This window comes from Coloeus monedula (assembly GCF_965178545.1).
Source record: "Coloeus monedula genome assembly, chromosome: 17".
NCBI lineage: Eukaryota > Metazoa > Chordata > Aves > Passeriformes > Corvidae > Coloeus > Coloeus monedula.
Window position 1 is genome coordinate 1,304,650 of NC_138797.1, and position 70,765 is coordinate 1,375,414.

The window sequence follows — 70,765 nt, forward strand, 5'->3', positions numbered from 1 at the left end:
ATTGCCAGGCCTGCCCGTACTTATATTTGGACCACTGGTGTGGTGGTGTGGTGTTTTACTATATGTCTACATGTTTCATATGGTTTGACCCTGTTACTCCTTTGCCCCCATTCCCAGTTGGTACACCCCAAGCCCTAGCTGCTCCCCCAATACTCCCTACATGGTTACTCTCCTCCCCTTGTTCTAGTTGGTTCTCCATCAATCACCTAAACCCCTCCTGTTATTCCAGACAGTTCGGGGTCCATCACCTAGGCCCTCCCTCCCTGGTTCTTGTCAATCCCTGGAGACCCTGCCCCTTCTGACACCTCCCCTCTGGAAATCCCCTAAACCTCGACGCGCCATTGGGGCATGTGATCCCTTTCCCTCTGGCCGTTAAGACCATTGGTCTGTGTGTATGTGTGTCCCTGTCCATATCCCTCCCCCAGAGATCCCTATTGGTCCCTGGTCGGGCCACTCCCTTTGTAACACCCTCCTTTATAAGTTGTTGTACATGTTTGTGGGGCGCTTGTTCTCCCTGGAGTCCCTCCTGCGAGTAAACTTGGGACTGTATCCAGAGACAAGCCTCCTTGCTACCTTTTATCTTCTCCCTCGTAGGGGCTGCTGACAGCCGTAGCATCTGGATCTTCAGCTCCCCTGGGCAGAGCTGAACTCCAGAGGAGCAGCTTTAATGCTTTGTGCCTTCGGCTGCTCCCCACTGCTGCCGCACACCGCAGGGGCTGGCCGGGCTGCAAAGAGTGGTCACTGCGACACTTTGGTGTGATTGGACTGTGAAGGGATAAAAGCCCAGGGGTTCAAGGTCCCTCCCCAGAGGCACCGGCTCGAGCTGTGTTCCTGCATCGTGAATAAATTGTTTTGTGGAATGAGACGTGTGAGACTCTGCTATGGGAAGCCTGTTCTGACTGTGTGAGAGTGGGGAGAGTGCAGGGAGTCAATGGGAGCACTCTTTTGCTCACTTGAGCTGCCCACTGTGAAGGGGATTTGGTGCCAGCAGGAACAGTCTGGTGGTGGGAGTGTGACTGCCAGAGTTCTTCCGGGATGCTCAGGGAAGTTTCCTTAATGAGAGAGCTGCCTGAGAGCTGGAGCAGAGCCCAGGCCATGCACCTGCTGGGCTCTGCCTGTAAGAAACCAGGCAAGGTGCAGCAGAGTGCCCTGGGCAGGGGAAGGCAGGTAGGCAGAAAAGGAACAAGTGAAACTCACACCCCAAAGAAGGTTTAACCATACCTCTGTAGTTCCATCATTTCAAAAACAAAAACTAGTTCATCCTTGTAGTGCTTTGGGGTCACAGTAGAGATTCTGGAAAGGGTTTAATAGCTCCATGTCAGCTGGCATAGACTGTGATTTTGAGAGCAGGGGGACATCCCTACAGGGAAGTGCACTGAAGATTACAGAGCAGAACTGCAGGTGCTCAGTGAGGGTGGGAAGAAGGAGGTCTCTGCCCAAAGTCCTGGCAGGGGCTGATGGTCAGAGGGGACAGAGGAACGCAGCACTGTCTGCCTCCGTCCTCACAGCCCCAGTAGTTACACAGCATGTCCCAAATGGAACGTGGGTTTGTCATTCCCATCCAGGACAGGACATGAAAAAAAGAAGAAAACTCAGAACAGAATCCAGAGTGATCTTGCAAGGCTGAAGCAGCAGAGGGAAGATCTTCTGGCTGCTGGTACTTTCCAGTGCTGACCTGACTGAGAAGAGGCTCCAAAGTGCCAAGCTGCTCAGAGGCAGAACTGGCTGCCCGCAGCGAGCAATGCCCTCCCTGCATGCAGACCGAATTGCCGGCGAACGGGAGGGAGCTATGGTTTGGCCTGGCAGGAGGGAAGGGCTCCTGCCTGCGAGAGACGGGGCTGGCTGTGCAGGTGTCGGGGCGAGTCCTGCTGATCCTGATGTGCTGGAAGTGTCCTGGGAAATGGGGTGCATTTGGAAGGAGAGAGACTGGCGAAGTTCGTGGCTGAGCTTGATCTGCCGCCTGCTACCTCTGGTACATAGCAGTTCATCTGGGAAGGCCTTCTACAAGTTCGAGCTAGTAAATTTCTGCACAACATAGCCCTCATTCCCTGAGCAATGTCCCTGCTGACTGCCCCTCCAGCTGTCCTGCTGTCGGCTACCCGCAGCTGGCATCACATTCTCTCCGGAGATGGTCTCAAAGATCAGACACCAACGAACAGCCTTTCTTCAGAAAACCTGGCTTATTCCACGCTTTGCAACACGCCGGCCGGTCCCGGCGACCCGCGGCGGTGCTCCCCGCGGGGCAGCCCCGGGCCGACCGGCAGAGGAAACAGCGGATTCCGCTGCCCGCCTTCCCTTTCCCTTTCCCTTTCCTCTTTCCCCGTCCCCCTTCCCCCTTCCCCTTCCGGGCAGCCGCGCAGCCGCAGCTGCGGCGCCGGGGCCGGAGCGCTCCGAGCCCCGCCGGTGCCGACCCGGGCCCGGGCCCCGCCGGGGCCATGGCGCGCTGCCCGCGCCGGGCGCTGGGCGCGGCGGGGCCGCTGCTGCCGCTGCTCTGCGCGCTGCTCCGCGCCGCCGCCGACACCAGCACCGGCCGGGTAGGTACGCGAGCGGGGCCGGGCGGGGCCGCGGCTGCCACCGGCGTCCCGGGGCCGCGATGTGCGCTGGGTGTCGCGGGGTGGGCCGGAAAGCCGGGCGGGCAGCGGTTCCTCCGCCTCCTCCGCCAGAAACCTTCCATCATCTCCCGCAGGGCCGGGCTGAGCTCGGTTGTGCGGGCACAGCTCTTCCGGCCGCGCCTCGGCAAGTTGGGGATCAGCTGGAGAAGCAGCCGTGCCCCTCCTGTGTGGTCATGAGCATCAGTCCCCGGGAGGAGTTTCTCGGAGTGTCCAGGTGGCCATCGTGTGTTGCCCCTTTCCCGCTGCCGCCTCCGAGTGCGGCCGGGAAGGAAGGGGGATACGCGAGGCCAGCCCCTCTCCGAGCTGTTTTGGTTACTGTGCTCTGCCCTCGCTGCTGGAGGGCAGCTAATGTTGGTCATAATGAAGTGTTTCGGCATTGCTGTGCTTGTCAGAGGCCAAGGCAGGGGTAGCAAATGGTCTTGGAGCAGTTTTGCAGCTTAGCTTTGTCTGGAGCCATTGGTAATGTCCGTGTTTAGTGACACTGTATGTGCCCGCCCTTGAGGAACTTTGGCGTGCCCAGCCCGTGCTCTCGTGTCGCTTCTCTACCCCACCTGGAGCACTGCCTGTGGCTCTGGGGCTCCTAACACGAGGCCAACGAGGAGCTGCTGGCACAAGGCTAGAGGAGGCCACAGAGATACTCTGAGGGCTGGCACTCCACTGCTCTGAGCCAGGTTGGGAGAGCTGGGGGTGTTCATCTGGAGGAGAGAAGGCTCTGGGGAGACCTCAGAGCCCCTTCCAGTGCCTAAAGAGGCTCCAAGAGAGCTGGAGAAGGACTTGGGACAAGGCATGGAGGGACAGGACAAGGGGGAATGGCTTCCCACTGCCAGAGGGCAGGGATGGATGGGAGATTGGGAAGGAATGTGAGGGCCGTGAGACCCTGGCACAGGGTGCCCAGAGAAGCTGTGGCTGCCCCTGGATCCGTGGAAGTGTCCAAGGCCAGGTTGGATGGGACTTGGAGCAACCAAGTAGACCATAGTGGAAGGTGTGCCTGGCCATGGCAGGGGAGTGGAATGAGATGGGCTTCCAATCCTTCTATGATTCTTTCTCCTGCTTTGGAAGCAAGGCCTCCTTTCTCTCTGCCTAATGGCTTCTGGCATCTTATTGTTGCCACAAAGAAACAGGGATTGTTCTCCCACTTGTGCTTCTCCTGACTTGAGCCCCTTTCCTGCTGCTGTGTTATGTTAAGGGAGAACAAGCCTCTTCTCTCCCCTTTCCCAGAGTGATCATGCTGTCAGTGGAAGAACAGTGCATGCAGATGATTTATCAGTGCTTATGTGGTGAGGACTGTCCTGCGGGTCAGACAAATTGGGAAAAAGCTTATGGGATATATGTTGGTCTCATATTAATCCTGGTCTAAGTGTTGAATCAACCAGAAGAATGAAGCACTAGGGGGTGTGCATGAAAAGTTATGGGGAAAGGTTTATGAAAACAAGTTTTTATTCTATTGTTATTATTATTACTTAATATTCTGGTTTCTCCCCGTATCAAAGTGAGGGAGGGGAAGGCAGGAGAGGAAAAAAACCCCTGAATTAATGTGTGTTTTTGAAAATGCTGTCCTTAGCATTTTGACAAGTTTGACACATGGTTTTATCTCAGGCTGCGTTTTAGGGTGGAGGCAGGGAAAAGGGACAGAACTCCTTGAGGAGAGTTGGCTGTTTTCCTGTTCTGACAGTTTGCTGGTATTAGCTGTTGGTAGAGGAAACACCCACCTAATCAGAGTCTTCAAAGTTTCTGAGTGTGGTTTTTTTTTGTTGTTTATTTGTTTGTTTTGGTTCATTTGAGTTTTTTTAGAATTATTCCTGTGCCTATTGCAAGTGCAAAGCTGAACTCAGGGCTATTAAGCTGTTTTCTTGGAATGATGGTCCAGAGTGGGTGGTAGGCAGTGGGCTCTTGGGAGCTTGCTGCTGTGGGGACTGAGGAGTCTCATGATGGCAAGGGGACAGGGTGCACAGGAAGTCCCTGGAACAAGAACAAAGCTTCTTGGGCATTTCTGGTGCTCTCAAGACCTAAGTCTGCCCCAGTTGCCCAGTAGGGATGATGTTCATTTTTGATTGGTAGGTCTGCCTTGTCCCATCAGGAAAGGTGATATTAAGCTGGGTCTTCAGCCCTTCCTAGGGATCAGCTGGTATTACCAAACCTAACCAAAAAAAAGAGAGATGGCTGAATTTTTTGGGCTAGTTTGTCACTTTTTCTTTTGAGGAAATGTTCTGAACTGTTATGTTGAAAACTTACTGTGGCATCTTACCATCTGTTTCTTTCTTTTTCAGGGTTGGTTAAAAACTTATGGCTACTTACTTCCATCTGACAGCCAAATGTCTGCCTTGCAGTCGGGAAAAGCTGTGCAGTCTGCAGTTGCCACTATGCAACAGTTTTATGGAATCCCAGTAACAGGAGTTTTGGACCAGACAACTATTGAGTAAGATTAATATAGGCTACTTTTGTCTTTGTCTTTCTTAATGCATTGTCATATTTCCTGGGTAATTATTCCAGGTGCAAGAAGTCTTCAAAAGGGATAGATTTGCCTGACTGACTGTATCAAAGAAGTCTTGATTATTGAAAGGTGTGTCTAACAAAAACATGTGGACAATTCCACTTTTCTTTTTGTCAACAGTATTTTTTGTGAGTGTGAGGAGAAGCTCTTGTTACTGTCGTTCTTTGAACACAGATCCCCATTGCTGGTGCACAATCAAAGCATGAATCCTGTGAGCTTCTAAAAGTGGAGGACATCAAGGGTTTCATTTATTTCCATCTCCATCTGAATTTAGGTTAAAATTCTGGCTCTAGAAATGGCTTCTAATCTATTTCTTAATTAATTGGATTTGTGTATCTCTGTAGATGCTATTTGTGGAGATCCGTCGTTTGAACTGAAGTGAGTTATTGTAGTCTGATGATGATAGTCAGGGCTACTTAACTGCCCATAGTTGCCATTTTTTGGACATTAGATGTTCTCTGCTGTATGTTGACCATGTGTTGTTGTTTGTGATCAGAGTTTTGGCAGCCCAGAAGAATTGGTGTAGATCACCAGGGCTGGAGGGACTTTGTTCTTTAGTCTTAGCATCAATGTGGGCTGCAAAGGGTGGTGTGGAAGTGGCTCCTTGTCTGGTCACTTGGGTGTTGTGTATATGGCTGGATCCATTTGCTCTTGGTCTGGGGAGCATCTGCCGGCTAAAGCAGAATGCAGAGAAGGTTTTCCTAAGGCTTTATGGGGGAAAAAGCATCTCATGGTGAGCAAAAAGAGGAAGCCCAATGGAACTTGCTTAGGCCCTGCCTAGTTGTCCCTGCCCCTTGCTACATTAGCAGACCTTTTCAGAGCATGCTCTGCCTGGTTCTTAGTCTCTCCTCTTAGGGCACGCTGCTGGCAAAAGGGACACCACAGCACAAAAAAAAGGTCCACAAAGTAACCAAATAATGTAAAGAACAAAGGGGTTTGGTTTTATGCCTTCCAGACTGCAAGAAGAGGGAGAAACAGAAGAAATTAGTGAATTGGGCAGGAGGGGATCGTCCTGGGCTGGGACTACCTCTCCAGTGAATATAACCTTCCCTCCTTTAGCTCACTGGAAGAGCTCCTTGTTCTCCATTGAGAAAATCCTGTTTGCTTTTCAAATGCGTTGAAAACAAAATGCTTTTTAAAGGTGGGAATTTTCCATCTGAGATCTCTTTGCCATTAATAACATGGTTTGTAGGTGAATGCTGAAGCAGAGCCATCGAGCAAGGCTCTATGTGTGCATTTGGTGTGCAGAAGCTTGAATCTGGGATGCTGATGATTTGGAAGGGGATGGGGAAAGAAGGGGCTGTGATATTGGGGTGCTAGTTTGGAAAGTTAAGGAGCTGCTTCTGCTGCCTTGTGGGTGACAGGGGAAAGGAGCAAACTGCATGTGGGAGTACCTGCTTTACTAAGAAAAAGTTTTTCTGAAGGAAAGGAAGGTGTTGCCCTCGTTTTAGTGGGTTTGTATTTATGGATAGGGGTTGATCAGTGCATGAACACCCAAAGGCTGATGAGTGAAAAACCCAGATGATTCCCTCTTCTGAAACCTCAAGTCTCCAAAAGCTTGATACCTCAGCTGCAACCAGACTCTGGTGTGCTTTGGAGGCATGTTGGGTTGCTCTGCCTCCATCTGTCCTGAGTCAGTGGGTCCATATGTTGTATGGCAGGGTGGAATTTGCCTAGAAATTGCATGAATGGAAAAAGAGGTCCAGATTGCTGTTAGCTGTGAGCCTGTTGTTTGAGCTGGAGGGGCATCTGCCTGGGCTGTGTTGGGCTGTCACTTCCTCAGACCTGGTTGTGGAAGCTGAGCAGAAGGAAAAGAGCTGGCAAGGCAGGCTGCCTGCAAGGGCTCTGAATTACTCAAGCATTTACTAAGCTGTTGTTTCAGTCTGTGGTATGAGTTTTGAGACTTCAGTTAAGAATTTTTCTGTCACGTCCATCAGTGCCATAAGTTCTGTCTCTTTAAAGTGACTGTAAGAATCAGAGTTGTGCAAAGTTATTATTTTCTGTGGTTTCTTTGTTAGGCAACAAATTCTGCATATTCTATTTACACTTATTATGGAAGCCTAAAGTTTCTCGTCTCCTTTCCCACATGCCCTCAAATCCTGAGCTTGTTTTTTCCCCCAAGATTGGTACCCGAGCATGTAGAAGTCACCATGCAGGTGCTGCTAGTGGGAGATTGAAAGAAACACCACCACTGGTGATGCTTTTTGGTACCCCAAAGGAAAGTTGGGTGGGAGTCCATTCAGCAGAGGGTCTGTCTTGAGGCTATGTAGTTTCCTGTAAAGAGAGCAGGGAGAATATATAAAACGGCCTCCTCAGACCCTGCAACTGATGGTGCCTCAGCAAATTTTGTGTCTGCCTGCAGCTGGTGGGCTGAACTGAGCAGCTGGGCAAGGATATAGTCCTGGAGCATGCTGGAGAGAAGGCACACTGGTGCTGAACAGAAGTGGTGATTTGTCTTTGTTATGGTCAATCACATGGCCTTGGAGGGATCCGAGAAATGATCTTACTTGTATTGGAAGTGTGTTGTGCTTTGTCTTGAGCCTGTTGTGCGGCTCTCTCACCTTGGGGTGCACCAGAACTGTTTAAAGATACCACTCCCACCAGCTCAAGTGTAGGGGATTGAGAGTGACAGCTTCCTCTCTTTAGGAGAGTCTTGTGAAGGGCTTGGAGCCTGAGCTGGGGAAAGCAGCTGTGTCTGGACAAGAACTGGATGTCAGTGCTTTTGGAAATTGCCTGTTTTCTCATGCCAAGCAGCTGGAGGAATGCAATAGTCTGCGCCTCAAGAGTGCCAAGTATAAATTTTGATGATCCAGTGTTCCCATTTAAAAAAATAGGGAGGGGGGGAAGTAACCATAAGTATCTGAATCTTGCTTCAAGTAATTGTCTTTTGTTGTTTCTGATGTGATGATTTCCCCTGGAACACAGAGAGGGTTGTCCAAACTGCTCAGTAGAGAATGACTGTCATAAAGCTCAGCTACAGATGATGAACAGCAGCAAGCTACAGCTTTGTGGATATTTTGCCACAGACTTGCCCTGCTGAGAGGAGAGATGGCTGGATTTGTACCCTGGTCCAGATAAACATTCTCAGTTTGACATTAGCTCAGGTTGTTGACAGCTTGGGTACTGCTGAGCTCCAACCAGGTACCTGGGCTCTGTTACTTGGCTTCAGACAGGCAGTAGCTGAACTCTGGAACAAACAGTGGTAGAATATGGGGGTTCAGACAGGCCTAAGTGAAATGGGGTTGAGAGAGTAGTTAGGGGCCATGGGGCAGCATGAGTCTCTTGGCAGCTCTACCTTGGAAGCTTTGGCTCAAGAAGTCCTTGAAGCCTCAGGTGTTGGTATTGCAGCTTCCTCTGGAACAGCCTGTACCTGGAGCTGGCGAAGGGGCAGGGAATTTGACTGTTGGAGGGAATTCAGTTTCTGTGGGGTCTCTGTGCAGCTCTGGCTTTGATAACAGGGGACTGAGCTGTGGGAGGGTGAATTCCTGTGGCCAGCTGGGCATAGGGCAAGTGTTGGGAACTTGCCAAGGTTTTCTTACAGGAAACAGATGCTGAGGTGTGAGGTCCTGCTGGTGTGTCAGCACTGCCCTGGACAGCCCCAGTGACTTCTCTACACATGTAGGCTGGTTTGGTAGTACTGCTCTGTTAAATTTTTGTCTCCTAGATGATACTGGTAAGGATAAAACAGAAGGCTTTTTTCTGACTATAGTCAGGGCCTGATGATGGTGCTGTTCAGACTACTGGAGTTCCCATGATGCTCAAGAGGTGAAAACCTGATTCACACTATGGCTTGTATAAGGTTATAATAAAAACATTGTATCATAACATATGAGTGGAATTAAAAAAAAAACCTGAAAACTCAGGAAGTATCTGGGAGAATAGAGGTGACAGTAAGTGTGAGGTCTCGCTAGGAAAGTGCTAGAAGCAATGCAAAAGAGCGCAAATAAAGGACACTTGGAAAAACACAGTGTGTTCAGGTTGAATTGATATATCTAAAAGCAAATCTTAGATGTACTGCTTTCCTTTGAAGGTGGCAGCAGTTGTGTGGGCAAGACAGATCCAATTTCCACAGGTTGCCTGGATTTCTGAAAGATGTACAGTGCTGATAAATGTGAGGTGATGTAAGTGGGGAAGATCTGTGCTGCCTTTATATACACAGCTTGGGTTCTTGTCAGGTACAGTGCAATGTGTATAACAGCTCTCATTTTCTCTGTTCTTGGTGGGAAGATGATGACAGATGACTGCACTGAAATTTATAAGCAACCAGAGTTACATATAGGAAGTAGAATCAGGAAAGAGCTGTGTGGCTGCCTGAATTGGGAGCAGGTGTGTGTGTTCTGAAAGAATGTTCTGGTGAGGCACAGTGTTTGTCTGGTTGCTTTAAATTTAAAAGGTGTCCTGGTAAAAAGTCTTGTAAACCATCTACTGGTGATGGGAGACTCTCCTGAAGGTCTGGGGCTAATACAAGAATAAGATATACATTGTTTAGGCACAAGCATGGGCTACTTGCCATTGGCTGGCTACAGTTGATGGAGGAATGTCTGCATTTGGAGGCCAAAAGTTGGCCCCTGGGTGGCCAAGGATGTGGGAGAAACCTTACTGAGGAGGAGGGAGAGAATTTGGTGTCCTGTGTGAGAAGTGGGCCAGGACTGGCTACAATGCTTTTCTTGTGTGTAGTGAGGCAGTGGCATGTCTTGCAAAGTGTTCTTAAGGGCTTTGTGTCACACTGGACAGTTGCCTTTGCCATCAGAGTTAGTGGGCCAAATGCATGAAAAGCCTAAAGAATTCCAGTGGCTGAGGCAGTGCCTTAGGGAGGCTGTGGCCAGAGACTGCTTGTGTTATTCCTGGGCTCTGCTCTCCTGTCCTGGGCTGCACTGCAAAATCTTAAAGGATGTGACTGGGGGCCTGTGGAGACCAGTACCTGTAGCTCCTCAGTCTCTGTCCTTGTTTCTTTCTTCCCCAGCTGCCACATGCAGTGATGGGCAGATTTGTTTCTCCATAAGCCACTTCTGGCTTCTCTGGAGTGTGCCCACACGAGCAAATGTATTTTGAGGAACAGTCTATTTCTCCTTGATTCTCTGTCAGAGAATCATTGAGGTTGGAAGGAACGTCTTGAGATCATCTACTCCAACCCTCTGCTAAAACAGGGACATCTAGAGCAGGTTGCCCAGGATCATTTCCAGTTGGGTTTTGAATATCTCCAAAACCTCTCCAAGGATGAAGATTCTGCCACGTCTCTGGGCAACCTCTGCCAGTGTTTGACCACCCCCAAGCTGCTACAAGAAAGAAACAAAAGATCTGTCAAGGCTGGAGGTAAAGGAGGTAGGGAAGGAGAGTGGACTTCTCTGACAATATTGCCTGAATCCCTGTGCAAGGGACAGGATCCTTTGCTCTTCCAGTTCACTTGGCAATAGAGACTAGACTTTCCTACATCATGAGTGACATCAAGAGTCAGGGATTATGGGGAGAACCTAATGGCATTTGGTGTGTGTGACCCAGAGACTGGAGGGATCTGTTCTGGTCATTCCAGGTGAAAGCCTTAGTTATTACCTGGAAGGGTTGTGCTTGCCCTTGTTCAGTTTTACCTAGTGAGGTATGAACTGGATTTGTTTTTCAGTGGCACAGGAGCACTTTACCAGATGGAGAGTGGATCCAGTAGGTGATAGCTGAGTTTGATCCCAGGGCACACCCACCTGCGATTTTGATTTGGGTCGCTTGTGGCATTATCATCATTAAGCTCTTGTCAAGCATAGGGGCTACCTGATCTGGAATCTGTGTTTCCAAAAGGAAAAATGAAGTGGTTTTGGTGTGCTGAGGTGTGTGGATTGCCAGCAGAGGTGGGGTGTACAGCCCTGCGCTAAGAGGATAAACCTGACAGAGGCAGGACTGAACCCTTCTTGGGGTCAGCACTGGCCATCTCTCAGAGGACTTCCAGTCACCTCCTGAGTTCTTTGGAATCTCTTTTCCAAACTCTTTGCACAGCTTGTTTTTTTTTTCCTTTACTTGCAGGTGGATGAAGAAGCCTCGGTGTGGAGTCCCGGATCATCCCCACCTACGTCACAGCCGGAGGAAAAAACGGTATGCACTCACTGGCCAGAAGTGGAGACAGAAGCACATAACCTACAGGTACAGCCCCCTCCCTCCCCCTTTTTGATGGGGAAAAAATGGTCTGTACTTGTTTGGCATGCAGAATTTGTTAGTACTTTTAAATTTAAACTGGATCCTCCCTGTAATGTCTAGCCCAGGTTTTCATTCTCAGAATGTGGTGGAGGGGAATACTTTCAGAGCACTGGATTAACTGAAGAGTCTGTTATCAATTAGGAAATAACTGATCAGTAAAGGCACCTAAATCCCAGCCATCAGTTGTGTAATTTTGGCAGGAAGATCTTAGTAAAAGGCCCTTTTTCTTCTGTTAGAAATCTAAGGCTCTAGCCTTTAGATCATGTGTCACCTTCAATAAACCATCAGAGCAGAAGGAACATCACTGTTTGGGGACAAGATGCTTTCTCCTTCTACTGATTTGAAGCATTTATTTTTGCAGAGGTTTTACTTTTGCTCCTGTAGTAGAGCTCTTGCTTTTGTCCAGGCTTAGACCAGCTGAGATTAGGCCAGCTGAAGTGAGCTACAGGTGTCAAGAGTGTTGCAGAGGGGCGATAGTTTCCCAGAGAAGTGTTCTGAGTCAGTCTGGCCGTGAGCTTTTGAAAGGCAATTGCTGAAAGATGGCCAGTGGAGGTTTCTGGCAATAAGAATGTCACTTCAAAATAAAATTAACCCACCCTCTAGCTGAAATTACAGCCTTCTAAATTTTTGGAGCAGGAAAGGAAATTGCAAAGGAATGAAATTTAGAGATGTAGGCATTAGGGAGAAGATCTGGATAAGACTAAGACAGAAAGAGAGTCAGCAGTGAAGAGGTAGAAATGTGGGTGACCAGCATGGGGAAAGTGCCAGAATGTGTAGGAAATGATGGTGTGAAGGGAAAGAGGGTCAGGGACTGGGGCATTCAGTCGCTTCTGCCAAGAATTCTGAGAAAGGAGGAGGATGCTTCAAGTAATGGTGAGAGACTGCAGAGACTGGGAGGAGGGACCTGTTCTGGTGACTAGTTCAAAGCTTCCACCAATAATTATTACTTTAACTCGAATTGTAAAGGGACACCTTCTGTATGCGAAGGGCTGAGAGTCAGATCCTTCTTCTAACCTTTTCTGGACCTTGGGGAAAAATGGTATGGAATCATATAAATAAAATATGTCTTAAGCATATGCATAAGCAAGAGAAGCAGATTGGCAGATGGCTGCACTGCTGCCTTTGTCAAACCAGTAGTTGTTTAGCTTTCCAATTTCAGTATTTGTGGTGTGCATTCCAGTGATGGGTGTCTTGATTCATCACTGAATGTGTTACAGTGTGTTTGCATCAAATTGAGCCAGCTTCATTAAAGACTAAAAATTGTTCCCATGACATAGATCTTTCATATTCCCGAGGTCAAGTTTAATAGATCATGAGGCTATTATATGCACACACACAAAACACATCATGAACAGCATTTTTAAGATAAAGTTTAGAATTATGGGAAATTTATGTGCAGTTAAATGCCCCTTACTGTCCCCAAACTCTGTATCTTTAGCTGTCTTGGACTGGGCTGCACAAAACTGGCAGATCCATCACTCTTATGAGCTCTAAAATATTTTAAGTAGTTCAGAGAATGAAGCGGGTCATATAAGTAAGGTTGTGTAGTTTACCGGAAGTTTGTTTCTCAAAATGAATTTTAGTGGTCAGGTTTTTTTTTCATGTAGTAGGTTCCATCTTAGCATAACTTCAGACAAAATCTGAAATAATTTACATTTTTTTTAAAATTACTCAGCTGTCTACACCCGGATTTGAAAGGTTGTCAGGTTTTTAGGAAGTGATCCAAAATCAACTAAAGCATTATGAAGATTCTTGTTAATAAATGTAGACTTCACATCAGCGTGGTAGTTTTGTTGGTAACTTTCTTTGTAACAGCAAAACTTTGCATGCGCAGAGTAGTGTCTGCAAAAAAATTCCCTTTGAAAGTTGAAACCATGTGGCTATATATTGGTAAGCCTCAAATGTGTTCTGCAAATTGAAACATCCCTTCTTTCTCGTTCCCACAGTGTACACAACTACACCCCCAAGGTTGGCGAGATTGATACAAGGAGGGCCATTCGTCAGGCCTTTGATGTTTGGCAGAGAGTGACACCACTTACCTTTGAAGAGGTCCCTTACCATGAAATTAAAAATGACAGAAAGGAGGCAGATATTATGATATTTTTTGCTTCTGGTTTCCATGGAGACAGTTCTCCGTTTGATGGAGAAGGTGGATTCCTGGCTCACGCGTACTTTCCTGGACCGGGAATTGGAGGAGACACTCACTTTGACTCAGATGAGCCATGGACCCTGGGAAATTCTAATCATGATGGTAAGAGTGCAGGTCATCTTTCCCAGCAAGGATAAGTTGGATGCAGACACACTGACAGGCTTTCAACTAGAAAGTATTTGGTAGAACTTTCACCTCCCATACACTCGTTCAGATGCTTTCTAAACATGTATTCTATCTTAAATGGGAAAAGAATATTTTCAGTTTGTGGCTGTGCATGGTGTGAATTTTAGGAGTGAACAGAAGAGTGTGTCTGCTGGCTTCTTACATCTCTCAAGATTTGGGCCTTAATTGCTACAAAAACCACAACGCTGGGAGGGAAAAGATGAACAGAAGAGTGTTGAAATTGTATCAAGTCGGGTACTTATCAAGGGCAATTAGAGTCAGTCGTAATGGTGAATAGAAAGTTGAGAGTGAAGACATTAGAATGTTAAGTTGTTTTGATCCATATTTGTTTTCTCACACTCTGGAATTCCTCCTCCTGTTGGAGGTTGGGGCTGGCTGGTTAGTTAAGGAAGACTGATGATTGTGGCAACTGTTTTTATCTTATTAAGCATGAAGACTTTCTGCATCTTCCTAGCTTTATCTCACTCTCTAAAGGCAATGAGCTCTTTCTGTTCTATTTTCAAACCTTTGATTGAGGATAGTGACACCTTGTAGAAAGTTCAGGCTGATAATCAGAATTTCACAGTGGCCTCACAAAATAGCTCTCCAGTTTCCACAGTCATAATGGTTTGGGAAGAATGGCATGTCTTTAAGTCTTTAGGGATTCAAAATCATGTTTTGATATTTTGATAAAAGTTTACTTGGACTGTAAATATGTCTTGATTTTTAAACTGTATAAAAACAGCAATGTTGTTGTGCCCATGATGCCATAGGACATATGCAGAGGTGATGTCTTTCATTAGACCAAACAGTGTCGTTTGAAAAGAAGAAAAGCTTTCAGGCACACAAGCCACCTTCAGGCCTGACAGCTTGCTTTCAGACTGGATTGCAAATGGGGAAAATCCCTCAGAGTTGTGAGTCGGTGTCAGATCGTCTTTGACAGGAAACGGAGCTGTCAGGTTCAGCGAGGGAGTGCTAATTTGTAGGAAAGCAGAAATGATATGATACTTGTCTTTGTAGAGAAAGAGAAGTAATGTTTCCTGGCATGTGTAAATGACTAGAGGAGGTGTAGGCTGAGAAAGAGAGAGCTGGGGTGTGGAGCGGGGGAGAGTGTGGAGGCTATGGGAGGTTACAGTGTGACACAGAAGCAGTGTTTTGCTGTCTTGAAATGTTAGAAATGTTTGTTCCTAGGTTTGTGGCTGGAGGGCTCCCTCCAGGATCAGGAGTGACAGACAGTCAGAGACTGAGTGGTTACCTTGTGAGAGCTGCAGCAGGGAGGTGTGTTTGTGTGTGTCAGTGCCCTATGTCACTTCAGTCTGGTCTCAGTAGTTATTTGAGCTCGAGTGTGGGAGTGTGGGAGGCCCAGGTATTGGATATGACTTCTCAGGAAAGCCCACGTATGAGACCTGGGAGTGCTGGTGTCTGGGGTAGAAGGTCCTTACAGGAAGGTGGAAGGGAAGGTTTTGACAAGTTGTACTTGTTTTTTTCTATTCTCACATTCTGCACAAAAGGCTTACTTCTGAGATAAACTTAGCAAGGTTGGGAACCAGCTTAAAGGCTGGCAGGGGTGGCTCTGCAGAAGACTTTCCATCCTTTGGTAGGATGTTCTACCATAGGTGATCACTTCTTTGAGGATTTATTTTGATGCAGTTTTTAGGATGGTGTTTGAGAGCAGTGCATACAGTGAGTAGAGGGTCTCTCTTTTTACAACAGCTATTCTTTATGCTATTCTTATCCATGTGGCTCTTTCAAAAATGGTGTATTTTTCTGGTGTGCTGAGTGACTGTCATGAGTGGTGTCCTCAAAGTGCATGGATTGGTATTTGAGGGGCTGGTGTGCACTTTGTGTAAGAATTAATAGATGAATTGAGATTTCCTATTCAGAGGATGTCACCTGTGTATTTATTTGCTTTCAGATAACCATCTGCATAGACTGGGCTGCACAGGCTCTTTTTAAAAGCCACCAGTGAGGATGTTGAGAATGGTGGGGTTGTACTTTTCCCTTCTATCTGGGGGAAGTGTTGATGGTAGAAGGGGAGTTTGATGTTTTGAGGGTGGACGGGGTAAGGCTGTAGTCAGAGCATTATAGGCATGTTGTGTGAGGAAATTGGTTTTGCCTGCATCCTTATCTTTAGTGTGCGGTTGTGAAGATGTCCTGATTCCTCACTGTATGATCCAGACCTCTTTAGGGAGGGATTTCCTTCTGTTTCACTATTCCTTGTCACTGGAGCAGTCACTAGCTTCAGGTTCTCACCTCTTGATGTGTTCTATTTGAAATGCTTTTAGCAGGGCTTGAAGAGTTTCTTCTTGGTCAGAGGTTTCCTGCTCAGTTCACTGCCTGTTTTCATTGAAAATAAGGTATTAATGGGGACAGTGTCATCTGTTTAATAGGAAGTATTTCTTCAAACATGGTCTTGCTTGTCCTTAAGATACGTATTTTGTGGCAACGGGGTTGATCAGTCTGAAACTGAAGAAGCCTCAGTGAAAAAATAAAAAACCTCTACCAGTAAATCATTAGCAAAGCTCTCATTTATTCACATGCAAAAGAGAAACTGGTTTGGCCACTCACTATCTGTTCAATGATTATAAGAATCTTGAAATAAGACTGAGGTAACAGTGGTATCTTTACATCAACCCACAAAATATCACAGTGTAAAATGTTCCATTCCTGACAAGAATGTGTATTAGTTGAAGGGAAAATTTGAGTATTCTGCCTCGGAGCTCTCTTAGCCTTGCAATTGTGAACATAAATCTCCTGTCAGCGGAGCAGAATGCTGAAACGAGTGCTGTAGATCCTTAGAATATTTGGCTGATCTCTTATCCATATAGTTTTATTACAGTTATTACAGTCTGATCTGAAGATTTGCTTTTGTGGGTCTGCATTTGTTACACTGTATTGTGGCACCTGCAGAGGTCCAGCCTGTCTGTGTTTGGAAGCAGCTGTCACCCCACAGAAGAGCTGCTTTGCAGTCTTCACTAGCAGTACAAATTATATGGATAAAAGTGAAATGTTTCACATGAAATTTTATCCAGTCAGGAAAAATAAGAATGATTTCAGCAGATCTTTCTATGCAAACAGCCGTCTCCAATTTGTACATGGAGAATGTGGTGTATCCTGTTGATGAAGGCTTCTGTCTTGTAAAGATGCCTTGTGGTAATCCACTGGGGTTATTGGCAACTTTATCATCCCAGCTAGGGGATAGTTAGTTGGGATTTATATACTCATTATCATTTTGCTTTGTCATCATTATACTGATTTTGCCCTTGTGGACAGCATGGCCTCTACCATGTCCCTTAAAATTATTGGTGTAATTATAATAGCTGTGGTGCTGTTGGTTGTCCTCTTGAGCCCTTGGTAATAGGGGCACATGCACCAACCCTTCTATTTTCTTCTGCTGTGAAGAATGATCCCTGCATAGGCTCTCAAAGTGAATGCAAAGTTTCCTTCCCCCTGGATAATAGTTACAATTCCACTCAGGCATTCAGTTTCTTTAGCCGAGTAAGACTGTACTTCCAAACTGTGATTGCTGATTTCTCTTCATAATTGTACTGCCTTCTCTGGCATTCTCATAAGCAAGCTGTGGAAGATTAATTTAGATAATCTTATGATGAGGATGGGCAAAAGGTAGGAAGTTGAACTCCTGGAGCAGCTCTTATTAACTGGGATCATGGGGTGCAGAATTCATTTGTTTTCCGGTGACAATGTCGATGGGAGCAGCTGGGAGCACGAAGCAGAACATTGGAATTTGGAGGAACCAAGGCAAATCAGGGAAGTGATGTGGCAAACAAGATGCAACTGAAAAAGAGGGGGAGCATGTTTTTTACATTTAGTGATAAATCATGTACACAACCACACATGAGGAGCAGCTGGCATGGTTGCAGTGGTGGGACTTACATCATGCTTTTCCTGGAAGGTGCTCTTCAGTGGCAATGAAAGCAGCTCTTGGCCTTTAGCTGGTCCCAGACTTGTTAGGCTTTGTTGCCTGGCACATGCAGGCAGGTGAAGCTGTGTTTGGCGTCCCTGTCTTTCAGCAGGACCTGCAGTATAGCTGCTCCCTGGCCGCGGGGCCTCTCTTGGCTGCTCAGACGCAGCATTTGGTCACCTGCATGTGTCAGCACAGTCTCAGTGTCCCAGCTGCTGGTTTTATCAGAAGGGACACCCGATTTTCCACTACTTTCTTGAAGTTTGGGACATTTTTTACTTGAAATGTGCTGTAGAAACAGCCGAGCAGGCTTTGAACTGCCTATCTCAAGTCTCATGACGCCGACACGTTGCTCAGGCAGCAAAAGCCTGAAAGGGGGTGAAGAGACTTGACAGTGCTGGGATCTCTCTCTCTTGGCACCTGACTCGGCTCAAGCATAGAGGTGATGCATGAAATCCATTATTAACTGGCCAAACCAAGTATTTCCTATCCTTTATATGGAAATAATAAGTATAGATGTATGTAACTCCAAAAACAAGTTGGAAAGGAATCTTGAGTGACTGAAAGTTAGTTCTGTCATTTTAAATATCCACAGGACACATAGCAGCTCTTACACACCTTTGACAACTCAAACATTTGTTTAACCCAGGTTAATTACAGAGAGTAAATTTTTATCTCCAGTTTAACATTATGAATAGTATTAATAATAAGTCCAGGCAAATCTTCCTCCTGGTGGTTTAAAAGCAAAAATATGTTGCTGTTACGCATGTTGCTTACACCATACCACTAAATCAGTGGTGTCTGCCAACCCCCTGCAGCTAGATGAGAGAATCTTTTTAATACTAAAGTGAGGTAAGAACTGGGGTATCCATACTCTGCCAGGGATCACCAGATTTTCTTTCTTTCACCATGCCCAGAGTTGGCCTCTAAGACCCTCCCTATTATATATTGCCACGTAGCGCTGTAGGTGGGAGTGTGCCCAGGGCAGCCACTTCAGCTCCTTCAAGAAACACCCACAGCTGACGAGTTATTTCTGTACCATCTCCAGTTTTGCTCAGCTTCACATTGTGTGATCATTGTACAGATCACAGGGTTCATCCTCCAGTGCCTCTCTTCCACACCTGTACCAAGTTCTCTCTGTAAATGTAGAATGACTACTGTGGCAGCTTTTTAGATGTCGGCAAGAAATGCTGAGCTTTGCTAACAGCAAGTAAACAAATTTTACAATTGTTACAATTGAGTGTGTCCCCCACAGATCCCAGTGGGTTCCTGCTGAGTCTTTTTTGGAAAGCTTCCTGTTCAGGACTTCTGAAAGAAAGCCAATCAAAAATAGTGCCAGAGTTTGCAAGACACTGCCAGAACCAGTATGGGAGATGAGATCTCACGGGTCACCTTCAGTGCTAACTCAGTGCTAATTCAGTGCAGGAGCTTCTGCAGAAGCTCTGGAGGAAAAGGGCCTGAACTGCCTTTGGGAAGGTTCTGTCAGCTACAGAAGAGAGGAATTGGACAGCTTTCTCCCTGTGATTCTACCACAAGAACTAGCATTGTTTCAGTGGACATTTACCTGCACAGCAGAGCAAGCACTCCTGGAGTCACCATCTGGACATGGCATATGTTCAGGAACCTGAGCAGCTTTTTCAGGACAGCCAAATGCTGTCTAGGCTGACGAATGTGAATATTCAGCAAGGATCTCAAGGAGAAAATTTTGATTGGGGGAGCTAATTTTGGAGCTTACTGACAGCCAGTGATCGTGACAGGCCTGCTTGGGGGAATGCAGAGCTTTGAGCAGACGTTTAATCTGCTGATCAGTGTGTTCAAAGCAGTGTCTTCAATGGAGATCTGCTGTTTTCTGTCCTGGCAGTATTAACATCACAAACCTTCTTGATTCTTTGGACATTTGTATCCCTGTAAGCAAGATGAAACCAGGGGAACTGGGCTTGGTCAGCCTGGTGAGGAGGAGGAGGATGGGGAGGAATCATCTAATAGCAGTCTTCCACCTGAAGAGATACTAGAGAGAGGACAGAGGCACACGAGGTGGAGGACCAGAAAAAGGAACAAAAGGCAAGGGGCACAAGCTGCAGCAAGAAAAACCCCAGCTGGGTGTAAGGTAAAAACTTCTTCACCAACAGAGTGGTAGAACTCAGAGGCTGCACCTGGAGAGGTGGTGGGGACTGCATCCTTTGAGACTTTTGGAATGTGGCTGGATGATGTCCTGAGCAACGTGATGTAATTTTGAGATAAGCCCTGCTTGAAGCAGCAAGTTAAACTTGGTGACTTCCAGCCATGCCTTTCAATCTACAGTTTTCCACAATTCTTTAGCACTGCCATAGACAGAATTGGAGTTCCTAGAACTAAAAAGCAAATTGCAATTATTTCTTGTGTCAACTCTGAGCCATAACAAGGTATTCAGCTCATAAAATTCTCTGTTTTTATCACCAAGTCCCCTTCTAAAAACAGGACTGTTTAATATTGAAATCTTTCATGAGGGAGGACTGGTGATGCTCACAGGTGCATGAAAAGGTAGCTGGCAATATTTTTTGCTAGATGTTTAATCCTTTTGAAGAACCACCTCTGACTGTTCCTTTTATGTTTTTTTTAAATAACTGAATGTACAAGGTTTCTGGAGCATTGACTAGACTAATCCTATAAACATAGAATGTATGTTAGAACATCCAGCAGATTCCCTGGTATTAAGGTGGATGTAGCAGTAGGTTTGGCTTTTTCTTTTTACCTAGCCATATAGTTCCTCATTATCAAAGATTCCCAGGTGTTTCCAGTCACTTTGGAAACAATGCTGGCTAAATGTTCTTTATCCTATTTGTTTTGTTTGATTACAGTTGTGACATTTTATGTGGAGGGAGGGAACTAATAGGAATGCAGAGTATCCAGCTGTTGCTTTCTTTTTTTCTTTGAGATTTGTATTGGCATCCACTTTCCTAGGTTGACTCTCTCTGCTTGCTCCCTGCTTACCTGCCTTGTGCAAGTGCAGTGCCCGCTTGGAAAAGAAAATGCACCTTAACCCCCTGTACCTTCACCCAGAAAATTGCCAGAACTCGGTAGTCTTTTCTCCTTGATTAATTCCTGTTTCCTCTGCATCTTGCCTCGCTTTGTCTCATTTCTTTCTTATGTTACCACATTTTCTCATGTTCATTTTCTATGGAAGTACTGAAGCCAGCAATCTACAGAGTGTGAATACAACGAGTAACTCACAACAGAGAACGCGTGTAATTTTTGTGCTGTTTGGCTGCCAAGTAGATTTTTAATTTTCTTTTTCTGATTTCTCAGGTACAGAACATCTCCACATCTAAAGAGTTTTGTTCTAACAAATGGCATTTTGAATCCATCATTATTTTTCAGGCTTTTGACACTGTTGTTGAAAATGAGCATCAGCGTTTTCCAGAGCAAAAACCAGAGCTGCTTTGAAGTTACTCACGTGTCCTTTAGCACAGAAGACCTGGAAGAATTTGATATACATGTTGGAAGTCAAGTGGGGCATAAATTGTATTAAAATTTCAATTTATTCTCTCAGGGCCTTTTGATGTCACGCTGTTACTCAGTACTTTGTTCACTGAAGACCAGTCCAGTGTTTAGTCTCCAGGACATACCTACTTAACACTGGTTTCATCCTGTAGCTGCTTAGGGAGAGACTCATTCCTGTAAGCCAGAGCTCTCTCATATCCTGTGCTAATGTTGAACAAATTTGAGCAGGGATATAGACACATGATTTCAAGACAGCCAGCCACAGTAAAAAGAAATCAAATCAGGCAGCTTAAATCAGCAACATCTTGAGATTGCACCCCTGTCCTGTCAACCTAAAGGAGAAGAGAGGAAGCCCATCAGCACATGGGGAAGATTTCTGTCTTCAGGTTCTCCTCTCCGCCCCTGGACAGCCTCTCTGTAAGTAGTGCTTTCTTTTGGTGTGTTTGCTGTCATTCTACAAACACAGCAGTGGCTTCACAGTGCAGGCTGGATTTTAAAGCCTGTAGCAGTAACTAGCAATAACTAGTGCTAGTTATTGATTACAGCTGAAATTCATTAATAGGGGTCATCTCGAAATTCCATTTTCAAAACACTGTACTTGTAAATACACCTGATGGTACTTCTCAGTACACCTGATGTTTATAGTGTTCTTTAAAGAAAAATGTTATCCCATTGCTTTTGTCAGTAGTCACTCAATCCACAGAGTATGAATATAGTTTTGTAGGTATTTGGAATCCTGTGGATTTATGTATAGTCAAAGTAAAGTACTTTACTTCTTTCCACAGAGAAGGAAGTACTCTGCAATTCACAGAAAAGAGCCAGTAAGGATCAAAATGATGTGTCATTCTCTTAAAAAGGAAGAAAAAAACCCAACTGTGAAAAAAAACAGGTCATGAGAATCAAGGTGAGCCAGAAAGTCTCTTTTTGTCACTTCCCTTTTGTAAAGCAGAAACTGATGATGTGAAATTAGCCAAAATAGAGCAGTGTGTTTAATAAACTTGCTGCATTCCACTTGCTGAAGGGGGGAGGAGAAAAACAACAGGCCATCAGGAAGAAAGAAAGAAAAAGAAAAATAGAGGAATTCTTGAAAAGAGTTTGCAGGTCATCACAGGCAGAGGTGGACTGTAGCATCAGCAGGGAAATGACACCCAGTGCTCTGGATTTTGACATCACATGCAAGCAGCAAACTTGGGAGTTGTTTAAATTACTTTCTTCTTTTCTCTCCTGTTTCTGAAGAAGAGCTCAAGGTTTGAAAGCAGTAAGACAAGTATTGCCTTCTGTACCCACATCCACCACGAATATGACTCTGAGGGGGGAAATCTCTTCCATCCCAGCTCTCTTGTGTCTCAGTACTGCTCAGTCTTTACAGCCCCATCAGGAACTTCTGTGTCAGGGGGGGCAAAGACAGAAAGTCTCCCGTTCTAGAGAACACCCTCTCTGTGGCACAGAGCTACTCTCACAGCTTCCAGAACAACACTTGCTCTGTTGCCAGCATCAGGAATTAAATTTCATTTCAACCTGATGGGCAGAAAAGGATTCCAAGTAGCACAGATTGGTTTGTCCGTACTGTTTATGCCAGGACCTAGGGCTTTTTAGTTACCCTCTGGTGTTTCCACTGCTGGGTCAGGACTGAATTCTGTCTATAAACCCTGCTGTGTTTAAATACTTTTAAAATATAAATAATAGCTCCTTTTCAAGACTGATGGAATGAAAGTCATATCTACATTTTTTGTGTTTCTGTGTTTTTTTTTTCTTTGCTGCTTTACCATCTGTTTGACTAAATTCTATGCTGGAATAGGCAAATAGGAATTTTCATTTTGGGATCAGTAATTCTTTGATATTGAATTGTTTATGGAATTACCACCTACATTTGTGAAAGATGGGGTTAATCTTTCAGCAGAATGCTCTTACTCTGCTGACTGTCAGGCTGCTGAGCCAGCTGAAGTGGCACAACTCTCTGGCTGCCCACTCTGCCACTTTTGGTCTCACCACTGCAGACCATTAGTTTGTGTTTTTCCTCTGAATTTCTGCAGGAGGTTGTCCTCATAGTGTCCTCCATGCATGTCAGATAAAGTCCAGCTTGCACCATTAGTAAGGTGTGTAGCACAGCTACCAGCCCTGATTTGCACGCTGCCTTTTGGGCAATAAAGGCAAATTACCTTTCACATTTGTAACACAATGTGGCTCTTTGTCCTTCTGCAGTCACTTGGTCTCATGGGGATCAGTTTAATGTAGCTGTGGTACAGTTGCTGTTAGAACTGCAGATCACTCCTTCTTTCTCTAGTGAAGCTGTTCACATGCTCTTCAGTTTTCAGTGATTCCTTGAGAAGCATCATGTTCATTGCTACAAGCAACAATAATTGCTTATGAACAAAGTGACACCTGTATTTCTTTTTAACATGTATTTTCTTCCTTTTTAGATAGAAAAGCTGTTTTCCACAGAATTCCACAGAGCAGTATCACCCCTTCTTCAGGGTCTTCAGAAGACTGAAAAGCTTTCCTTGAGCAGAGCATGTTGTGGAGGTGAATGGAGGAGCACAGACAAATGACATGTTCTTCTGTTGGACAGGTCAGACCTGCCAGGTCTGAAGATGCAAGAACCAAGGCATAGCTTAGAGTAGCTCTAAAGCTTCTTTAAGTTGTGCTTTGGAAACAGTTTCTATGTGGCTGTTGGGGTGGAAGGACTCATTTTACTGTATTTAAAGCATGTTTAGTTCACACCATCTCTTCTGTAATTACTTGAGGCATGCTATTGTCACACACAATCATCTGACTTCTTCAGTATCATTCTTACTTTAATAAAAATTCAAAATACAACCTTCATATGTCTTTTGAATTGTGTCTGAGTACACTGCAATATGTAGATGTGTTGGCAGAGCGATACAGTTCATAAAGTATAAAACTAATACGACAAAGAGCAGAGATTCAGTCTCTTTTCTCCTGTCAATCTGATATGCAATATTATTTGTACTTCAGTTATCTTAGAAGCTGTGTCCTGGATTTACAGTCCCCAGTGCTGTGTGCTCTCCAGAGCCTACCCACACTCACAGCTGTGCTCAGGGGTGAACACTGATGGCAGTAACTGATAGCAGTGCCACAGTGGAGTCCCCATGACCTGCTGCTGTGAACTGACAGGCATTTCAGCAAGTGGCTTCACTGACCTAAAGCAATTTTTCAGTGAGTTACTTAGCAAAATAAAGTGTTTTGATATGGATTTTCATAGTTAAAAGGAATGAAACTGTCCAAGAAGGCATGTGCTGGCAACTTCACAAAGAAAATCTGTCTCAAGATGTCTGTTACCTATGGAATGGTTTTTCCAGAGGAAGATTAAAAGTCGAAGAATCAGGAGGGATGGAGTTTGAGAGTTGAAGGAAGTTCATACATAAGTCAGTTTATCTATGACTCCAGTGTTCTCTGTGTTGCAATAAAACCATGTGTTTCCTAACTCTGCAGGGAAAGGTAGAATATTACAAACAATTTGAGAGTCCTTTCACCAAAGAGCTGGGTTTGATAGGGGATTATATTGCAATTTATCTAAAGTAAGTTAGCTGAGCTGGGAGCACACCAGCTAATGAGGTTTATCCTGAACACAGATTGCTTTTAATTAAGAAAATTCAACTTAAACCTGTGTTTCAAGTTGTATAGAGCCATTGATCTGGATGTTAGGTAAGCAGTGCATTCATGATAAAGGAGGATGCTTTTATAGTGCTATAGGTGTGTCCTCAGTTGTCATTTTCCATGGTGATAACATTGTTCTGGTAAAGAAAACACATCAGCAACTTCAAAGCTAAATTAACTGTGTTTCTTTATGTTTAGCATAGCAGGTCAAACTAATTTACTCAGTGAACCAACTTACTCCCCCGAGTTTTACAGGGTCATCCTCACTCTGGTGCTTATTGGTGGAGTTTTGGCTGCCTCCTGAGAATTGGGAAGGAGGAAGCTCAGGCAGGTCTCTGACCAGACCTGTTCATTTTATACAGATGGTGCAAATGAGCAAAAATTGTTGTATTTCTCTTGGGACTGTTTCCTGCAAGTACAGAGCAAGAGGAGTCAGTTCCTTCTTCGCCCTACTGTCTTACCCAGGTAGCTGGGATACTGTGAGTGCAAGTTTTTCATGTTCCTTGGTCTTGGGGGAGTGGGTTGAACAGGAAATTAAGGAGCTCTATCCCATTGCCTGACCATGTTTCCATAGCAAGGCATCATGCTAGGCTGTTAGGTCTCCATCTGAACCTTGCTCCAAGAAGATGAACACTTTCAGGAATGCTGTTTGGACAAGAAATACACACCACCATGGTGGTTGAGGTACTTCTTCAGGAATGAGCCTCCATCTTCCTGGGCTTGCTGATTATCACAGAACTCTTACTGTTTGTCTTACTGGTGATCCAGGAGCAAACAAGGATGATCTGCTGGACCTGATACCTGAAGAAATGTGGGTATTGTGAAGATGAGTTATATCCTTAGCTGCAGTAACCACAAGATGGAGATGTTCTGGATATGTGTCAGAGGGGTTGCATGAGGTCAGTACTGTAATACCTTGATGAAATGACATTAGTGATGCAGCAGAGTGCACATTCAGTGAGTTTGAAGATGACAGGAAATTTGGAGGAGTGGTTGATAACACTGCCTAGTGATGCTGTGGTTCAGAGACCTCGAGAGGCTGGAGGAACAGGCTGACAGGAACCTAAGGAAGGTGAGCAAGGGGAAATGCACAGCCCTGCCCCTGGGTTTTGTTGGTGGCCCAGAGATTGGGAAGCAGCTTTGCAGAGAAGGACCTGGGGCTCCTGGATGACAGCAAGTTGAATGTGAGTCAGCAGCACAGAAGGCTGACAGCATCCAGGGCTGCCTCTGGAAGAACATTGCCAGCAGGTCAGTGCCAGCAAGGATGGTCCTTCCTTTCTGCTTGGCACATCTGGAGTGCCCTGGGCACGGCTTCCCAGTACGAGAAACTTGACATTCAAAACCTGACAAGACAACCTGCTTTACTTGACCTTGCTTGAGCTGGGCATTGGACTAGACAATCTCCAGAGATGCCTTCCAGCCTCGACCATCCTGTGAGTCTGTGGGATTTGTTTTCCACCTGTAAAGTGGGCTGGCATTTATTTTGGGCAGCAACAAGTGATTGAAAGCTGTTAAAAATTAATTTAGCTTAAGGTAGTGCCTGATCTTATGTTCCTGGTAAAGGTTTAGGACATAGAGGCAAGTCACTTCCATAAATTTATATGCAGATTTACAGAGAGAAAAGTTCTAGACCTGCTGGCAGCACAAATACTGCAGATACTTTAGCAATGCCACCGAGGGAAGGTGAAGGAAGATGTCCCTGAGCACAGGCAGAGCCTGTGAGCCTGTGGTGAGTGATGAGCAGAGTCTCATGAGGTCAGCTCTGTACTGAGTGACCTTTGCCGTGGACTTCCACATGCGAGTAGTTGTGGTAGCAGTGAAAATGATGCTTTCACGAGCATTTAGGGTGATACAGGAGTCCATTCAATTTTGCAAGACTACATTGAATCTCTGATTCCTGTTTGGAATTTGGGTGTTGCTTCTAAGCTTAAGTGTTTTTGAAAATCCCTGATCAGTCCTCCAAACTTTAGCATAAAACTACTTCATGCATTTTATACTATGCTGTTGGACATGGTATTGACTTGTTCTGCACAAACCAGGTTTTTCAGCCACAGATGAGAAAAAAATAACTAAGTAACTCTCCATGTGGATTTCCCAAATACAGAAATTCTAACATTTTAGGCTAAGTATGTTTTTGGACATTTGTATTTGAAAATTTATTTGAAATGCATTTGTATATTTTTATATATCTTGTGTATTCAGATGCTTTCACCCTCCAACTCAAATGTTTAGAGCACTTAACTGTTTTGGTGTGGTACATGTGGCTGGGGAAGCACTGTTTGGTACTGACTTTAGGTATCTTCAGATGCTGGCAAAGCTCCCTGCTGTGGAGACTGGCAGACCCCTGAAACTGCTCTGTCATGTTTTTATGGGCAACAGTGAAGCAGTAACTATTTAAAAAGTGGAGATGGTTCTGTGCGAGTCACTGTTGCAACTCCTGTCTCAGGGAGAGCTCAGCCTTGTGCACAGAGCTGAGCTTTGGTACCTCCAAGGCAGGGGCAGTTGGAGGTGTGGGGAAGCTCTTTGGAGAGGCTGCAGAGCAGCCACTGAACTGCCCCTGACACTGATTGCAAGTGTCTGATTGCAAGTGCTCTTGGTTTCTGCCTTGCCAAAAAAATACAAAACCAGAGGAGCCCAAATTGAGGCAGAATTGAGGGCTCAGGCATTTTGCTGCCGTGAAGAGACCCTTACATCAGTCCTTGTTGGCTCTGTCTTCATCCCTACATAGCATTGCCTGGGTCACTTTCCAGTGCCCTTATGGAGTAGGACATCCAGGGACCACACTAGATCAAAGAGATGAGGGTCCCAGACCCGTGGGACTGAAGAGGAATGTGTGCCTGTAGAGTTGAAGGTACCCCTACTTTGCACTCCTCCCAGCTTCTGCACCAGACAGGGCTCCTGAACCCTTCCTCTTCCTGTCAGGAAGAGTCCTGACCCTTCTTTCCTCCTTCTTCCTTTGTCTTCCACCACTGGGATCCAACCCAACCTTTTCCCCGTGTTGGTCGGAGCTACCTGGGCTCAGCTCCTGCACACATGGCAGTGCCAGGGGTCCAGCAGAGTTAAAAGCACATTGAAGAGCCTGCACTGGAGGAGATGGGGCTGCCCACATGGGACAGTGGGTCTTATCCTGGTCTTCTCTGTCCTTCCTCCTGCCTTGCCAAGTGCCTTCAGACCTCCCCTACAATTTGTTGGTCCAGGGCAGATCAGAGCACAGCACCAGAGGACCCAGAAGGGGCACAAAGCACCCACCCCACCATGGATTAGCAGACTGTCTGTGTTCTCACCTCTCCTGGCAGCACTCAGATAAGGAGCCGGTGGTATCAGAGTGACCATTTTGTTGGCCATTTTCTGTAAATTCTTTACAAGAGAGTCTACAGTCAGTGTCCTTTCACTGCAGGCACTGCCTGTTTTACCTGCTCTGTCTGGGCCTGGCAGCCTCTGGCCCATTCCATGACAATGGCTAAAGGCTGTGCAGACTTTTGGGACTAAAACCATCTCCAGGAGCTGACCCTGGCACTGTGACCTGCTGTGCAGGAGGAGAGCAAAGCATTTGCTTCTGGCTTTATGGGCAAGAGGGGCTTGGGATGGCCTCAGGCCGTGGCTGTGTGCTAACCTGGCTGTGCCTTCCTCCCACAGGGAACGATCTCTTCCTGGTTGCAGTCCATGAGCTGGGGCATGCACTGGGTCTGGAACACTCCAATGATCCCAGTGCTATCATGGCTCCTTTCTACCAGTACATGGAAACACACAACTTCAAACTGCCCCAGGATGACCTGCAAGGAATTCAGAAAATCTACGGTGAGCAACCCTATCTACTTCTTTACTTACACCAAGTTTGAGCCTAGAGACTATTTTACAATTAGCCCCCAAATGCCTGCAGATGGTGGGCTGCATTTCCTGCCAGAGCTGAGTGGGGAACTGTTTAAAGCCCTTGATCCAGGACTAAGTACCAGATGACTGCACAAGTCAGGATAACCAAACCTCTGTGATCCCACTGCTGCTTCATCCCTCACTGTGTCCCCAAATCAAGGAGGACTGCAAAGGGAAAAACAGGCTTTGCTGTACCCAAGGTTTGTCCATTAAGAACAACCAGTGCAAATAAAGGGAAAGAATGCAAAGAGCCTGCAACATCAAGGAAAGGTAAAAAGTATTTATGCACTCGTTTTTTTCCTGTTATATATAAGGTAGGGAAAGAAAGTTTGGATCTGCTTAGGGAACACTTTGCTTCTTTTAATCTCCAGCTGAACGTATTGTACAGCGTGTGTCACAAAGATATTTGGCTCAAGAAAAATAGGGAAAAGGGGCAGAGAGATTATGGGAAAAAACCAAGGAGCTGCAGATGATGTGGTGCCCTGTGATGGGATCATGAATACCAGGGTGAGGACAGGAACTTGCAGACTTACTGGCTGAAGGAGACTCTGGGGCCAAAGAGAAATCCAGGTTCTAGGAGCTCAAGGGGAGACTGAGACTAGTGGCCACAGTCTGTGGCAGTCTGCAGAAAACAGGTTTTGTCAAACATCCCTGATTTCATTCTTTGTGGAAGGTGTAAGTTTGACAGAGAGGTTACTTAATAAATGCAGCACAGAGCAGTTGTGCTGTGTAACTGTGCAGCTGGAGTCAAATATTAGCTCCCAGAAGCCGTAGAGCAGATATGGTATGAACTAAAGGTGAAAAAAATACTTGGAAGGTGGTTGTCAGTGGGATAGCTGGTGTTTCTCAGGGCTTGCTGCAGAGGTTGGTGGCAGGCCTGACACTAGTCAATGTTTGCATCAGTGATCTGCCAGTGAATTTGAAATTGCTGCTAGTAGAATTTGTGTCAAGACCTGTGAGACTCTAAAGCAGTGCATCAAGACTTTAGAGGTCTAAACTGTACCTCAGCTGTTTGAGCCAGATTTGGTGTTTATTTTCTGTGACTGGATTGAGATTCATTTATTTAAGTGCAGATGCCTGGCAAAGTCTCTTTCTGGGCTAATTTCTCTGACTTGTGCGGGCAGTGGGAAAAACCAGGCATTTGTAGAGTGCAGTCCAGCCTCAGTGTGAGGCAGATATCCAAGCAAGGTCCAACATGTAAAATAAGGTGGCTTAAGGTACACCCAGGGGAACTATCTTGTCTCATTGGTACATCTTCTTATTGATCATTAGCAGGCTGAAGTTGAATGTTAATTGTCCTGTGGTATTGTTTAATTATGAATACTTTAACATAGTACGTGTTCTGGTGCTCAGGATAGTGGAGACTCTGGAGAGTTTTGAAATAAAGTGCTGTGGTAGTCAGTGTTAAATGTTCATTAAGTAATAGACCTAAGTGTTAATTTTTGAAAGCTGGCAAAATGTCATTGTGCTGTTTCTGTTTTGAAATGTTGATTTAGTTCCTGTGAACTTTGATTAAGCAGAAAAGAAAAAAACCATAATTTATTGCAGACAGTGGAAGTGCAATCAAGAAAAAATGACTGGTTTCTCTGTTTTCTGATGTGTTTTTGGAAAGGGAGCAGATAAGGAACTGACAACCTTCCTGCTTCACTTTTGGGGTTCAAGCCAAGATCAGCAGGGGCTGAGCTGGGACCAGCACTGCCCAGAATGGGGCTCTGAGGCCTTTGAGCTGGAGTGGGCTGGGGATGGTGTTGGGGGTTGTAGAGATAACTCATCCTGTGGGGAGAAGAAGGAGAAGCTTCTGCAGCAGGAGCTTTGCTTCCCCCAGGTAGAGATTTTGGCCCTTAGTACGGAGTAACAGTCCAAAAAATGAAGTTGAATTTAAAATCAGGTATTATGCTTATGGTTCACAAAGAAATTATGGAAAATGAAGGTGAAGGTTTCTCCCTGGAACTAATGGGAAAGAACAGAGCCCTTTATCTTATCTTATCTTATCTTACAACTGAGAAGGGCCTGCTGAAATATCCTTCTTGTAGCTTTAGCAGGAACATTCAACTAATGCATTTTATTTCCACAGTGCCACTCTGCTTTGTTGTGCCTTGGGAATGCCAAAAGCCCATCTACCAGAGAACCTCTCCAGACCCAAAAATCTCCTGCTTTCTTGCTGCTTTGACATTCTCTACAGTGCAGCAGCATGTGCTCAATATGTATTATTTAGTAACTACTCTGCAAAGTCAGACACAGAGCCACTGTCTTGCCTGTAGCATCCTTTAAAAAAATAATTATAATTAAAACTTCCAATTTTTCATTCCACTGAAGTTGCTAAAACAAAGAACAGAGGCTCTACTAAAGCTGAAGTCTATTTTGTCTCCTTCTTTTGAGAATGATGCGTTTCAAATGTGTTTTAAATATGTCCAGACCTGTCATATAATGATTTGTTGAATTTTTAATTTATTTTCTCCTGAATTTAATTCAAAACTCACCCAAAGAGCCAGTAGTGATGTGAACTCTTGTTTGTGCTTCATGCTGATTAGTATAAGGTCAATGTTTAAAATGTTACTTCCATTTTGAGCTACTGAGGACAAGGCCAGCAGCTCCCTTTGTGACAGAGCTGCAACACAAGTCAGCAATATTCCCATCTCCTGAGCTGCTTCCTGTAGCATATTCCTTGACAAAACAAGGAAATACCGAGACTTTTCTTTATGTGTGTTTTTCAGAAGGATATCTCCCTCTGTACTTAGGTGCCCATGTCACAAGTGACATGCCCAGGAAGGAATTGAACTGGAAATGATACCAGTTTGTAGGTCCCCTGGATATCCTGTTGAGTTGCCTCTTAACTTGCTAGTTTTGAATCCAGGGCTGCAGGGTGGAGAGAGGAGAGATGCTCAGCTGAGCCTGAACTGGTCACTGCAGCAGTGGTCACCCTGTCCTGCCAGGAAGGTGCAGGCAGGTGGGACTCGGCGTTCTCCCAGGTTACAAGTGACAGGACAAAACAAAACAGCCTCAAGTTGTGTCAGGGGAGTTTTAGGCTGGGTATTAGGGGAAATTTCTTCACTAAAAGGGTGGTCAGGCACTGGAACAGGCTGCCCAGGGCAGCGATGGAGCCACCATCCCTGGTGGTATTCAAAAAAAGTGTGAATGTGGCACTTGGTGACAGGGTTTAGTGATGGGCTTGGCAGTGCTGGGTTAAGGGTTGGACTTGATCATCTCAGAGGGCTTTTCCAACCCGACTGATTCTGTGATTCCATTATTCTTCAAGTCCTGCTCTCTGTACTGGTTTGCAGTGGGTGATGAAGCAGCCTCTCACTGGGAGTGACTCTTGTGACACTGTGTCTGGGGAGCAGAGGGCTTGACATGACGTGCAGGGAAACTCATGTCCACAGGCTGGTTAACCAGGCCATTGCCTTCAAGGGCCTTTCAAAGCCTAGGGTCACAAAGGGGAGGTCTCCTAACCACTCAAAGGTAGACCAGGAGACAACCTCAAAGATCTGAGTCATCCCAAATCCCACTGAGGAAGTCTCAGCCTCGCACATCTTTTGTGCAGCTCAAGAGAAGAGCTCCCAGTCAGTGCACATGCTGCACCCCTGAGGCCTGAGGTCCAGAGTGGTCATGAAACCACTCTAGTCCCTGGCCGAGGAACTGGACAACACCAGCTCTGACATCCAGGAGCAGGGGATCAGCAGGGCACAGTGTCCATGAGCAAACAGAACCTTCTGCCAGTCCCGCCTCCCCAGTGCAGTGTGCACGGGTTCCATAACCTCCCTCCCCTTTTCCCAGTGCCAGCCATAGAGATTCTTGTAACCTACAGACTCTTGTGACAATCCCAGATCCTTGTAAACTACACCTGTGTGTGAGATGGCTTGTGAGGGAACAGCAGAAAGACCTGGTGGAGAATTTCCATGTAGTGACACTGCACTGGGACCATCAGCGCAAGCTTTGCTGTCATGCAGGACCTGGAAGTGTTCTCTGAAAATGTCCTCTTGTACATGAGGAGGAAATAAAATAACATCCAAGACCTCATCTGTAGAAGCTGCAAGACTTGGGACTTGTGGATCCGTGTCCCGTGGTGCTGTGCTCATAGGAGAGGGGAAGGCAAATGCTTGGCACTCAGGAATCTGGAGGGATGTGCCCTGGTGCCACATCTCTGGCATGCTGCAGAGATACCAGACCCCCTGTCTATGTTGCATCACTTCATTTGCACCTTTCCTCCTGTCCACGGACTCTGTTGAACCCAGCAGAAAACATCAGACTCCACCTCTGATGCATCCACAGATCTCACCTGCTGTATGCCATTCCTCTGGAACACAGGGAGTAGCTGCCTGGTTCCTGGTGCTCTCCTTGGGCTCCACCTGACACCTGGAGGATTCTGCCAAAGGGGAGGCTGAGAGAGAGCCCATCTCTCTTGGGAGGTTTCTCAGCTCGTGGAAAAACACTGGTGTGTGTTATGGCTGGGTAGGAAATACTTTTCTCATCCTACAGATTCTTCTGAGTGTAGGAAAATGTTCTGTTTTGCCGTGGAGCAGATGTCAGGCTTCTGAAAGTTTTTCCAGAAGGAAACTGGAGCATCTTGCAGAGTCCCAACCTCTCATCATTTGCCTGCCCAAGCCTGGGAATTTTCGACCCAGTTTTCTGGCACCCAAAGCAGAGAACCCAAGTGCAAGGTGAATCACCTCGTTCCAGAGCCCAGGAGAGCATTCCCTTTGGCTTAGAGCAAAGATGTCTGCTGTGGACACTTGTCTGCCAGGTGAATGCTCTATCAGCTGCGGGGCAGTTGTCATTCAGAGGAGAATGTCCATGTGAGAAGGGCTTGAGAAACCCTTCCTGCCACCCAGTGATGATCATGGGGGCCTTGACTGTCCGCCCGTTGTTCTGTGGGTGCTGGGGTTTGTTCTGCACTGTGGCAAGGATCCAGGCTATCTGGGACATCTTAATTCACTTCAGCCCTGAAGGCTGAGCCCAGAAGTGTGAATTGCTCTCTGGGTGAGTTTATCAAGTGAGTGAGGGGAAGGAGTCCTTCCTGCACTTGGAGTTTTGTGGACAATCTCTGGCCCCTGAGGTGGCTTGTTGGCAGCTGCATCATGTAGTGTGAACAGGGGCCTCTCTGCACTGCCCTGGAGCCTGCAGAGCAGCCAGGTGGGTTTCTCTTGCTCTCCCTAGCTCCCTTGGATTGTAGGCTTTGATTTTAAGCTGAAGAGCCTTGCCTGTGTACCTGGACAGCTGGTTCAGTGCCACAGAAACACGCAGGCAGCTCAGCTTTTCCAAACCAAAACCCTCCTCTGTGTTATTCAAACCATAACTGCAGTCAGGAGGATAGTTTTCTTCTTGGAGTGAATATTAAGAAGATAAGGACAGGCCTTTGTTTGCAAGTGGATGGTTCTCTCCCCTGAGCTGACCCAAAGCCTCTTCTGTGCTGGCAGGCTCGGGGAGCCACTGGCTGGGACAGGCTGAGCCAGGAAGGTGCTGAGCCTCCAGGCAGGTGCTGTGCAGCTGAGGGAACACTCTGTCAATAGCCAGGAGGACAGTACAATTATATTTTGTCCTCAACTATCGACACAGTGGCTCCTAAATGCCTCCTCTCTCTGTGTTATCTTCACAGGTCACCTTGGTATTCAGATGGTCTGCGACAGAGGAAGCATGAAGGGAGGAGGCTAAGTGCCAGTGGTGGAAGTCACACTCTGAAGGTGATCTGCTGTGACCCAAAAGCTTTCTGACATTCTTTGCCTTGCTTCTGATAGAGAGGAAGAAACACTTCTTCTCCACACAGTGTCTGTAAAGTCCCAGCAAGTTGCTTCCCTGCAGAATGTGTGGTTTCCAGCTCCAGGAGATTTCTTTCCTGCTTCCCGTGTGGAAGTGGCTGCAGGATCAGTCCCATGGGTGGACTTGGCTCTGGTGCTGGGATCACACATCATAACTAGGTGACTGGGTTCAGGCCCATTTGCAGACCCATGCAATAACCTCTCTCACTCAGGTTTTTCTAATTAGATATTTTTCCTCTGTCTGATTCTCTGAAGTTGCTCGGAAGTGTAGTGACAGAGGATGTTGCCTGGTCAGTCACACACTGGTGGGTGTGATCAGTCCCTGTATTAAATACCACAGCACGTCTTAAGTGACCCTTTGTTCACACACTCATCTGTGCTGCTGGTAAACCTGTTCCATCCTGCCTTGATCTGTTTTGGAGGCAGGTTACTGTGATGAAGTCTGGAAATGGGACTGACCAGGGAGCTTTCCTAATGGATAGGGTCTGCTCATTCTGCTTGCGTGCCAGGTTGGGCTCTGCAGTGCCTTAGTTCTTATGAGGGAGCATCTTTCTCCACCAATGCACAGGCTGTGCTTCTGCTTCCCATTCCCAAACCTGTTCACCAAATTCTGCCTGAGTAGTACTTGGACCTGAGGATTTCCATGTTTTCTGTGTGCTCCTGTGCTCTTCTCATGTGTACAGTTGTCGGATCACCTCCCACCTTTAGCCACACTCAGGGACAAAGTGGAGGCAGCAATTAAAAGTAAAAGGGCAGTCCATGTGAGTATGAGAGGAGACAAGCCTTCCATCAGAATAAATTAGAAGGCCTGGGTTATAAAAACAAAAAAAGGAGTGAAAGATAGCAAGGAAACATCTGTGGCTGGCAGGGAAAGACAGTAAGAGGAATATTTGAAGTGAAATGACAAAATCTGCATCCAAGCAGGTTGCAGACCACCTGCAGCACGTGTAGGAAGCCTTGCCAGGGCCAGGTCCCCCTTCAGAGCAATGTGCTCAGCTCTGTTTTGGCCATGGCCAGCAGTGAGTACATACAGGGCCAGCTTCCCTTGTTGGGCCTGACTTGAGATCTCTCTCCACTGTCCTAGCAAATGTTTTCCTTAATGCAAATCCCTGGTTCATCTGAATCCTTGCTGCTTGGCACCATCCTGACCACGGTGTGTACAACTGCTTCTGCCGTGCACTTCTCTGTGTGTGGCTGCAGTGGCATTTTAGGGCTAATTAAAACCTTTACATTGGTCCCCTGGGTTGCAGGTGCTGTTTGAACTTTCCTCTTCTCCACAGATGACTGTGACAGGCCTTGGGCACTGAACAGGGGAGCTGTATGGGACTGCCTGTACAGGGCAGGGCAGGCTGTGACTGGGTACACAGGTGGTCCTTGCTTGTGCAGAGACAGTGGATTAGTAACTCCAGTCATGCAGGAGGTGTTAAATTTCCATCATAAAAGCGTAACACTATAGTGCCTGTTCTGCACCTTATGGTCAGATTCTCTGTGTGTCAGATTCTCTGTGTGTCAGATTCTCTGTGTCCAATGGCTCTTTGTCATCAGACACATTCATCTTTTTTTTTTTTTTAGGTACTATTCCTGTCTCACCCTTTTTTCCTGTTAAAAGAGAGGGAGAAGGAATTAATGTCGTGTTCTCATCTTACTGCTTGTGGTCATCTCTGGCAACAGAAATGCACTTCATGCACCTGATGCCATGAAGATTTTTGTCTTTTCTTTTATACCCCTGTTATACTTTTTACAACTTCTGTACTCCTAGTGCTTTTTGCCTACATTCTTGGACTCGTTTGTCAAGCTAAGAGACTCAACATTTTAGAAGCTTCATAGCCAGGGATCAGTGTGCCCCAGAGCCCAAGGTCCTCTCCAGAACATATTCTGTAAACCAAGATAGAACCATCCAGGGGAAGGTTCCTTGGGGAGGGGGGGCTCACTTGAGCCTCTCATTGGGGAATCTTTGATAGATAGGCTAATTAGTAAAACCTATAATGTTATACCCAATGTTGGGGGGGGAGAGAAGAGAGACACAGAGACACAGGGATAGACTCAGTGGGGTGCATCTCGATGCATATGACCTGGATGTGTGCACCTAAGGATCCTTAAAAATAAATACCAAGGTAAAATCCCTTTTCCCCTTCTAACCACGTATGCCTCTTGATTTTAAGACCAGGAAAAGGCATCACACCTTGGTCAGTGCATGGCAGCATTTGCCCCTTGCAAAGGGGAGGGAACAGCAAACACCTCCCCTGTGTTTCTGCAGCAATGGGCTATAGCTGACCCTTGTGCCAGGCTGCTGGCCGGGGAATCCTGTCAAGTAGGACAGGCATTAGAGGTTTTCCAGTGTTATTTACCAACCACATCCACTGAAAGCCATGGGGAAGGCAGCACAGGAGGGAAGGGGTCATTCTGCTGTTTAATGAGCGTCTGCAGTGCTCAGTAAATCACCAATTATTGTCCCCTTGCTTAGGTCCCAGTCAAAACTTCTCTTTCCTAAAGCAGGCATTTCCTTCCTCACTGAGCATGTAAATTGTTGGTTTTCAGACTTCATTTACTTGGGTTCTGTCACTGGCACCAAGTGCCATTTTTGACATCCAAAACTGGTTGTGAACTTCCTGCTCCTTTAGTTGTTCCAGGCAGGAGCTGAACCCTGCTGCCCCCTCCCATGTGAACAAACCAGAACCCTGTCTGTCCTTGTGCAGGGTCTGTCTGGGGCCTCTTTCCCCACTCCCAGCTGTGCATGTCCCACTGTACCAACTCAGTCCTGCCTTCAGGAGCTTTCCAGCCTGTGCCAGACATCCAGCTGACCTGCTGCCCTTGGGGAGGTGCCTTTGCTTCACACCACAGAAAGGTCCTTTGGGTGTGGGAGCAGACAGTGTCAGTGGCTGCCAGCAAGAATAGCAGCAGTACATGTGGAGAACCAGCAGTACACAGGGATGGTGTGAAATAAATAAGGTCCTGAGGACTGAGACACCTGCTGTGTATATATTTTGAAGAAGGAGGTGGTTTTGTGGGTCAGCTCTTGCTGTGCCCTGTGGTGCCTGTTTGCAGCTGCAGCATCCTGGATTGTGCTCAAGAAATGCATCTTCAAGTTTGGGTTGGTCCAGAAAGGATGTATTTAATGAACCTGAGTGTGACCAAAAGCACAGCAGTTGCAAGGACCAGGCTCCAAAAGCACCTCCTGAGCTGCACTGCAGCACTGCTGTGGATGTGCCCACCCTGCCTGGTCCAGCCCTGCTGCTCAGGTCACAGGCACTGTCTGGAGACCTTGGCTGCATCCCATCTGGGGAAAATCCACAGGTCTCTGGAAGTAGCAGTATCAGAGTTTGGAAATTCTATGGTCAGCTAAAACACTGGGCACTGACCAGGTAAGATTGGGAGGGGATGAGAAATACACAGTATCAGTATAGTATTTGTATCCATTTCATGTAGACAGCTTTCCAAGGGTAATCATAATCAGAGAAGCCTCATCTAAAGTATTTCTGTAAGCAGTATCTGATGTCTTTTATTAAAGCTCTGGGATAAAGTAAATACAAATAGTTGCTAATAACTGCATATGGTACAAAGTGTTATGAGGACAAATTGCCTTGAATAAATACAGTCATCCATTTGAAAAGCTTCAGGAGAGAGGTGTTAGTCTCAAGACCTTGAAACCAAAATCCATTGCAGCAACAGACCAAAGGAACTGCTCTATTTAGTTCATTGAAGAGAATTTTAAAAGCATTCCCATCAAAATCTATAAATGATTAAATGTTGAGATGCTGGACATAAGAAAGAAAACACTGAATTTAATCCTGCACAAACTCAGGCAATGGGTAAGGCTGACTTCAACTGTGATAGGGCTTAATCATTAGAGCAGTTGACTGTGCATTATAGAGGATTTTCTATGCTTGAAATCTAGAAAATGGGCTGTATCTGCCCTGGAAACACTGGGCTCACCACAGGACTCGCTGGTGGAGGTTTCTGGCCTGGTACTGCAGGAAGTTGAACTTTATCATCCAAGTGGTACTTTCTGAACATAATATCCATGAAACCTGGACACGAGATCCTTACATCCTTATTGACAGTTACTGAGATGGCTTTCTCTGATGGCTTCTTTGTCATTAGCTGTGAGGATTTTCCTAATCTGGTCCCCTTTCCAGGACATGTTAAGCACTCATCCATTTTAGGAACCCTTTGAAAATGGAACATTTAAGAGTTAAGCTGCCATGGGGACTCAGGCACCAAACCATCATTTCAGACTGCACAGTTCAAAGTGTTTATCTGCAAAAACCCTCTTCTAACCCCACAGATGTGTGGCCTCCACAGGTACCTCAATCCTTCCTCATAAATCCCTTCCCTGGCTTTGGGCAGGTGCCCAGCTCGGGGTGACTCTTCCAGGCTGTGAGGATGAGCCTTGTCCAGGGCCAGTGTTCACCCCCAGCTGGGGTGCAGCACCTTGGCCCGAAACAGTGACACTGAAACAGCACCCATGACAGCAGCCCCCATTCTGCCCACGGGGGGTTTGTCCTACAGGCTCAGAATGGAATTGATCCCAGCAAATAAACCATCTTCAGATCTCAAGCTCACCGAAATCTCTTGCTCTAGTGGCCTTCTGTTTCTTGCCATGTTAACTCATGGCCTTCTCTGAGAAGCAACAAGGAACCTGGGACTCTCTGAGTGAGATGTGGTCCAGATTTCCCTCTAACTGTTAATGAAAACTGCAGAGGCAGTTTAAGACCTCTGCTCCAGTCTAACTCGCTCATACTTTTATTTCTCTGTACATTCCTGCAGCCTTGTCACATCCCAGAGCTGAGCTGGGGAGGGATGGAAAGGGAGAGCTGCGCTGGGAGGGCATCACTTGAGTGGGATAAGGTTCCTTGTAACACCTGTTTGTCAGGGAAGGCACAGATTGGTAACTGACCTGTAATAAAGTATTCCCTGCAGTTCCCCTACAATGTAGCATTGGTTTTCACACCTTTTTTTTTTCTGGTTTTGCTTTGGTTTCTAGGGTTTTTTGTTGCCTTTTTTTATGGTCTACTAAACATTTCTATTCAAGGATTACGACCTTTCATTTCAGTTGGGAACGTGACTGGTGTGGCTCCTCCTTCCTTTTAGCTCCAGCCTCCTTGGGAAGACCTACAAAAACATTCTGGCTCTTCTTCAGTTCTTATCACTTGTCTGTTTTGGGATAGTTTTCACTTGTGGATGCATCTCATTCTGCTCCCCATTTCTAGGAAGTGAGCTCTGCATCAGGAGTATGTAAATCCCTGGCAGTGCTGTCCATCCAGCCTGGAGCCTTTTAAAGCTTACAGAAAAACCAAGCTTGTCCAATTTACTAAATATATTCCTTTTCACTTCTAGGTCCTCCTGTTGAGCCCCTGGAGCCAACCAGGCCTTTACCAACTCTTCCTGTTCGCAGAATTCACTCCACTTCGGAAAGAAAACACGAGAGACAGCCACGGCCTCCCAGTCCTCCTCTGGGTGACAGGCCAGCTCTCCCTGGCTCCAAACCGAACATCTGTGATGGCAACTTTAATACTGTGGCTCTCTTTAGAGGAGAAATGTTTGTTTTCAAGGTACTAAGAATTCCCGCTTACCCATGAGTCTTCCCTTCATTTTCTTGCTGGAAAGGGTTAATAGAAGTATTTGGTAGTGAGATTTGAAATGTCTGTGAAAATAGCTCTGTTCCTCTGGGGGTGATGACTGAGCAGTATTGGAAGGAAGTGTAAGCAGATTGGCTCTGTAATATTTGGAAACAGTGCCTGATGGGATTTACAAAATGCCCAGGCAGCCTGTGCTCCAAAATGTGAACTGGGTGCATTGGCAGAGAATTCAGACACCACCAAGCCTGAGAGGAGCCACCTATAAAGCCAGGGAGCAATACCAGTGCCACGGTTAACCACAGAATCCTAGAGTGGTTTGGGCTGGGAGGGACCTTAAAGACCACCTTGTTCCACTCCCTGCCGTGGACAGGGACACCTTCCACTAGACCAAGCCCCATCCAAGCTGGCCTGAAACACTTCCAGGGATGGGGCAGCCACAGCTTCTGTGGGAACAAGCCTCGTTGTCTCAGAGGTGACATGCACAGAACTGGGGCTTTGGGAACACTCAGCCTACCTGGGGAGTTTGAGTCAACCTTCCTTGTAAACTACAGCCAGGGAGGAAGGAGAGGCTTTGCTCAATAACCCATTAGGGTGCCTTGAATATGGACATCCATGATCCCCTTCCCAAAATACCAGTAGCTTTCACTCTGCCCAATGGGTATGAAGTGTGGAGAGAGATATATTGAGGGTTATTAAATGGACAAACCACATCAATTGCAGAATATTCCTGAAATGAAACTAGTTGAAGGTTGGGATGGTATCTGGGAGAAGTCTCACAGGTTCTGTCCTGCTCATGCTCATCCCTGAGCATCCACTGCAGCTTTAACTAATGATCTAATATCTAAAGGAATATTTCATAACTCCTTTGTGCCTTCAGACCTTGTGTGTTTCACACAGTCACCAGGTAATGTTCAGGCTGTCTGGCTCTCCTGGCCTCTGAGAGTTGAGCTTCAACTGTACCAGGACAAGCAGGACACCTCAGTGACAAGACATGGAGAGGTCACAATGCTTACAGCTGTGGACTCTCTTCCCCCTGCTCCTTTTCCCTCTCCTTCTTTCCACCCTTTTTCACAGCACCATCAATCAACATCTCCCCCTTTGGGCTGCCACCTTCCCCCAGAGCACTTCCCACACTGAAGACAGTGTTGGGCTGGGTTAGAGCTGTCACCTGAAGCAGGACTTGTGTCTGTAATGGTTGTGGGGCCTAGGCAAGAATTAGCAGTGCTGGATGCTGGACCCAGCCAGGTCTGACTGCAAGACAAAAATACTCAGTCTCAAGAGGCTTCTGGTTTTCTCAGGATCGCTGGTTCTGGCGTCTGCGCAACAACCGGGTGCAGGAGGGGTATCCCATGCAGATTGAGCAGTTCTGGAAGGGCCTCCCTGCAAAGATCGACGCAGCCTATGAGCGCTCTGATGGCAAATTCGTTTTCTTCAAAGGTACAGTACAGTTCAGTATGAGCCAACCACTCCTGCCTCACCTCAGGCTGCTTTTAGGGCATGAAAATGGTGAAAACAGGTACGCTGCACCCTTGTGCTTTTCCAAGGGGGCACTTCAAGCAGCCACATTGATCCTTCAAATACAGTTCAGTGTGGGCTGGCCTGGCCAGGAAAATCTCTGTATAGAGTTAAGATCAATTAGGGGAAGTTGGCTTTCATGTGATAACAAGAAACAGCTCCTATTTCCCAGGGAGTGTCAGTTCCCTCCCTATCCTTGAACACCTTTCACCAGGGCACTGAGGCCTCTCCAGGTACAGGGCACTCCCAAACCTCATTTCTGGACAAGCGTCTCCTAAAGAGACAAAATGACCAACCTTGTGCTGGGACCCACTTTAGCTCCTTGTATGGTGACAGTGTCTGAACAGGATCCTGTAACTTGAGAGCAAGTTGTGAGCAAGGAAGCGTGGCTGGAAAGCATGTCCAGTACAAAACCACAGGCTTCTGAATTTGTGTCTGCAGCTTCAGTACCTCAGCTTTCTAAACTGTATGAAAACTTGAGAAGGCTCAGGGAAAGGCAACAGAAATGTCTAAAAAGCTTGGGCTGACCAACACCTCAGCCTGAGCAAGGGATGGCAGACAGGGGATGAGACAAGTCTTTGAAATCATTACTGGCATGAGAAGGTAAATGGGAAAGGGCTGTTCAACAGCTCTCCCAAAACAAGAGCTGAGGAGCAGCAGATGAAATAAGGTTTCAGATTCAAAATGAAGTGGAGGAGCAGCTTTTTCACAGATTACAGTTAAGCCTGGAAGCCCTCAACATCCTATGGTTCACTGCAGTTGGTTTAGGTTCATATCGATTCAACTCCTAACCAGGCCAATCTGTTTGTTGTTTGTGTCCTCACTCACCTCTAGGAGATAAGTACTGGGTTTTTAAGGAAGTGACAGCAGAGCCAGGCTACCCTCACAGCCTGGTGGAGCTGGGGAACTGCCTGCCCCGGGAGGGCATCGACACGGCGCTGCGCTGGGAGCCCGTGGGCAAAACGTACTTCTTCAAGGGGGACAGGTACTGGAGGTACAACGAGGACAAGAGAGCAACGGACCCAGGATACCCAAAGCCCATCACCGTGTGGAGAGGAATCCCTCAGGCTCCTCAGGGGGCTTTCATCAGCAAGGAAGGCTGTATGTGTCTGCAGTCATTACAGCTGTGAGATCGGGAAGAGCTGGTCTGTGCTGGGAGCTGGGCGGTTGGATGTGGAGTGTTTTGAGTATTTTCTGATCCAGGAATCAAGCCTCAGAAGCCCTGGGGTCATCTGGGCTTTGTGAGGAGCAGCAGTTTGAGATCCTTCCTGACCCTTGTCCCAACCCACACACCTCCTCAGCTGCTAAACCACATTATGACAATCCAGCTCATAGGGAATGGGATTTTTCTGCCACAATAGACCAAACTTTTCCTGGGCCCTGTTTCTGAGGATGCTGGAAGTTACATTTCCTCCTAATTTACCTGTGGTGAGCTCTGGCTCTCTGCTGAAGGCTCCAACCTGTCTGATGTTAGCAGTTAGCCTTGAAGTTATGCTCTGAGTAGGGGCTTGGAGCTCCAGAGAGGCTCCTTCCAACACATTTCTTTCTCTGATTTGAAGAGTTCCTCCTCCTCCAGTTAGGGAAAGAGCCAACAGAAGGGGCTTGTGCCATTGAGGCTGTGTTCAAATCTGGAGCTGTGGTGTGAGAGGAGGGCTGTAGGGCTGGGCCAGGCTGGAGGATAGCAGTGAGACCAGCTAAGCTGGGCAACAGTGCAGGAGACCAGCACTTTTCACCACAGCTCCCTTCTCCTGTTCTCTTTCCTTTTTTTCTAATAACTTGAGAGTCATTAGAAAATGAGTCATCTGGGGAGAGAGAGGTGCTTCAAACAACATGTAGCATAAAGCATCACCCTTTTATTAGCAGCAGGACAGCACTGCTCCTTAACACAGGCCAAATCTTCGTGATTCTGTGGCAAAAGGATTCATCTTACTCAGCATTTGCTCCCTCAGGCTGAATGAACAGAAACCTGGTGTTTTTCCAAACACTGACACCCAGGCACATGTTGGCACCCTGCAGATGATGTTAATCACTTGGTAATGATGAGCACATCTTTACAGATGCTGTAGTAAAAAATAACTCAGTGCAGAACCCTTCCTTTAAAGTTAGTAGGGCTTTGTTTTTTAATTCTCAGCTTGTCTTGGCCAAGGGGAATGGTGTTCCATGGGCAATGTTGAACACACAAGCCAGGGTTATAGCTTCTCCTTTAAATCCCAGCTCCAAAACCACGTCGACTTTACAATGGCTTGGGAATGCCCTGGATAAAAGTGTTTTATTGACTTAGGTAGTGGCTAGTTTCAGTTGTCCAGGCTCCCTTAATGTCCTTCCACAAGCACAGCTCATTAACCGGAAATAGTGAGAAATACTCTTTGTTTTGTCTCCTAGTTTACACCTACTTTTACAAAGGGAAAGAGTACTGGAAGTTTGATAACCAGCGGCTGAGTGTGGAGCCAGGCTACCCCAGGTCGATCCTCAGGGACTGGATGGGCTGTAACCAGAAGGATGTTGAGCGGAGCAAGGACCGGCGCCTCCCGCACGACGACGTGGATATCATGGTGACAATAAACGACGTGCCCAGCACTGTCAATGCCATCGCAGTGGTGATCCCCTGCATCCTGTCCCTGTGTATCCTTGTCCTGGTATACACAATCTTCCAGTTTAAAAACAAAGAGGTGCAGCAAAATGTTGTGTACTACAAAAGACCTGTCCAGGAATGGGTATGACACAGCCCGCTGCACATTTCAACTCATTGAGCTGATGAGGACTATGGACACACACAAAAAAGAGAAAATGCATTGAAAAGCCTACCAAACAAAACTACTTCAGTGACCTACAAGTTTTGGACACCCTGGGATGGAAATAAGCAGGAAAACTGGAAAAAATACAGGCAGGCAGCCTTGCAGTGTGGAGCCTCCTTCCTTCGTGCTGCTTTGGTCACCTGCCGGTCGCGGTGCCATCCACTGGCTCGCTCTGCCAGCACCAGAGTCTTCGAGACAGGTTTCAACTGATCTGGGAAACTTCCTTCAGTTCCCTGCACCAGTGCTCCCTGTTAAACCCAGCATTCTCCAGTGTAGCTAAACCACCTCTGAACAGAACCATTTTTTTAATAGCTGTCTCATAAATGAATTAAGATCATGAAATCTATGAACAAGAACAATTTCAGTGTCATAAGCAGAAGACATTCTGATGCTGAATCATTCTAAAAAATCTTCTTAGTTTATTACAAAATCCAGGGATCTGCCTGGATACAATTTTCCAATACCTGCTGGTCAGATGTTTTGTACATTCATAACTAATCAATGCTGCCACTCAGCACAGTGCACAAGGAACCACCGAGCACTCAAAGAGGTACCGGAGTGTGGAGCAGAAGCTCAAGAAGCACCAAACAGACACCTGGCAACATCAAGCCCTAGACTGGGACAATCTGAAGACAAAGTAATTTGGTCTAAAAATAAAAAAAACAACCAAAAAACAATCATGGTTTTTGTTTTGGGAGCCACTCATGAAAGAAATATTTAAATGTCATGTAAGTTGGTTTAAGCTCCCGCCAGCAAGAACCAATGGTTACCAAAATACCGGGAATGTGTATAGATGCAGACTGCACTCTGCCTGTTAAGATGCTGGGAAAAGATGAGTTGTTGTTCCGTGGCATGTGTAACTAGATTGTGGAATTTGTACGTTGGGTTTCAGGAGAATGGAAATGTTTGTTTGGAGTGAGGTTGTCATTATATTTTGCTGAAATAATCAAGGTACAGTAAGAATTAGGCCTGTTTATAAAACTAAATCCAACCCCTGTAGATGTTACAAACATTGTATGCCTTCAAAATTGGGGGTTATTTTTTGTTTCGCTCACGTCTTCACAGGCAAATATTTGGCAAGGACCAAAGGAAGCATGCCACACAGTAGAATGAGTTGACCATGTTTGACAGAGCCATAAAAATCAGGTAAAGGCAAAAAAACCACCTTAACTTTCAGCTAGTGACTTTCCACAGATCTCTTCCTACAACAGTAGCTTCTATTTATTCCTCTTACAGTTGTAAGTGGTTCAGGACATTGTGCCCTAACCATAAACTTTTGATTTTCATGTTGATGCTGATATTTTTACCATGTTGAATAAGAGTGGAAGAGTCTATTGCAGCGCAGTGTAACAGTGAAGTCCAGCACTGTACAGAAGTGCCATCCATGTCAGCACAGGAATTGCTTTGCCTGCTCACCCTGGGGAACAGGTGATTAACCTAAACCCTCTGCCTATAACTGAATTCTGTTGAGTGCAATGGAAGTGCAATGCACAGAATGTCCACTTAGTATAGAAAAAGTACAGCTTTATAATGTCAGCTCTGAAAAAAAACCCCAAGGACTACAAACATGCTAAAGCTATTCCTAATTACAATGAGGAACGAAGCAGCAGAGAGATTGTTAGCATTCCGGATTGCTAATTAGTGCTCAAATATTGCTCTGGTGAAGCAGGATAGACACATAGATTCGTCTGGTGAAGCCCACTAGGACTGCATTAACGCGTGGTTTCAAATTGTATTTTGTCCTTCATAACTGATTTCCATAGCCAAGCTGTTTATTGTGTTTAAACATAAACTATTACCAACATATTACAAAGTAAGTGAGAAGCTCGTAGATGCGAAACTTTGTAGTGACAAAACGTGCTAACGTCTCATGATGGGTGAAGGGAGTGCGAAGGACCAAACGAAGTCAGAGCTACTGATCAGACACCCCCACGCTACTCCGCGTTGCTCTGTGTACCAGAGGTGTGGTGGGACACACACCACGGACGCCACAGCCACGTGGCACCTCGCTCTCATCTGTACGCTGCCATCTCGCCGGGACTGCGACAGCCCAAGCCTTTGAGCAACTTCCAACAGCCATCATTAAAAAAAAAAAAAAATTAAAAAAAAATTTACAATGGAGAGCCATGTCTGGGTTTGTTTATATTTTCTCCTCCCTGCTGCAAAGGTAGGGTTTTGGCCTGTCCAAGGAATGAGCTGCTCAGGCAGTGCAGTGCCTGGGTGCGCTGGAGGCTGAGCAGTGTGCCCGGCTGCAGCAAGGTGAGCTGCTGTCCTGGGCTGCCAAAACCCAGCCTCAGCTGCTGTCCTGGGCTGCCAAAACCCAGCCTCAGCTGCTGCTCCACAGAGCCACAGAAATACCTCGGGGCCTTTTCTACCTGCCCTGAGGCAGGTGTTACGGTGTTGGAGTTTCCAGGGGGTGAGGTATTGCAGGAGGTGTTCAGGGAGTGAGAACAGCACTCTGCAGCCACAGGGGGGTAAGCAGCTTTCCTCCAGCACAATCCCATTCGTTATCATCTCTGTTTTGCTATGATCAGCCCCTGGACAGTCCTAGTGTAACTTGGATCTGGGCACAAACACGTTTTTTGTGTAAGGGACAGTTCCCACCCCTGAGCTCTTTGCTGGGATCCTGTGCTGTGCTGCAGCACTGGACTCGCTGCCCATCAGCCTGGCCAAAGCTCTCTGTAGGCAGGGGCTGTGTTCCAGCTCCTGTCCAGAAGTGCAGGACATGTTGTTCCCACAGGGGAGCAGGGATCAGCAGTGCTGATTCAACTCTCACAAGCAAAAGGCTGTTCTAAGTGTATTCCTGTGATCCTGCTCTGCAGCACGGGGGTTTGGACAGCCCAGGGACCCCGGAACACCCTGGACAAGCTGCCAGGGTGCCACGCTCACTATACTGCACTCAATATCCTATTTGGTTTTTTTCCAATTTTTGACTACTTTGAATAATTTCATCACCATTCAGGCTCATCATCCCAGGAAATTTAGACATTTGCTGGGATACATGATCACTACATTCACAAAAGTTGGTCCTCCACTAAGGCAGATTAATTATTCCTAACTTATAACTAGTCATTAAACCTCAAGATTTACCTCACCGTGAGGACTCAGAGGTTTAAAAACCTCTGTAAAGGATCCTGATGAAAATTTTTGGCCATTAAAGCACACACAGCTACACACCCCAAGACCTCACTGAACCCAGTTATGAGACTTTCATTTCTCCCTCCTGTCACATTCATCCCATGGCTAGATTCCAGCCCTTCTCATGGTATCACCTGTTTGTCCAGCACACCTTCAGTTCCTCAGATCATTCCTGCAACCCTTCCTAGCAGCTGAAGTCACGTGTTGCCTTCCACTGCCTGATGGCAAAGGTGCCAGATGGCTTTAGCCGTGGTCTGTAACCCACAGCTTTGTAGCTCAGCAATTTCATTTTTAAGAATCCCAAGAACCTGTGGGAGCCCAGCTCTGGGGACATACAACTTGATTTTATTGTGTGTTGCCTTGGAGATGAAAGTACATGGAAAGGGTCAGTGAAGTGCTGGTCAGTCACTGTGCTTGTGCCTCGGGCTGTGATGCCAAGGGCCTGTCACCTGCTGTTCTGTAACCCTTCACCTGGGCTCATTTCACCCTTGCTGAGGCACATTGCTGTGCTCAGCCTCCTCCTCACCACCCTGCTCCTGCCAGCTCTGGCACTGCAGGGCAGGATCTCAGGGGAAGTAATGGGCAGTACCATGAGAATTTCACTTCTCCTTTCCCCAGCTTCTTTTGGAGTTCTTGAGACCCAAAATTTAATGTAGATGAGCATTACCCCAAAATACCTATTTGCAGAAACGCTTGGCAACCACTGTGCAATATTTGCATCTCATCTACACATAGTGCTCGGGCTAAAGATGCTTCATGGATTTACAGCTCATGCTGCTTTGAGCTGTTTGGGCTTTGTTTTCCTAATTAGCTGCAGACATTGTTTGCTTTCTTGACCATTGCTGAAGCCTGAGCACATCCATTCCAATATGGACCTTCCATCAGGAATGTGCTCTTGTACTGCCCAGAGTTCACCACTACGGGGTGAAATTTGGATTCTTAACCAAATGTGCTTCACTTCACACTCAGCTGCACTAAATTTACCCTTCTGTCCAGTCCTCATCCTCACTAGTCAAAGTCAGTGTGGCCACAATTCCCTGCCCTCATCCACTGCCTTTCCTAAAGCAGACATGTAAGAAGGCTTCCCTAATTCCATGGGATCACTCACCCAAGGTCCCTAAATGCCTTGGGCACAAAATCCTGCCAAATGCTTTTTGAGAATACAACTAACAGTACAAGAGACCTTCTCCCTATCCCTGTGGACTCCTTCAAGAGCTGCACAGGTCTTCTGAGACACAACTTGCCATTGAAACACCACGTTTATCCTCTCTCACAATCCATGTTTCTAAATCCATTCTTTATTATAGTTTGTTTTCCTTGTACACAGGTCCATCTCACTAGTTCAGAATTCCCACAGACCCATGTTCAGAACAGGTATCACATTTGCTCCACCTAAAAGCTGAGCCCTGTGAGGTGGCCAAAGGGAAGCAGCTTCTCACTCTAAATACTGAGACAGGCTGAGAGGAGACCTGGAGTCAGTGCCAGGACAGGTGGTGCATGATATCAAAGGGTTGATATCTGATTAGAGATGATCATGGCAATCTTTATTTTAAAGTTTAAGGAGTAACCTTTTATCAGCCAAATCTTACAAAGCCTTCCCTGAACATCCAGACAGTAAAACAAAAATGGAAATTTACTCAATTTTCTACAAAGCCCAAAGCACCTGGGCTGAAAAGAGCTCTGCCTGTACAGCCCTCAGGTCATCATTCCTCAGAACCCAGCTGAGAGCAAGGCAGCTGTGTGGAGACAAGTGACAGCTTCCTCTTAGCCTCAGGATGGGAAATAGAGGCACTTCTATGCCTTCAGTGCACCCCTAATGGACAAGCAGGAAAGCAACTGAAATGAGATATCACTGAGCAACAGCTGTGTAGAAAGAAATTACTATCTTCTGCCCAAAAGTAGCACCTACAGCTGCTTTCCATCTGACACAGGCCAAGCTCTTCATGAGGAAGCTCCCAAATCTGTAGCCTCTGACTGATTATGTGACTGCTTAGAACTGTATTATTTAACCTTTGTCTCCAAGGTAACTCCAGATGAGGTGGTCCAAATCCATTGGGATTTGCTGACTTCCAAGAGTTTCCCGTTGTAGGAGGTGAACTCCTGCAGGACAAATTACACTGGCAACAGTCTGCCTTTTGGGCTCTCTTGCAGGTGCCTCAGAAGCAGCACAGGTGACACCAGGTCAAACACTGCCCCAGGGACTCCCATACTGTTGTTGTTAAAAGCCCTTGGATTGACACCGAAAAACTCATTTTTATCCAAGCTGATCACTTCAGAATCACCATCCCATGGGAAGAGCTGCAAGTGGGGGCAAAAAAGCAGGTGATGACTTCTGAATTATTTTGTGGCAAGTAAACTACTGTATTTTTGGTATTGGACATACAGAGGGGTCTTATGTGTACCTAGAGCAGAAACACCACTTGAACAGGAGTGTGGAAAGAGAGGGCAGCGTATGTCGTGCCAAAACAAACTGCTGTGCAGCAGGACACTGGTGCAAGACTTAAGGCAAAATAATCTCTAGTGACCAACATCCAAGAGCAACAAGAGTAAATATTGTGGGGTAATTTGAGGGGCTCAGTTGGCATCACAAAACCAGAAAGCAGAGCTGAAGAACTGAGCAAAGGGATAGAGAGCATTCCTTATTTGTATCTTACGCATGTTATTTGTCAGTTTTTGTGGTAACAGTTTACAAAAGATGACAAAAATTTGGTTTTGGAGCCTCTCCCTTGGGCCAGGCCTGCAGAAACATCATCAGAAGGTCTGGATGTCTGTGATCCAAAGTGCAGCTCAACACTCCTTAGGAGCTTTCTGGGAAGTAGGAACCAACACTGCTCATGTCAGGCTAAAAGACAAAACAGAAAGAAGGCTTAGTAGTGCCAGAGTGCAGAAGGCATTTCAAAATACCAGCTTCAGTCAGTTCTCACCTTCCCACTACAAAAGCCCAGAAAATATTTCCCTTCCTAGAAAATGACCTCTGAAAAGAGGGAAGCAAGATGATGTGGCTGCTAACAGCCAGCCACAGGAACAGACCTCTCAGGCTGGCAGAGGCAAAATGCACATTCAGCCTGGCCCATGTAATGATCAACAGCTCAGAGCAGGTTTAATTATGGCTCTGATATGCTCAGAGACATCAAGACTTTGTACCCAAACTGTAACAGGGCAGAGAATTCTTTAAATGGTTCTCCACTGAAGGAATTCCTTATGCCATAAACAATTCCCAGATTGTGGCTGAGAACTCAGCCACCAAGTTACAATGCTCAGGTCGTTCAGGAACACACTTTTAGCACATCAGTGGTCCTCAGGGTTGTAACTCAAAGCCCAAATACAGTTCCCACAGGACATTAATCTATGCTTAGGCCTAAATGTAAAAACATTTGCACACATTAATGAATGGGGAAAGTCCCATATCATTACCACTCCAGACAGAAAACAACACCTGCCTCACATTAAAAAGTATCTTGGACAAAGCCTTTAACAAAAATGCTTAAAAAAAATTCAAGTTAGCAGTTTTAAATATAAGAAGTTTAAGGCAGCAGCAGCTGACAAGTTCCACAGTCTTTCTGCCTCCAGCAATGGTTATAGCAAGCATTTGAAATAACATCTGAATAACTACAGCAATCAAAAACCAAGATGACAAGCAAAGTCACTGGTATTTTAACTTTTAAAATAAGATTTGTTTTTTTAAAAAAACCATTCATGTCATAGCTGAGCACTGAACAGTTAGGAAAGAAAATCTCACAGCTGAAACAGATGTTATTTCTCACAAAAAGGATTCTCATTGCAATGAAACATTCCATAACCCAATGAGTAACTGCTGCCAGTAACCAACAAAAGGGGAGAGGAAGTGAAAAAATGATAATTAAAAAATATAGCTCAATTGTGAAACCAGCTGCTTTTATAATAAAATCTCGCCTGTTTTGACCACGATTCTGCCTGGAGGTGGATCCTCCCTACCTGTCAATCAGAGAATCCCTCATGTTGGTGGCAATGGTGCTTGGCTGAGCCTCGTTGAGCCTGAAGATGCTCTCGATGACGGAGAGCTCGGTGCTGGTGGTGTCCAGCCCACAGAAGGCGCACCAGTCGTTGACCACCATCCCTGCTGCGATCACCTCGCTGCCGCGGTTCACCGTCCCCGCCTGCCAGGGACACAGCAGCAGTGAGCAGGAGCTGGCACTGCACAGCTCCTCACACACTGCTGGCACAGGGCTTTACTGGAGGGCTCGGCTCACACCGCTGAAAAGGTGAGCTCTGCCACCAGCAAAGTTCTGAAGGTGTCAGATAAAATGATGAACAGCCTTTACTCTGGTGAGAAATCGGTGTGGCTTTCAGTGAAAGAGAATCCAATAAGCAGGAAGGATAACAGCATTCACACATCCAACTGAGCAGGCACACGAGTTTCTTACTTAACCATTTCAAACATTGGCTTCAGCCAAACCACAGACAGCCTCACATTCTGTATCTGCAAAACTTGCACAATCCCAGCAGAGCAACATTTCAGAATGCAGCTGTAAGCACTGAGCAGCTTATTCAGACTCAGGAAAGACAAGAAACTGTCTGGAAGACTTGGTTCAAGTCTTTTCCTCACCTCCCACTCAGAATAACTTCACAGTGAAACAGTATCTGGGAGCCCCTGAGCTGGAGAAACACTGCAACTGAGTTGGGAGGGAACGGGAAGAGCAAACACTCCAAAAAGGCCTTACCACGAGTGGGACCTGCAGCAAAGAAGACAGTTCGTCCTGGTCATCGATTGAAGTTTTGGGGTGCACGATTCCTCCTTGATTACTAAAAACACAGTAACTTCCTACCAGCACCTGGTCTGCTACTGTTTGTCTGAAAACTTCCACCTTCAGCACATCTGCCAAGATCTCTTCTGTCTCCTGCAAATGGAAGGAGGATAAAGCCTTCAGCTAAACAGTACTGTGGAGTGGGAAGTCAAGTTATTCCTGCACACAGCCCTCAGCTGGGAGCCTCCCACACTGCACAGCCCATTGCAACCCAGCCACGGTAGCACACAAAGCCAAGCTCCATGTGTTCCCAGTTTCCTGTGTCACTATAAACACAACCTCATGCTTTTGCTGAGAAATGCCCAAATCCCCCCTTTCTGTTGGCAGTACATCATTTGTATTAATTCCCAGCAAACCAGTCCCCTTTGGCCTCAAACCACTGGGACAAAATGGTATTATCCTTATAACTCTAACACTTCCTTCCTCTCTAAGTTTCACTGTGAATTATTTTGATTTCTCTCTCTCTGGCCATCTTACTTTACTTTTTACACTTTTTTAAAACATATAGTGCAAAGCCTTCTCCCATCCCCTTTTTCCCTTTGCACTCCTGCCACAAAGTCCCATCTCTTCATCACCTTTAGCAGAAGCTGGAAGCAAACACTGTCAGGAGCTGCAGCCACACAACACATCGCTCTCAATGCTGTTAAGGTATCAGTTCTCAGACATAAAATAGGACTGCTTTGTCTCCTCTGCCCTTATTTTAAACTCTCATACAAGAATCTTTTCTTTTTCTTTCAGACCCCTGTAATCATGCACATCCATGGTCTCTTTCAGCTATGACATGCTCTGGCTCACTCAGCTGTAGCTTGTAACTCCTTCTGTGGTCCTCACTGCACTCCTCCTTAGGGTCTTTACTAGACTTGTGCACACTCTAATTCACTCAATTTTATGCATGCAAAGCAAACTGCACCCAATGATCACTGAATCACAGAATGGTTTGGTTTGGAGGGACCTTAAAACTCATCTCATTCCACCCCTGCCATGGGCAGGGACACCTTCTACTAAACCAGGTTGCTCCAAGCCCCATCCAACCTGGCCTTGGGCACTGCCAGGGATGGGGCTTGGAGCTTCTCTGGGCAACCTGTGCCAGGGCCTCACCACCCTCACAGGGGAGAATTCCTTCCCAATATCCCATCTAGCCCTGCCCTCTGTCAGAGGGGAGCCATTCCCCGTGTCCTGTCCCATGATACACATGACCCCCCACTCCTCCATTCTCCAGAGCACACTGACCACAGCTGAGCCGGAGGGAACAATTCCAGCTGCAGCCTGGGCAGCCTCCCCAGCCCCACTTGGAATGTGGGAGTGTCCCAGAGCCCCGTACCCTGTCCAGATCTGGGTGAACCAGGGCCACATAGTCATTGCATGTGGTGACATTGCCCAGAGCTGACAGCCGCTCCTCCACGCGCTGGATCCGCACGGAATCCGGGAGGCTGTTGCGGATGTGCTGAAGCTCTTGGTCTGTCGTGCTGCTCGGGACCAGCAGCCCATGTCTGTTCCCTAAAACGACAAAAGAAAATAGACTAGAATGAAAAGAATGTTTCTACAGGGTGCCCTAGCACTTCCCTGCTGTTCACACGTGGCTTGAGCTGCTCTTGCTCTGTGTGTTCCTTCCGAGCCCAGAATTCAGCCCAGGAGATTTAAAAATAACCTGCACCATGGGAAAAGAAAATCCAGGCTGAAGCACGGAGTGTGGGTGAACGGCACTGTCTTCACTCCCTTCTCTCTTCCAACAGGACTAAAGGAAGCCCGAGGCTCTCAGTGAGACACTTTACAAGGAACTCTCCGTGCAGATGCCATTTGCCCTACAGAAGGCCCAGGTGCTACTGTTTGTGTGACTGTGGCAGCACGACTGAAGGGTTAAAGGAACAAATAAGCAAGAAGCTGGTCTGACCTAACAGGGTCTCACCAGGCAGAGACACGTGAAAGGCTTTTCCCTGACTTTCACATTCGGTAATGCCTCCCCTGCCCGGGCCGGCACTGAGGAACAGCGGAGTTTCCCTGGCCCCAAAAGCCAACACTCCCCCCAGCCCGGCTCCCGGGCGAGTCTCTGTTCCCCTCCGTCCTTCACAGAATCCGCCAGGTTGGAAATGATCTTTGAGATCATCCTTCCTCCTCCTCACACACTCGAGGCATTAAAACAACCCCCGAGGGCGAGGGGCGCTGCCCCACGGGCTCCCCGGCACGGCTCAGCCCCCGGTGCGGCTCCGACCGAACCCGCGACCTTTCCCCGTCCCCGCCGGGGCTCCTCCCGCCTCACGTACCCACACACATCCTGCCGATGATGCGGCAGCCGGCGATGGAGGCGTGAACCACTGGGATGGTCCCGAAGAGCTCCCCCTCGAACACGCTGCAAAGACAAAGCGCCGCGTCAGGGCCCCGCGGGGCCGCGGGCAGGGCCGGGCAGGGCCGGGCAGGGCCGGGCCCCCTCACCTGTAGAAGTTCTCGGAGCCGCCGATGGCCACGAGGCAATAGGCGTTGGTGAGCTTGGCGAAACAGCCCAGCTCGTTGTTGTTCTCAAAGCTGGCGCGGACCGCCATGGCAGGAAGGGGAATGCGAGCGGGGCCGGGAATGGAGCCGGGAACGGGGCCGGAAATGGGAACGAGAAGGGAGCGGGGAACGGGACTAAGAATGGGAACAGAGCTAGGTCCGGTAAGGAAGCCGGAACAGAACCAAGAACGGGGCGAGAACGAGAACTAGACGGGGTCGGGGCCGGGAAGGAGGCGGAAATGGGAATGGAGCCGGAAACAGGAACGGGCCGCGATGGCTCCGAGCGCCGCCGCCTCAGCCGGAACCACGAGGCGCCGCCGCTTCCGCTTCCGGCGGGGGCGCAGCGGGGCAGAGCGGCACCGGCCGTGCCTGTAGGGGACAGCGCCCCCAAGCGGCCGGGAGGTGCGAGCGCCCAGGGCGCGCCGCCATGGCGGGGGGCGGGGGCGGGGCCTCCCCGGGACGCGCTGAGGGAGCGGCACCGACCCCGGCCCGGCAGGGACCGGCCCGGGCCTCGCCACGGCCCTGGGGGACACAGCCCGTCCCCGCATGCCCGGATCCCACTTGGGGCTGAGCCGGCCCGTGTGTCCGCACAGCCTGCAGGGGCCGCCACGGGTTCACGTGCGGCATCGCTGCCCCTGTGCCGGTGCCAGGTGTGCCATGGCCATCCCTGCTCTGTGCCGGTGCCAGGTGTGCCATGGCTGTCCCTGCTCTGTGCCTGTACCAGGTGTGCCATGGTGGTCCCTGCTCTGTGCCGGTGCCAGGTGTGCCATGGCCGTCCCTGCTCTGTGCCGGTGCCAGGTGTGCCATGGCCATCCCTGCTCTGTGCCTGTACCAGGTGTGCCATGGCTGTCCCTGCTCTGTGCCTGTACCAGGTGTGCCATGGCCATCCCTGCTCTGTGCCTGTACCAGGTGTGCCATGGCCATCCCTGCTCTGTGCCGGTGCCAGGTGTGCTGTGGTTGTCTCTGTGCCTGTGCCGGGTGCTCCAGTGCTGTCCCTGGCCCCTGTGGGCCACCCCCATCTGTAAACAGCCCCAGCCCATGCCCTGGTGCCCCCAGGTGCTGTCCCTGTCCCTGTCCCAGCACGAGCCGTGCCTGGGCATCCCCTCCGTGCTGTCACTCGTGGTGTAGGACAGCAGACGTGTCACCTGTGTGCTGACAGGCCACCCATGACCCAGGTGCCACCTGAGTGCCTCACTCCTTCTACACCAGGGCCACCTGTGTCAGCTGCCACCAGTGTTCAGGTGTGCCCAAGGAGCAGCCCCCATCCGTGTGCTGGCACCACTGATGTGCCAATGTCAGCCGTGGGCAGATGCCAAACATGTGCCCAGACATGTCCCTGCCCCTCCTGGTCTGGCACAGCTCAGTATGACAGGGCCCTGGCCATGCTCAGTGCTCGCCCTCCCACCAGGACCCAACACGGCTTTTTCCAGCAGAACAACTCCTTTATTTTTCACATCCCCCTGCCTTTGGCCATTTCATTTTCACCATATGGATAAGAGGAGAGGAATTGCTCAGCATGGAGAGAACCAGGACTGGCCCTGAAGACCTCAGTGGCCAGTTTCTAGCTGTAGCAATGGCTTTGCTGTAAGTTTGAAGGGAAATGGTTCTTTCCCAAATGGGTAAAAAGAATGTGGATTATGTTTATGTGCTTTTCTCCCTCCTGCCACAATCATGTAATTGAAAATTTGAGCTGTAGTGCTAAGCTCGTCTGAATCAGTCATCTACATAGATTAGACACCTTTTAACAGGAACAAGACTAATTTGCCACCCGTGTTTTGGTTCCAAGCCCCAGGTGTGATGATTGGGTGGGGAAAAGCACCCCCTGGAAAATCAGACCAGAGGCCAGCTCGAGGCCTAGGTCACAGTTCGAACCGACTGTGTATGTGTTTGGATTTTAGCTTGTTGTACTTGGTGATCAGGTCCAGCTTGCTGTGCCCCAGAGTCATTCTCTTCTCCGCCCCATACGCGCTGTTCTTTTCCAGCAGCACGTCCTCCGGGAACTTGTCGTAGCAAGGCACTACGGACTTTTTATCCCGTTTGAGGTGGTTGTATGGGGAGAACAGGTCAAAATGGCCGTGTCCAGGGCTCTGTCTCTTTTCCACCCCATAAAACACATTCTCATTTTCAGCTGGCAGCTCCCCGGAGGTGGCCACAGGCCCTCTCTGCTTCAGGCTTGTCCCATTGCTCCCAGTACCCTCCGACAGGGACTGCAGCAGCTGCCCTGCTCTCGGTGGGGAGCAGTGGCTGCTGTTGGCCTTAGTGTCCCCCTGATAACCAGGTTTATTGGAGGAAGGCTCTGGCTGCAGGAATGTCCTTGCTGTTATGAGGTTTGATTTGGGATATGAGGCTGGGGTGGGTTTATTTGGAGGACTGTTTGCTGAGTCTGGTGGTTCTTCTTGCTGTTTAGGGCAAGTGGGCTTCAGGAATGTGTCTTCCTTCCCCTTCTTATTGCCAGAATCGGAGCTGGAATCTTGCTTTTCCTGGTGTGCACTGCAGCTGGAGTTTTTCATAAAGGGAGACACTTTTATGCTCCTGATGCTCACATTGGAAAGGCTGCTGGAGGGGCTTAGGGTCTCAGTATCATTCCCCTGAGTGGGTTTTAAAAGACAGTTGTCAACTTTTGAGGTATTCCAAGAAGAGAGACACGTCCCAGGATCTGGCACACAGAAGCTGGTCACTGCTCTGGACTCTGCATACAAGTACCGGAATTCCTTGTCAAACTCTGCAACGATTTGCCCACGGAAATGGGTCACCAGGCCAGTGTGGACTTGGCTGCAAAGCCAGGTGAAACTGCAGGAAAAGAAACAAAACACATGTAACTTTAGTTCACAGAGTGCCAAAATGCCTAGCATGGATTTTAACATCCCAGTGATGGATTGGTACCCAATTTGTCGTGTTAAAACTTTCTCTAAGTAGGCAGGTGTGAGACTGCTCATGGAGATGAACGTGCTCATCACATAATTACAAAAGAGCAGCCCTAAAGTGGTTGTTTAATTTCAGCTTGGGGCCCCCTCGTCTTGGCAGGAGTCTCATGTCCTGACATCTGCAACACATGATGGGCTTGTAGGAGCTGCTTGGGCAGGCAGGAAGTGAGGAACGGAGCTCCTGGGCACTGCCTTGAGGAATGAAGGTCTCCAGAGACCACAGGAATACCTCAGAACCAGGAAGGCTGGTGATGTTTGCTATAAGCATTGCTGCAGGATTACCAAATGCAATAGAAGTTCATTCTTGGCTCAACAGTCCCTGCCCTCACAGTTAAGTGTTTTGGGATCTTTTCTGGGAGCTTGTCATATTCTACCTTAAAACCAAAGTGGTTTTGCCCTAGCTGAGGAAAAACTTCCATTAATTGCCACTCGGCAAATTTTCCTTACGTGTTTAACCCTACCTCTTGTTTGTGCCCAAATTGTACCCTATTTACTCTTCCCCAATATAGCTACAGACTGTAACCACATTCTCCTAATCTTCCTTTTCCTGATTAAACAGGGAAGTTCCTTCCAGAGTGGGATCCCCAGGCTTCTGGTCATCCCAGTCATCAGCTGATTTTTTATTCTTCCTGTAGTCAAACCAGACCAGCAGATTAAATGTGTCAAATAAACCAGAATTTTCAGAGGTGGCAGTACCAGCTGAGTGCTGTGTTATCGGCTGCTAAAGCAAGACACTGATTCTGAAGAGCAGGATAAAATGACAGGAGCTCCAGGATAGCAATTGCCATGGGAGATTACATTCTCAAGTAAATGTCATTTCAGGACAAGATACTGGCACTGTGTTTTGGGACCTTGTCAATGGTTAGCTCACAAGACAGCTATTTGGGAACTTGTAGTAGGAAATCCAGCTCTTGAGGCTTGTCCCTGAGCACTCGGCAGTTGTTATAGGTCGGACTGGTGTTGGTTATGTTTACACTCAGCAATCACACCCCAAAGAGAAGCATAAAATGAAAAAAAAATACTCTGCTGCTTCATATCAAACCAGGTACATTAGGTAAGAATGAAAAAGTAGTAAAAGAATGAAAAGATCTTTGTGGGTGGCATGAAGAGTACTCAGAAATACCATTTTGGAGGCTCAAAGCAAATGCATCCCTTCACAGAGATATTAGGGGAAAAAAACCAAACCAGAAACTAGCTGGGATGGCTAAATGACAGAGAAGAAGCTCCATAGCCCAGAGAGACCATCTTTGAAAAAGGTTGGGTCACACATTGCAAAAGGTGAAAGAAGAAATATTCAGCTCTTTTTGAGGCACATGGTCCGTGTGTAACAGGAGTGTGCAGATAATTCCTCTGCATCCCTTTATTGTACAGGAGCTTGGGCTGCCCTGAGCCCCCCTTTGTACAGAACATAAGGGAGGATCAGGCTCCTGTTGAGATCTCTGTAGAAGAGTTTGGAAAACATCAACAGAGCAGATATCAGCCACTGGGCAGGAGCGGTGAACGTCAACCCAAGAGCACCAAGGGAATGCCAGGATGCAATAGCTCAGCTCCTAACCAGGCTGTGCTATCTCCCACTTGAAAGGGCTCTGGCTATCAGGAAAATGGGAGGGTGCTAATGTGATATAATGTTTTTAATGTTCCAGACCATTAAGTCTCACAAATTAGATAGACACAAGTTGTGTAGATACAGAAATTACTAGAGACTCTTCTAAAGAATACAATTTATGGCCACATAGGAAACATGAGATAATAGGAAAGACAGCTTTGGCAAAGGAATGTTATCTCTCAAAAAGCCCTGAGAGTTCTTTGAAGAAATGCAGGAGTCCAGACAGGGGAGATTTCATGGATCGACACTGTCAAAGGCATCTGTCCCAGGGCACTTCCTGGCTCCCAAGAGTGCTGGTGGCTCTGGCCACATTGTCACAACATTGTCCCCAGTCCCAGTGCACCCAGCCATCTCCTCTCACCCATGTGAACTGCCCTTTCCCCTGTGAGGGGAGAGCACTTCCCCAGCCTTATGACTGTCCCTGCCCCTGGTGCCTCTTACAGCTCTTGCCCCAGTCCAGGCATTCCTGTGTCCCAGTTTCCCGTGCTGATCCAATGGGGTCCTGCTCACTCTGTGTCATGACAGGCTCTGGAAGGAATCATCCAAGTTCCCTGGTGGCACAGCCCTCCTTGCCACAGGACAGGTTTCCAGGGTGGGACAATGTGGGTCTCACCAGCCATGGCTATTCCCATCACTACAAACTGATAACGGTCTTTTCTTCCCAGAATGGCCTGGAGGAAATAGCCAGGGAATGATTTCTGGTGTAAAAGTGAGGCACTGGCTGAAGTTCACAGGTTACAAATCCAATACAGACAAGAAGAGGTACTTCTTTGCACAACAGAACACCCTCGTGGGCTGTGGAGCTCCTCCTCCTGCAGGCCACCCTGGATGCTAAAACTTCATGGGAGCGTCTGAGAGAGGTAGGATTTTCCTGACATTGTTTTTCCCCTATAAAAAACTGCTTCTCACAGCAGTTCTAGATCACCCTGGGACACAAAGGATTCTGAGAGAGGATGGCTGCAGGACAGGATCCCCTCCTCCCTACCCTGCCTTCGGACTCTCCGGGAGCGGTGCAGCTCAGCCCTTGGCCGGGAGATGGAGGTGCAGCATCACCTCCGGGCCGTGGGGGACACCGGCCAGTCCTCGCAGCATCCCCTGCCCCGGGGCTCTGGCGTGGGCTGAGCAGGAGTGGGGAGAGCACCTGCGGTATTCCACAAGTCTCTGTCTCAGCAGCATTTTCGACACCCAGATTAGTTCCCTGCGTGCCCCCCTGTAGAGCCGTGCTCTGCTTTGGGGTCACGGTGGCCTTTGCCTTTCCTCAGCTGTTTGTACGGGTGACTCCAGATCTCCACACTCAGCCTCTCTGCTTCAGCTCTTTCCAATGGACGAGATACCAATTTGCAGCAGAAGGTTTTTTGCTTCTTTCAATAGTTTCTCAAACTCATCTTTATTGCTCTTGTGTCACTTGGGCTGTCACAAAGCCATTCTTTTCTTTCCATATGCCAACACAAACTTCTATGGGTTTTTTTTGCTCATGGCTAAATGCGTGTACCACATAACACTCATTACTAGACCTTCCATTTCAAGTGACATTTTCTTTGATAAGGTAACAACGACCTGCCTTTATTGCAGCAAGCTCTTTTAGCTTGCTCCCAACACACTTGAAATTATTTCCATTCCTTGATTTTCATCTTCCTTTTGATCCAAACCATGCAATGCATTCAACTAATTTGGGCACCCATGCCTGTTATCTCTTACTTCTTATTCATCCTTCCAGCAGCAGACCTTGTCTCTTTCTCCTGGATTCACTTTTTATTTACACACCTGAGGATTTGCTCCTCCCTGCTTTGGTGTGCCCAGCAAGGCTGTCCATAACTCATCTCCTGGTGATGTCACTGCACTGCTGTGTGTGTCACCTGGGGTTCCCTTGCTGATGCACTGTGCTTCCCACTCCTTACGCACTCACTTCCTGCTTAATTAGAATTTCTTTCTTGAGGTGACTCCTCATCAAGCTAGATCTGGAACTCCCCCTTCAAAGCTTTTCCCTTTTGCTTGGGCCATGGATACCTGCGAGTATAAGCACCTTTCTTTGAAAGAAATTCCGAGCTTCCTCCAGCTTCAAACCCATGTAGTTTATCTGTCCATTGCCAAACACTTCTGTACTTCAGATTTATTTCTCCTGAAGCCACGTGCAGAGCTTTTGTACTCCTGTAAACTTTTGCCTCTCATGTCTCAATTTCAGCTGCTGTGTCAGCTTCAACCCCAGATCTTGAGTTTCCCACTGCAGCAAACACTGAGCTCCTTCCTCTGTGCCCATGGCAAGGCACACCCTGATAGCGTGACCATCTTTCATTTTCAGCAGAGAAATTTAATCTCCTCTAAGACAACTCAAACAGCCACATAACTCCCTTTCAGGCTACAATACCAGCTCTTTTCTCTGTTTCTAGCCTGGCAAGTGTTTACTCTTCTTTTCCTGTTCAAGATCCTGTTTAGCTCTAGCCCCTATTTGCCCTTGGGCTCCTCTCACCTGCTGAAACAGTAAATACCTTAAGTGCTCAAATAAACACCCTATTTCTTCTGGTGCCCAGAATAATCCTACATAGCTAGATATATAATTACATTTAAGATTTTAGATTATTGCTTTGCCTAGATACCTCAATCTAGGTTTTTTTTCCCCTTCATTTAGAAGAAATACAATGTTAAACATTTAATCAATGTACACGTAAGAGTTGAAGGGTCTAAACTAATTTGCCTACATTTGTTTAAGACAAGAGCAGTGAACTTAGTTTCCATATTTAGAAAATGCTGCAAAAATATGCTTGATCTGTACCAATAGGCAGCAATAGATCAGAATAAGTTAAAGAATCATAGAATCACAGAACATCCTGAGTGGGAAGGGACCCACTGGGATGATCCACTCCAACCCCTGGCCCTGCACAGACATCCCAACAATCCCACCCTGTGCCTGAGAGCATTGTCCAAACGCTCCTGGAGCTCTGGCAGCCTCGGGGCCGTGCCCATTCCCTGGGGAGCCTGGGCAGTGCCCAGCACCCTCTGGGGGAAGAACATTTCCCTGATCTCCAGCCTAAACCCCCCTGACACAGTTCTATGTTGTTCTTGTAGTATGCATGAATAAAACCTGTGGAAGCAGAAGGACAGTTGAAGTATTTCTGCATATTTGGGTCCTTTTCTTCATTGCTCATCTCCTCGTTGCAGAGCTGCCAGACTGGAGTAACCCAGTGGACAGCAGGAAGCAGTGGATTGCTACAGACCAAAGCTGGGACGTGTAGAAGGTCACACAGTTTGGGATCACATGCTTCACTTTAAAAATAAATGCAAGAAAACTGTATTCTGATAAAAGGACAGGATGGAAATCAGTGACACTTGGGTAAGGAATTAGAATCAATGGAGAACATCTGAGCGAATAAAGCTGTGTTTAGAAAAGCGCACAGTGGCTGTAGTGGGAACTTTGCGAGCAGAGTGCTGCTGATGGTAAATAAGCCACGTTGAGGGGGTGCTGAGAGACTAAGAAGGCAGAAAGCAGAGGGATAAAGGGAGATCCTGCCAGGATGAATGGGGGCCACTGTAAGGAGAGTTGCCGAGACTGCATTTTAGACACTATAAATGACCACTTTTTGGAAAAACGAACCAGAAAGCCAACAGAAGGAGAAATAACATCAACAGTTCAGGGAGTTTCTTTGGGAAGGCCACTCAGCAAAAAATAACCATGACCTACCCATATCAAATATTCTTTCAGGACCAAAATAATCCACAACAGTAATGCTTAACTTCAAAGAGAAAGCAAGGAATGCTATTAAAAAGAAATTTAAAAGAGTAATCGAAAAGGTTAAATGCTTGAGGTGGCATGAAGATTGTTTAAAGATGCTATATTAGATCTCAGAGAAAATGTACCTATCAAAATAAAGACATTTTAAATCATTTAAAAAACTCACCATAGTTAAAAGATGCATTAACCAAAAATATTAAAGCAAACAGCCTTCAAAAACTGGAAGTCAGCGATTTTCCAATTATGAACCAGGGAACAACCTATCATTTAATATTGAACATAGTAGCAGAGGAATGGAAAGTATTACATGGGAACCTTTTAAAGAGCTTCTGGAAAACTACAAACCAGCCAGTCTTATTTCCATACTGAACAAACTGGTAGAAGCAAATAGAGAGTAAAATGATTAGATGCATAAATAACTATAATCATAATGCTGTAGACTCAGCATGTTTTTGTGGAAGGAAGCCATGCCTCAAAAGCCTCTTACAGATCTTTGTAGGAGGCAGCAAGCACACAGATGTGCTTGATGTATCAAAATTGAACTTTCAAAGAGATTTTGACATGGTCATTCAGCAAAAACCATTTTTGTTGCTAGAAAAATTAAGTGATCATGGAGTACATACAAAGGAAGGTCCTCTCAAGAAGTAGCAGTTGATTAAAGATACAAACATTATAGGTTTAATTTAGCCACTGGAAACCCACAGGTTTTGTGCTGGGATCAATGCTGTTCAACATATTGAGGCAAGTCCTAAAAAACTGTAGAAATTGTCCATGTCAGAGCTCGTGGCAAAATTATTGTGGATCAAAAGAAAACTGGATAAACAGAAGCTGCAAGAGGATCTTATTGTAAGGGGGGAATATGTGACAAAATGATGGACAATTAAATGTCAATAAATTCAAACTCTGGATACAAGAAATTACTAAAAAGCCAAGGATACTTCACCTGGAGAAGAGGTGGTTCACATGAGGGACTATAATGGGGGAGGGTAAAATCATGGATGCAGTCAAGAAAGTAAATAGGAAACACTTATTTTCTGTGCCCACTGATTTTGTGGGACTTTGGGGACATCAAATATAATTATCTAGCTGTAGGTCTACTGTAAACACCATGGATCACTTCTTCACACAAAACATAAATTAAACTGCATAAGCCATTGCCAGAGGGTATCATGGAGGCCAGACATGGTGGGAAAGAGTCTCTGATGGTAAACTGAGCATAGAGAAGCACGTACAACATAAAACCCCAGAGTTCTGAAACCCCTGATCCTTGCACACTGCATTGCTGAACTGCAAAACCTGCTGCAGGGTAAGGACACTCACCCTCATTCCTGTATCATCCCGAGACACCCCTGGTTCCACCCTGGATCTTTGGCTTTACTCGGTAACTGTTCTTATCCTTTGCATCTGGCTTTCCCATCTGCAGGGACAGTAATTGAAATATCTCCTATACAGGTTGCACTAACTCAGGAGCAGACATCCTGATTTTCTCCTGTGGAAGCGTTTCTGACAACTGTTGAACAAATTCCTTGAGAAGAGACTGTTTCTGTTAGTCCAAACATCCTGTGCTTACTGGCACACCACAGAATGAGATGTAAGACCCTATTCAACTGAAATACTATCTTCCAGAATTCCAGAAGTTTCAGCTCTGCAGAGATCTGTAGAAAGGGAGCACATGACAGCCCCCAGTCCCTGCCCTGAACAGCACGGGGAGGAACTGACCCAGAGAGCTGCACCTGCATTTTCAGCAATACCCTGACTCTGGGCCCCAGGGAAATCAGATATTCCTCCAGCTGTGCAGTTCAATCCAGCTGACACATGCTCAGCTTTAGCCATTCAAAACTGAGTGGTCCAGTTATGTGCTCCCTGCTCCTGCAGCCCATGGAGATGGATAGGGGGTTTAAAAGATGAGTAGATGTGACGTGGGTTAGTTGTGGGCTCAGCAGTGCTGAGGGAATGCTTGGACTCAAGGGTCTTAGAGGCCTTTTCCAACCTAACCAATTCTATGATTCTAGGATCCTGCGTTTCCAGGCAGTGATTCACTCCATTGTTTTTAAGTGTCTTAGGATGGTCAAAATGCTACCAGACACTGCTGTCCATGTTGCTTAGAGATTTGACACAACCATGTTCAACCATGTACTTCCATTTTTCATTCATTTTGCCAGAGTTTGATGAGGTGGGACCTCCACTCTTGGAGATGATGAAGTCAACACCAGAGGAGAAAGTGCAGCTTGAAGTTACAGCACTGACAAGGACACTGGTAGCCTGAGGGTCCAGCACGTGCTCACAGAGAGATGGAAAGAGAGAGAAAGGGAGAGGGAGAGCAGTGTTCAAGGAGATCTGGTGGAAGGAGAATAAAAGTATTGCCAGGACACCAAATTCACAGAAATATCAGAGCAGGCTGTCCTGAGGAGCTGCACTGTTCATGAAGGATAATATGATGCTCAACAGTGTGAAAATACTGTGGGAAAGATCTGCAGGTGGAAAAGTAACTAAAAAGGGTCTAGTAATAAAAATATAGCACCAGAACAGTAGTCCTGACCCTCTGATCAGAACTGTGATGGAGAACAATGCTAACTGAGATCAGAGGCTGCAAAATTAGGATGGGCAGCAATAGTGGGAGATTTCACCCACTCATACAGGTTAATGCTTCACTGGGACAAGCCATGGAGAAAACTTTTTGGAAGCAATAAATTATTACATGCTAGAATTAACTAGTCTAAATTGTTTGACCCACAAGAAAAGATGTGATTCAGGATGTGGTCTAGAATGGTGTGTAAGACTTGGTTCCAGAGGCAGAAGTGGAAGAACCTGTTTGTAAGAATGATCACAACACAATTTTAACTCTTTAGTGGAGAGCAAGCTAAATAAATGCAGCATGTGGAGGTTCAATTTCAAGAAAGTCAACTATGTAAAAATGCAGCAATAGGTCAAAAAGAGTTGAAAGGGAGCAGACCAAAAATCCCCAGGATGACTGGGGCTGTAGGTTGCTCACAAGTGCTGTACTGGCAGCCAAGGAATCAGTGGGCTCATTTGAGGCCTGGGGGTCAAAAGGGTGATGGCAAGGCCATAGCTGAGAACCTCAATGAACTTCCTGCATCTATCCCTGGTGTTGGTGGCAGTGAGATGTGTTTCACTCCTGTGTATCAGCATCACCAGAAAGGCCAAGGGCTGGGAGGTTTCCAGTATGGCCACACCTACAGAGAGGCCTCTGAATGTGGTCTTGAGGCCCACACACCACTGGAGCTGCCCTCTACCCTGGGGCATGCAGAGTGTGCTGTGAAGAAAAAGATTCCTGCTAGCATGGAGAAGCACGGACAACAGGGCAAAGGCAAAGGCAAGCCCAGCCTCACGAAGCTGCTGGAGCTTGGTGAGGGAGCCAGTGAGCACATGGATGCCCTCAGGCATGGAGGGGTGCAGTGAAATCCCCAGGTTTGCAGAAGATGCTCAGTTCCTTCAGGTGGTTGGATACCTCACTGAAGGTGAGCGAATCCAGAAGGACCTCACAGAACTGAGCAAGTGGACAAATATGTGGCAGATGAACTTCAGTAAAGGAAAATGTGGTGTATCCATAGGGGAAAATGGTCTGTATGATGCTGAACCTGGAGCAGCTCAGGAAGGAGCTCAGAATCAGCAGCAGCAGTTGTCTGACATTATCAACTTGGAGTGCAATGGCAACTAAAACATGCAGTGAGCGTTGGCCCCTGCCAGCAAGGGCCACAATCACAAACCAGAGTCTGGGCACCTTTTACCCCTCTCGAACACCTCGGTGCAGCATATCAGGGGGACCACATGCAGTTCTGGTCTCTGCACCTCAAGAAGGAGGTAGTGAGGTCAGAGAGAGTGCAGAAAAACAGAATTAAAAAGGCTGAGGGATGCAGCAGCCGCTGTATGAGGAAAGACTGAAAAGTCTGAGGTCTTCAGGTAAGGAAAGGGCAGGGAGGGTGGATAAGATGGAGGCTTGGAAAACTGTGAAAGCACTGCCTGAGGTGAACGCAGGGCAGCTGCTGAACCAACATGCAGCACTAGGAGTTACATCATTCAGTATTTTGGTAAGGAATATTTCCTCAGTGACAACAGTTTCTGCCACAGTAGTTGCTGTATTTTCTTACCTGTATGTTCCAGCAAGAACTTGGTCACAATCAACCAGGACAAACTTCTCCAGAACCTGGCCTGCAAATTTCTTGCCTGCTTTGCTGTAGTACGTGTCTCCACTCAGGCATCTTATGCGCATGTTCTGAAACCAAAGCAAGGAGAGTTGGTAAGGGGCCATGTACTGAACTAAACTGAGATGTTCCCTTGTGCATCACTGCTGGACTCCCTCGAGCTCGTGCTCTGCTCCAAGAGGTAGAACTCAACAAGGCATTAAGTATTTCTTGGCTCCTACATACCAAATATTTTGTCACACTGCCGGCTTCTACAGGATAAAAACAACGGCAAAAATTAACAAGTTGCACTCAAGTGCAAATTCTAGTTTGAAAAAAACTTGGGAGAATCCTAAGAGCCTACAGATCACTTCTGAAGCATGTAAAACTATGCAATTTCTTCCAGATTATTAATAACATTCAACTCCCCACACTAGCTGATGGCTCTGCATTGAACTAAATTTTGACCCATAGCAGCCTGCTAGTTTCTAATCAATAGAATGTCTGCTCTGATTTTATACAATGACAGGCTTAAAACTAAAACATCACTCAATGAAAAAAAGACTTAGAGAGAGGAATATCTGCGTTTTAAGGATTTCCTTTTATCAATAAAATTTTAAATGATATTAACATTTTCAGGTGCTGTACTCAACTGATGCTCCACTGTTTGAAAAACTGCAAATACTCCTCTGATACAGCTTTGGCCTGTAAAACCAACTGCCCAGAATAAACTGGGTCATATGGCTCTTGGTATCCATCAGGAGCTTTTTTCATAATGTGAGGTGTTTGCCCATAACGTTACTTGCACCTCGGGTGAGGGAGGCAGAAGAGCAGAACAGTCACTGGAAACTGTTACTGACCTGCTCTGTGTGATACAGTGCCAAACAAAACATCTGGCATGTAAATAAACATCCCTAAGGCTTACACCTACGCGGGGCTGCCAGGTCATCCCTTCCTGTCCTCCAGGCCACTCTTCCTGCCCTCCAGGCCAGCTCCCCTGACACCTGTAGCACCTCTGGAATCCCAGGAGCTGTCACAAGCTGTCACCAGCTGCATTTGACCGGCAGATTCCTCTGTGGGCACCTCATCCCTGCGGAGCATCAGCCCAGCGACAGACAAAGCCCTACAGCAGCTGGTTCGGCGTCGGGGCCGATCTGCCCCTGGCAGAGGTGGGCGCTCGGGGAACGTGGCCGTGCCCCTCCGCCAACCCAGCAGATTTCTGGCCCGGCTCAGGCCGGGGACAAGCACCAGCAGCTGGGATTCGCCTGCAGATGTTCCCCGCTGCTCCCCTTCCACCCTTCCCGAGCCGCCCCTGGGCACCCCTGTGCCCCCTTCTTCTGCCCCCCACGGGGCTCAGGGCAGCCTGGCACCCTCGGGTGAGGAGCAGGAGGCTCCTGGGCAGCGGCTCCCCCCGGGTGGTTTCCCTCTGCCACCTGATCCCCGCGGGCAGGAGCTGTGCTTCCCTCCGGGAACACCCGCCAGGTGGGAAAGGCTGGGCTCTCACATTGCAGTGAGGGTCTCCCAGCCCACCCAGGAGCACCATTGCCCTCCAGGGCTGCACAGCAGCAGCAAATCTGCTCCTCCAGACCAGAGCCTACCCAGCTCCCTCTTGCAGTGGGCCATGGCAGCTGGGAAGAGCAGGAAGAGGGCAATCATTTATGATGCTGCCCCTAATATTGCTGCTGCCCCTGTTTTCTGCTCGGGAGATTTCCTGAGCTTCTTGTGGTTTGTCTCAGTGGGAACCCCACCATGATGTCTCCTCCAAGTACTGGTTCAGTCTTCTTTTGAGTTCATGGAAACTTCTAGAAGGGACGGAGCTGAAACTTCACAATTTTCGCACTGTGGCTCTCACTTGTTGGCTTTTTCTGTCCCAGAACATACCCTCATCTGCCACCTATGAGCAGGGAGAAACCTTTTCCCTGTAAGGACAGTTGTGCATTGGAACAAGTTATCCAGAGAGACTGTGCAGTCTCCATGCTTGGAGATCTGCAAGACGAGACCAGGGAAGGCCCTGACCTCACAGGCGACGCTGGTTTGAGTGGGAGGCTGGACTTGATGACATCCTAAGGTCCCTGCCGACTTGCATTAACCTGTGATCCTCTGAAATGACACCACAAGTTCCTGAATCAGACCAAGATAACGCTGGATACCTGGGGAGGGGTTCACCTTGTCCTGTGGCCAGTCAACACAGGGATTTTTTTCTTCCAGTGCCAAGGTTTTAGTAATACTGGTTCTCACTGGGAGGAGCTTCCTCCCCCCCTCCTTCCTGGGGAAATTAAAACAACTTCAGGTAAGGGACATTCTATAAATTTGTCACCACAGTATTTCTTCACTTCCTTTATCCCTTCCAAGGCTGGGTGAGTTTCTGATATTTGGTTGATTTTAATCATCCTCTTCTTCCTCTTGTCAACCCAGGCCCTGAATCAACCCAACAAGATGAGAATCCTGCAGTCTTGCAGGACTGCCAGGTACTACTCTTGCTCCATCCAGGCAGTAGTTCCAGATGCAGCAGATGGATGTTTGAAAACTCCAAGTTAAGGCTTCTTCTGTCACCGCTGCCGATGCTCCATGTGGGATTTTCTGATGCTCAGCACTGGAATTTGCCACCAGCAGACTCACATGTTGTTGTCAGAAGTAAGACAGCCAGAGGGGCAATTACCCCAAATTCCCCATTCAACCCCAAATTGTCACCAATTATTCCAAATGGAGATTTACCACCACATCCTGTCACAACTTAGAGGCAGGCATAAAATATGTACCCTCATTCCACTCAGATGTGTATCCAGCCTGTAGGTAATGGACTGCTTAGGTGCATCAGCATAAGAGACACTTCAGATGGAGAGCTGCTAGTGAGTCATGGAATGGGGAGGCAAGTGTTAATTACCCATTCAAGCACAAGGCATGACATCAGGCCTAACAAAGACACATAGGCATCTCCATGGATATAAACTCCTTTTAATTTTAATTTTAAAAATGGGCACCTCTTGGATAAGAAGCAATAAAATATATTTTGGAGAGATGGAATTCATCTGAACCCACCAGGTCACTTCAGTGAGGAAGCTATTTGTGGAAGCAAACATGCTCCAGCATGGAGCAGTTTTCCCTAAGAGCTGCCATCTCAAGAGGCAGGATGAAATGGGTCTGGCTTGTAAGAAGCAAGACAGGACAGAGCTTCCCCAGCACAGTGGAAGAATCACAGAATCATTTAGGTTGGAAAAGACATTCAAGGTCATCAAGTCCAACCTTGTCAACTGGACCAGAGCACTGAGTGATTCTCTAAAGAAGCCTCTCTAAATTAACCTTTGTGTAGACAGGTTAAAAATGAGGGGAAATTAAGACATTTATGACTGCATCTATTTGGAATATGCTGTAAAACATTATTTTTGCATTGTCCCTAGCTTGTTTTTTAGCTAGGAATGCTTTTGAGCTAACTGGAAATTTTTCAGCTGTTCCCCACAAAATTGAAGGGAAAACCTATCAAACTGGTGGCTGCAGTAGAGTCAGTGCTCCAGGGAATCCTCACACCCAGGGAAGGAGCATAGCCAGCACTGCTGGCTTTACAGGAATAACAAATGACAACAAAAGAACCAACTTCCATTGATGGGTGGCAGCCAGAAATGGGGAGAGCAGGATACTGGGGTGCATCTATGGGGCTGCAAGTTCCCAAGAGAGCTTGTGGCACTGTCATGTTCATTTTTACTGTTTATCTGCTCTGGGCCCCACACACTGGGGGATGGGCACCCACTGAGCAGGAATTGGGTTTTTCACAAATCCCTCATGGACTCACAACTGAATTGCAAAGCCTAAAAGCAGATCTTAATGTGAGAT

General features: G+C 47.1%; 3 protein-coding genes across 3 annotated transcripts in view; 1 reads left to right on the plus strand and 2 right to left on the minus strand.

The window, feature by feature from the left end:
* Positions 1-2,435: 2,435 nt before the first annotated feature.
* On the plus strand, positions 2,436-44,054 carry MMP24 (matrix metallopeptidase 24; the record flags this gene model as incomplete). Its single annotated transcript, XM_082292571.1, has 9 exons — positions 2,436-2,534; positions 4,880-5,028; positions 11,113-11,229; positions 13,230-13,534; positions 28,254-28,415; positions 39,578-39,792; positions 41,118-41,256; positions 42,169-42,435; positions 43,717-44,054. The coding sequence occupies 9 exons, from the start codon at positions 2,436-2,438 to the stop codon at positions 44,052-44,054; spliced, it is 1,791 nt and encodes a 596-aa protein (XP_082148697.1).
* A 5,743-nt stretch (positions 44,055-49,797) lies between these two features.
* On the minus strand, positions 49,798-54,826 carry EIF6 (eukaryotic translation initiation factor 6). The gene is made up of 6 exons (XM_082292957.1): positions 54,482-54,826; positions 54,313-54,398; positions 53,373-53,548; positions 51,968-52,144; positions 51,222-51,403; positions 49,798-50,109 (listed from the first exon to the last, which is right to left on the minus strand). The coding sequence occupies exons 1-6, from the start codon at positions 54,586-54,588 to the stop codon at positions 50,100-50,102; spliced, it is 738 nt and encodes a 245-aa protein (XP_082149083.1). The 5' UTR covers positions 54,589-54,826; the 3' UTR covers positions 49,798-50,099.
* A 1,566-nt stretch (positions 54,827-56,392) lies between these two features.
* FAM83C (family with sequence similarity 83 member C) overlaps positions 56,393-70,765 on the minus strand; it is a gene marked incomplete at its 5' end in the record, with an annotated part of 22,816 nt that continues 8,443 nt past the window's right edge. The window contains 2 exon segments of the mRNA XM_082292603.1: positions 56,393-57,328; positions 66,905-67,029. Coding sequence (XP_082148729.1) covers positions 56,398-57,328; positions 66,905-67,029 — 1,056 coding nt within the window. The 3' untranslated portion in view covers positions 56,393-56,397.

Coding starts and splice junctions, on each gene's coding strand:
- EIF6 (XM_082292957.1), bottom strand. CDS start 54,588: ATGGCGGTCCGCGCCAGCTTTGAGAACAACAACGAGCTGGGCTGTTTC. Junction 53,549..54,312: donor CATCGGCAGGATGTGTGTGG/GTACGTGAGGCG, acceptor TTGTCGTTTTAG/GGAACAGACATGGGCTGCTG. Junction 52,145..53,372: donor TTCACCCAGATCTGGACAGG/GTACGGGGCTCT, acceptor TTCCATTTGCAG/GAGACAGAAGAGATCTTGGC.